The sequence below is a fragment of the Callorhinus ursinus genome, unplaced genomic scaffold (assembly GCF_003265705.2).
Source record: "Callorhinus ursinus isolate GAN/ISIS: 27379988/994484 unplaced genomic scaffold, GSC_fseal_2.0 scaffold9, whole genome shotgun sequence".
NCBI lineage: Eukaryota > Metazoa > Chordata > Mammalia > Carnivora > Otariidae > Callorhinus > Callorhinus ursinus.
In genome coordinates this window covers 24876834-24948922 of record NW_027397071.1, presented here as the reverse complement: position 1 = coordinate 24948922, position 72089 = coordinate 24876834, and the positions used below count along the sequence as shown (strand labels likewise).

Genomic DNA, 72089 nt, shown 5'->3' with positions numbered 1-72089 from the left:
TTGGGCTGAATACAGAAGGACTCAAAACTTTAGTAGTCACAGTTCTCCTTTAAGACCCAAAGAAATAGCTTGCTTGGGATTAGCAGTGGGAGTACTTTTACTTCTGTTGTGTATAACTTACCTCACTGTCCTCAACTCATAGAGCTGACCCCACTGTGGATTGTCATCAAGTACTTGTTGAGTTCTGTCAAAGAAATTCAGAAAAACCTTGAGCTAAAACAAATGCCTGACATGGTCTGTAACAAAATTTTTTGAAGATTTATTTATTTGAGAGAGTGGGGGGAGGGGCAGGGGGAGAGAATTTCAAGCAGACTCCAGATGAACAGGGAACCCCACATGGGGCTCAATCCCAGGACCCTAAGATCATGACCTGAGCTGAAGTCACATCTTAACCGACCGAGCCACCCAGGCGCCCCCACATTTCTGTTTAATAAGGAAATATAAGGCCAAGATAATACACTACTGCCTGTTTGTGTGCTTTCTACTTACTACTATATAGTACAAAACAGAACTTAAATATTAGCATGTGGTGCTCTGTCTCACACACAGTGTAAATATATCTACAAAGTGCGTGGTTGAACTTGCATCGTTCTTATGAGAGAGGCTTCTGATATATTCAGATAATAAAAATACATGTATTTTTTCCTTTTTAGGCAAATCAGTATTGTGTAGCAAAGAAGTCCCAGCACAAGACTTGAGAAAACTCTGTGAGAAGCTCAGAGGTATCGATTCTAACACTCCCAAATTAACAAGTGATACACAGGGACTTGCTTCTCGTGACCCAACTTTTTCTGAGAAGATTGACCATAAAGCTTCTCACCTTATACAAACACCTCAAGCACAGCACTCAGGGAATTCCTTGTATAAAGGAGACATTAATGGTTGTGGGGGTAGTTTGAATACGGACACTACCAATTTAGAAGGCTGGAATGAGGTACCTGATGAAGCTTACGACCTGCTTGATAAACTTCTAGATCTAAATCCAGCTTCAAGAATAACAGCAGAACAGGCTTTGTTGCACCCTTTTTTTAAAGATGTAAGCTTGTGATTATCGTTCTTCATGTAATGTTTGCTGTTTTGTGTTATGAGGGGGTGAAAAAGAGTTCTTTGTAATAGCTGTAACTTCTTGATTGGAGACCAGGGCAAGCAGGATGAATAATTTATTTTAAAATTTTAGTATTTGCTCTTTGGTAGATTCTAAAATATGGATTACTTAAAATGCCTGGGTAGTTCTTTGGGCTAACTACGTGATCTTTGAGTTAGATCTACCCAAGTAGAATCAGATCTTTAGCTTCCCTAATTACTTCTCACTGCCATACACAGAAAAAGCAGCTGTTTCAGCCTAGTACATAGGAGTTTCAGGTGTAAGTCTTAAAATTAATGGATGTGATCAGGACTAAGTGAGTCAAAAGATGTTAGTGGTTTCTTTAAACTGTGAGCTATGTCTACTTCTGGAAAACTCAACCTGGTGCTGGTGCTCTAACCATTCTGTAGGTAAAGGAGATCATTTCCTCTTCTAGAGGCATATATTATACTTCCGAACACTAAAACAATTAATGAGAGAATGTTGGGGGTGATATCACTTAAAACTGAATTTATCCATTTTTCAAAGTATTTGTTAAAGCATATTTTGTGTGAATTGCCATGTTTTTCTTAATGGTTTCTCTCTTGATTTTTCCACTTTCTCTTTCCCCACCTGACACATTCTCCTTGGAAATAATATGGTGCTTTCCACAAAGTTTCTGGGGTCTTTGTTAACTATTGCATGTGTTTACAGTTGGGAACTCACTGCCTACACTGGTTGTTTAAAGGGAAGCTGCAGAGCCAAGGTGAATACTGAAGGTCCAAAATACTTTTCTTTTTCTCACTGTCTTAGGTGTAATTAGGTTGCTGGCTAAAAGGAAAAATAAATACAACCTTGAGAATATTGTTGGAGATTTTTTTCCTCTGCATAGTGTGATTGAGATCTCTACATCCTGTTATAACTAAATTGGTCCTGCTCAGAGAAGGTTGATTACTAGAGACTTGGGTGTGTTGGGAAGAGAGATGAGTGGGTAAAGTAGAAGAGGACCAGAGATGCAGACTTATGTATTACTACATTCCAAAATGATAAATATCATTGACAATATATCAAACTCTTTCTGTGGGAGGTAAGTCTAGGGATATGGGTGTGCTGAGAAGTTTCCCGGTGAGTAGGTTAGTAGGGATACAGTATAGAAACAGCCTAAGGACATAAAACATACATTGTCACTTTGTGCATTCGAGTCGGTGTGTCTGCCCGCTGCCCTATTTGGTAAGCATAGTACATAGAGAAACCACCACCGCTGACGGGCTCTGTCTCCTCATACTGTAAGCTTTAAAAACAACAAAACTTGAATGTTCTTGAATTTGTATGTTTAATAAAGTTATTCTTTTATATTTTTTATGTCCGACTACTCATTTGAAAAATACCCTTTAAAAAAAAGTATTGATCACTGGAAATATTTTCCTTCTGAGATTGATGAATGCTCTCTCCAGGAAATAGTAGGCAGATGGACAAAAATTGACCTGGCTCAACACATATGTGAAAGATGGAAGCAGATTTGTTATAGAAAGGTGCTCATTGACCTCATCTATAGGAAATTTATAACATAGTAAAGCAGTAAGTCATCTCAGTAATGAAGTCTTAGCTAAAAAAAAAAAATGTCATGGTGTGATTTCACAATCAAGTTAACATATTCGAAGAAAATTTAACTACCAAAAGTACAGGGCAGGAGATGTTCTCGAAGAAAGTTTAATATTCAGGGTTGTTGTTTCAAGTTTTTGTTAATACCACAGTTAGAAGAGAACTTGGCTGATATGCAAGGGGAGTTGGGGGAGGTAAAGGGAGCCACTGTTTTAAAAGCCATCCAGTGATGTAAATTAGTTCTCAGGGAATTTCAATCCCACTAGAGAATGTTGGGTGCTATATAGATAGAAATTAGGTGCTTCCGTACGCATATTCAAGTTTTTCAGCCTTCTAAATAATGGCATATATCAGCCTAAAAGATTTTAGTCAAAATAGTCATTTTTAGGGAAAGATGAAGGTAACTAGTTAATGCCATTTTCTATTATTATGGAAGTTCCCAGAATATTCAGCTATTTTTCATTGTCAGCTTTTTAAAATTCTTACTGCTCAGACTCTTGAGATAAAACTGTTAAGGGTGTTTTCATTTATAATAAGCCTTAGACATTTAGAACTATTAATATAACAAGCTTCAAGTATTGGTTTTCGAAACAGGCTGAAGCTCTGTAGCATTTTTAATGAAACTTTTCCTTATATGGAGATGATTATGGTTGTCTTAATGGCCTAAATAAAAATGTGGCTCAAGAATGATTATTCCAAAGAATTAAACTCTGTTTCAAAATCTGAACAAAAGTCATCAAGTGATGTTAATCTCATGTTTCTGGCATCAGCATTTTAGGAACAAAATGGTGTTACAGATGTCAGAATATTGATTGCGTAAAATCTTGAAATCCACAAGACACGTAGGCTTAGGTCTTAGTAATTTCTGCTGTTTATGTAATTTCAGCCCTGCGCGTCACCGAAAAGTTATTTATCTTAAGAAACTGTGGCCAAATTTGGCGGGTAATGCTGTCTGCCAGTGTCTGCAGATGTATTGTTTCCGCCTACATTGTGCGTGCTGTGGTCTTTAAAGAACGCTACCTAACACTAGGCAGAAATGTCAACTCCCTGTTCAGATATTTTCCTTTGTTCTTAGAACTGAGGTTGCCATTTCCTAATTTTGTCAAATTTTGTGTTTGAACTGTCTTCCTTTCTTGAAAGGTGTACATTATCACCCATGTAGTAGATAAGTAATCAGAAGTAGTTAATGCTGTGTCAAATTACAGTAAGATTTTCAACAAAGTAACCACAAAGGTCAGTGTTAAGGCAAATGTTTACTAAATAATGACATTTTAGATATTTGAAACGAAAAGGCTCTGATCTTAGGAAAGCAGTTGCAGGTTGGGTGAGAAAATTAAAAAAAATGAAGTCAGAAAAGTGATGGCAAAATAGTTCAAGCTTAATGTGACCTGCTCAATTTTTTTTCTCAATAGAAGAAAATGAATTAAGAGAATTGCCCTTGACCACTGTTTTGAGTGCTTTTAAAAAAATAATGTCTGACAAATAAAATCTTTAAAAAAAAAGGTCTGGTAAGGAATTCAAAAGGTTAAGCAAAAATCTTATTGGGGGAGTGTGTACATAGCTTTTATAAGGCAAGGAAGATGACTAGAAAACAGTTGTAAATGGTTTAGAATTCTGATTTAAGCATGCACCGTATGCAAATGCCCATTTAAATTTAACACACCATCCCAGCCCTTAAGGGGATTCCATCTTGGACCCTACTGAAGCAATTCTTCGAGGAGAGTAACAGTTTAGCGCTAGGAAAATCTTATGAAGGAAAATAAGAGAATAACTTACAGATTCATCTCTAATTCTAGATGTAGAGAAGGCAAGTGTCACTCCCTCTAGTAAGAAACCAAGATGAACCAAGGGATAGGCTTTTGAGATCCTGAAATCAGTAATAACCTATCAGCTGGGGAATGAGTAGCACAAATCAGAAAATGGAAGAGCCACCTGATAGGTTTTTTGTTTTGTTTTTAAGATTTAGCATGCGTGACTGGGGGATGGGTGGGCAGAGGCAGAGAAACCCAAGTAGACTCCATGCAGAGTGCAGAGCCCGAATCAGGGCTTGACTCACAACACTGAGATCATGACCTGAGCGGAAATCAAGAGTTGGGCCCTCAACTGACTGAGCCACCCAGGCTCCCCAGCACCTGATAATTTCTTTCTAATCAGATTTTTTGTACATATTCCTTAACCTACATTCTATTGATGATGTGTTTTTATAGGTGTATATTTAATTATGTACTCACCCTTTGTATAAATTCCTTCTGTAACTTCTCTGAAGATTAGAAATGACTCCAACTCGGACAATATTAAGACAGTAAATCAGAAGCAGATGTATGGCTGTGTAGCCTCACTTTGTTATGTTAGCTCTGTCCATAAGCAAAAGGAGCAGGGGGCTGGGGAATCTAGCCACCACCAAATTTTTCTGGATACTTTAATACTTTTTTACCCAGAAGTTTCTTTATTTCTTCTGGCATGTTGCTGGTCTTCCTACACTCAAATATTCTGATTAAAAACAAAACCAGCCCCACTGTATGTACGTGTATATAAATATATGAGTAATCTTTGGACAAGTATTAGCAATGCTCCTTTACACTTTTCCCCCAAGGTTTGTGAAATGAATGCCTGGTGTTCTGTGAGTGTCCTGTCATTTTAATTTCTTATTTTGAAACTCCACAGATAAATGGCCATATGAAATGTATACTCCTAATATTGAAACCCATTATCACTTTTATGTGTAAAAATAAACACCAGCATCTTACATCTCTTGGTTGTATGTTTTGAGGAAGTATCTTTCTTATTTGTCCCTATGCAGTGTGACAACCAGGCCTGGCATTTATTGAGCAAGTGTTCAATAAGTATTTAAGTCATATTTAATTAATTTGCTTTTCTGGCAAGATATTAAGCCAAAAAACCTCTCTTAATACGGGTGCCTATTTTCCTAAATTTGGTACGATTTATTTGGTAGGGAGCAACATAAAAATGCCTCATTCCTTTTTACATTATCTCTTTCCAGTAGACTGTGCCGACCCCCAACAAAAATGTAATTTAAATGAAAGTAATATTTTGATGTCAGGCTTTAGGTTCTGAAGAGCCCTAAAGGGGTCTTTGGACTTTCAGTTGCCATAACCTGCAATGCCCCTCCCTCATCTCTGCATATCCCAAATGTGCTCTTAGTAGGCTGTCAGAAGTCACATTCCTCCCTCTACAAAACCTTTCCTCATTAATCCAAATGATCATTTCCTGATTTCCGATACCCAGATGACAAATTTCTGGAAGATACTGTTTTATGTCTCCCTACATTTCTTACCACATTAGAGAATCAAGTACATTGTCAAAACTTTGGGGTTGACTAGGAACCTGACACCAGGAGGTATTTCCAAACCCTACCAGGACAATCCCAGCCTAAGGACAGCCCCTTTTATTGTTTTTAAAAGATCTTATTTATTTGAGGGAGAGAGAGATTGAGCATGGGAAAGGGGAAAAAGACTCCCTGCTGAGCCCCACACAGGGCTGGGATCCCGGGACCCCCGAGATCAGCCAAAATCAAGTCTGACAACCGACTGAGCCACCCAGGCACCCCAGCCCTTTTATTTTTAAACATCTACAAGATTATACTGTTTTCCCTCCCCTGGTTTCCCAACTCCCCACCCCATCCTAGCCTTATCAGTTCTAATTTCCCTCCACTCCATTTTGCTGGTGTTCCATTCCCATTGCTTTGACCTCAGCGGAGACAGAATAGCTGGTGGACATTTGGTCTGGAATAACCTTTCACATCCTTGTATAAGAGGCAAGTGAGCAAAAATTTCATAATTATTACAGTTGTGTTTTTACCTCCTACAATGTACCAGGTGCCATAACAAGTCAATTTAAGGACTTGTAAGTATGCATCAAGTACTATGGGAAAGCATTATATACACACTTGATTATACTTTGCTAAAGTGATTCGTTTTCATACTGTAGGACCCTGTTCATCTCTGATTTTCCTGAGACTGCTTCAGGTCCAAAACTGTCAGTCCTTGATGTGTTCTGTGAATTCCAAAATTTCTGCATCCAAATTGCATTTTTAAGAATGTCTCTCAACTAGAAGTAGTGTGAAAATGTTAGAAATGTGTTCTAGTTTTTTAGCTTTAAAAATATGTCAAGGATGCCCACTCTTGCCATTATTGTTCAACATAGTACTAGAAGTCCTAGCAACAGCAATCAGACCACAAAAATAAATAAAAGGTATTCAAATTGGCGAAGAAGTCAAACTCTGTCTTTTTGCAGATAACATGATACTTTATGTGGAAAACCCAAGAGGCTCCACCCCCAAATTACTAGAACTCAATACAGCAATTCAGTAATGTGGCAGAATACAAAAATCAATGAACAGAAATCAGTTGCTTTTTTAATACACTAACAACGCAACTGTAGAAAGAGAAATTAGAGAAACGATTCCATTTACAATAGCACCAAAAACCATAAGATACCTCAGAATAAACCTAACCAAAGAAGTAAAGATCTATACTCTAGGAACTACAGAACACTCATGAAAGAAATTGAAGACACAAAAAGATGGAAAAATATTCCATGCTCGTGGATCGGAAGAATAAACAATGTTAAAATGTCTGTGCTACCCAGAGCAATCTATACTTTCAATGCCATCCTGATCAAAATTCCAATGACATTTTTTCAAAGTGCTGGAACAAACAATCCTAAAATTTGTATGGAATCAGAAAAGACCCCAAATCACCAAGGAAATGTTGAAAAAGAGAAACAAAGCTGGAGGCATCACGTTGCCCGATTTCAAGCTATATTACAAAGCTATGATCACCAAGACAGCATGGTACTGGCACAAAAACAGACATATAGACCAATGGAACAGAATAGAGAACCCAGGTGTGGACCCTCAACTCTATGGTCAAATAATCTTTGACAAAGCAGGAAAAAACATGGCAATGGAAAAAAGACTCTCTTCAATAAATGGTGCTGGGAAAATTGGACAGCCACATGCAGAAGAATGAAACTCAACCATTCTCCAACACCATACACAAAGATAAAATGGATGAAAGACCTCAGTGTGAGACAGGAATCCATCAAAATTCTAGAGGAGAACATAGGCAGTAACCTCTTTGACATCAGCCACAGCAACTTCTTTCAAGATCCATCTCCAAAAGCTAGTGAAACAAAAGCAAAAATGAACTTTTGGGACTTCATCAAGATAAAAAGCTTCTGCACAGTAAAGGAAACAGTCAACAAAGAGGCAACCCACAGAATGGGAGAAGATATTTGCAAATGACACTACAGATAAAGGGCTGGTATCCAAGATCTATAAAGAACTTCTCAAACTCAACACCCAAAAAACAAATAATCAAGTCAAAAAGTGGGCAGAAGATATGAAAAGACACTTCTCTGAAGAAGACATACAAATGGCTAACAGACACATGAAAAAATTCATCATTAGCCATCAGGGAAATTCAAATCAAAACCACATTGATGTACCACCTTATACCAGTTAGAATGGCAAAAATGGACAAGGCAAGGAACAACAAATGTTGGAGAGGTTGTGGAGAAAGGGGAACCCTCTTACACTGTTGGTGGGAATGCAAGTTGGTACAGCCACTTTGGAAAACAGTGTGGAGTTCCTCAAAAATTTAAAAATAGAGCTACCCTATGACCCAGCAATTGCCCTCCTGGGTATTTACCCCAAAGACACAGATGTAGTGAAAAGAAGGGCCATATGCACCCCAACGTTCATAGCAGCAATGTCCGCAATAGCCAAACTGTGGAAAGAGCCGAGATGCCCTTCGACAGATGAATGGATAAAGAAGATGTGGTCCATATATACAAAGGAATATCACTCAGCCATCAGAAAGAATGAATACCCAACTTTTACATCAACATGGATGGGACTGGAGGAGATTATGCTAAGTGAAATAAGTCAAGCAGAGAAAGTCAATTATCATATGGTTTCACTTATTTGTGGAACATACGGAATAGCATGGAGGACATTAGGAGAAGGAAGGGGAAAATGAAGTGGGGGGGAATCGGAGGGAGAGACGAACCATGAGAGACTATGGACTCCGAAAAACAGAGGGTTCTAGAGGAGAGGGGGGATGGGTTAGCCTGGTGATGGGTATTAAGGAGGGCACGTACTGCATGGAGCACTGGGTGTTATAGGGAAACAGTGGATCGTGGATCACATCAAAAACTAATGATGTACTGTATGGTGACTAACATAATAAAATTTTAAAAAATAAAAATAAGTAAAATATGTCCACATTAATGTGGCATTTGAAGCTCTCTTTTGCTTTGTGAACCAACTGATGTATGTATAATGAGTAAAATGGACAGTCTTCTAATGTCTTTTAAACACCAAATGGGGCCTTAAGTATTTTCATTGAGGTTAAAAGCATAAATGTAACAGCTGGGGGACCAATGCCCCTTTACTGACCTGTTACCAATTAAAAAGAAACCACATCCAGAGACAGCATAACAAAGCAGTCAGCCAAGGCTGGCTCTTCGCTGTACTTTGAGCCTTGGTTTGCTTAGCTGTAAACGGGGTTTCTATACCTACCTCATCGTTTGGAGGCATAAGCAAGAGCATGCTCCCTAAGTATAATGTTGACACAGTATGTAATTGTTTCCCTTCCCTTCTTCCCCTTACATTTCCCCCACTCCAGGGGACTCTGGCCTAAGAATATCATGTATTTCTTCCTTAATCATTTTTTTTTAAAGCTCCTATTAGGGCTTTTAAACCATTGAGTGGAAAATTGCCATAATCTGGGATGCTGTGAGCCTGACAATATTTATTTTCTATGCATGATGATGTTCTGTGTAGCCACCAGATGGCAGGAGTTCCTTTGGCACGTTCTATCAGCTGTCCAGACATGTTTGGACTAGTGTATCAGTAAGGCTATGAAAACAAAAAATAACATACACAAAAATAATGGCCCTTATACAATAAAAAACATTTTGCCAGGCAAAGGGGAATGGGGTGGGGGTCGGGTGGCTAGTGATCATCTGCCACACCTTCACCTTTTCCAGGCACAAGTTTCTCATATGTTCTACTCTTTCTCTCCTGGGCTTTTTCATACCCTCCTTCCTTTGCCTGGAATACTTCACTAAACCCTGGCCTCGGTCACCTGCATATCTCCTGTTCATCCTTCAGAGCTCAACTCAGACATCACCATCTTTAGGAAGCCTTGACCTCTTTGAGTTCAGTGCCTCCTACCCTTCCTCCCTGATCCTCCGATCCTGCTCATCGTTTGTTTCCTGTTCAAATGTTGCCTCCTCAAACAGGCCTCCCGATTTATTTATCATCTCTTCCTCAATAATCTAGAACAGTGCTTTGGACAAGTGGACAGCAAAACCCTATGGTACTCACTCCTGTGTGGAATTTAAGAAAACAGAGGGTCGTAGGGGAAGAGAGGAAAAAATAAAACAAGATGAAATCGGAGAGGGAGACAAGCTGTAAGAGACTCTTAATCATAGGAAACAAACTAAGGGTTGCTGGAGGGGTGGGGATGGGGTAACTGGGTGATGGACATTGAGGGCACGTGATGTAATGAGCACCGGGTATTATATGCAACTGATGAATCGCTGACCTCTACCTCTGAAATCAATAAAATACGAATTGACTTTAAATTAAAAAAAAGTTTTAAAAAAACTTATGGTAAGGAATGACTACTTCCACAGCACCCTGTAGCCTCCAGTCATTTCCATGTGGCACTTACAGCATATATCATCAGGCTTTCATCTGTATCATCTACTAGATTATCAACTTCATAAGAAGAACCGTGCCTCTTATGCACCACTGTATCTTCAGTGCCTAGCATATAGTGAGGCCCCACTCAATATTTGTTGGAAAATAAGCATGTATAACTTAAATATACACATAGGTGCATAGTAGGACTACAGTGAAGCAAACTTTTTTGAGGAACTCAGTGAAGTAGAGGACTCATGGTAGCAGGGTTACTACTTATACTAGGTTTTGTTTTGTTTTTTCTTACAATAGCCTCTGTGTGTTTATTGTCAGCCTCCAAACAAACGGGTTCTAAGCTTTCTGACCCAGGGGTGGAGAATGAATACCCGGCTAAAAGAAAGCCACGTTCGAGAGATGAAGCTTGTGTGTGGATTAAGGGTGAGGAGATGTCGGGTATATTTTTGTAAGTCTCCAAGTGTACGCGCTGGAGGCTTCGCTGTTGCTAAGTTCCCAAGTGGAAAAAAATGCAGCCGTGCCTGGCCCGTCACGGGCCTGCAGAAATACTGAGTGGCCCTGCTCTCTACTGCTGATGGAACACCGATTCTGTTTTTCTTCCTCTCCCCCATGGTGAAAGCCAGGCTAAACAATGCCCCCTGCTCCCAAACAGGCTCCCCACTCACCTGCTTCCTCAGCCTCCCCTTCTTGCGTGTCCCCACGCCCCGGCCTCCTCCTGCAACCACCGACTAAAGACGAGCTGAGGGCCTGGTACTAAGCGAAGAAGCCGTGGCACTCCCCACCCTACAGCAGATCCTAAACTGATTTTCCCTGACCCCAGGGAGTCATGAGGGGCACCTGGTGCTCTCAGTAAAGCCAGGTTGTTTTGATGATCCCGATGGGACCAAGATGTTTACGTTATTCTCACTCTCTCACCACCACAACCTGAGAGGGATCCAAATATGTTGCAACAGCATGGCCTTGGGCCTGCAACTCTTGAGTTATGAAATGTTGTGGCAAACTCTGCTTGTACAGAGATGTTATCAGCAGAAGACTCTGTCCTGAACCTTATCAGTAAGAATGCTAGAGGGCTTTCTCCCTGTCTGTGCCCACAGATTTTCTGAAGTGTCTCCCTGATGGAACAAACATCTGAAATCTTCATAGGAGTCTAGGCAGGACTCCTCTGGCTCCCCTTTTTCCTTCCCAGATACCATGTTTATCCAGGCCATCGGAGCTTAGCAGTGGCACACGAGCCCCCTGAACCTGATGCTTCCCTAAGTGCAGTTTCAGGGGTGACAGATGCTTGAATTGGCGGCTGGGCTGCAGTGGGTGGAAATAAGAACATTGTGTTTCTTTCCACGTGGAGTCATGTATAGTTTCTCCAGCATGTGATAAAGTTGCAATAGGAAGGAAAATCTGAACTTCAGTTTTTTGCTTTTCCTCTGGATATAAATTTTAGGGAATCTCACCGTATTGTAAAATCTCTTAGGACTTTCTCCCTCTTTCAGAGCCTTGCATTGTCATGCCTTTATTCTGCCTTGCATTGTCCTGATTTATATGCCTATCTTATCCTTGAGCCATGTCTTACAGATTTTCACATTCCAAACTCATCCTTTCCCCACCCAGGTTCTCCCATAGTGCTTTACACTGAGCAGGCACTCAGTGACGATTGTTAAGTGGATTTGGAGCTGTTTTCATCCAAGCCTTCTATTACCCAGTTTGATTTGAGGAGCTTAGTATTTAAAATACTAGAAAGATGGCTGTAGGAGACTCAAGTTGGGCTATATGCTCAAATCTCAACAGCTCCCTTTTCCTTTGGGGAACTCTCCAATACACACCAGGTCCCCCAGGCTGGTGAGAGTACACTGAAGGATGGATGGAACTGTAAGATGCAGGAATGGCAGAAGGAATTCATTCTGAGAGTGACAAATAATCCAGGCAAAGACATGTATGTAGGAAAGCAGAAGAAGCAGAGAACAACTCTGGAGCATGAGATTGCTTGTTTTAAAGTATAAGTTTTATTATTATTTAGGTATGGCAAGGCCAACTGAAGATTAGGAGAAGACTGCCCTTGAAAAGGTAGTTATACTTACAATCCCAGGAGAAAGGGCACACCACGCCACAGGGGGCCACATGGGGAAGCATGGGGAAGCATCGAGGTCAGTCAGCAAGCAGAAGGAGCAGGGTAAAACATGGGCAAGAGCCTTTACTGTGGTTTCCATGGGAAGGAATGGGCAAGACAGGGTGAGCAAATCTAGAGCTGGCTACTTGGAACAATTTTAGGGGGCCCAGGGGCCTAGGGACTGGCCCCAGGGTGTTTCAGGCAGGAGAATAGTAGCTCTGAGAGTAAGAGAGAGAGGAGGTAGTTGGGGTGTGGGCTCTGGATTGGTTGGTTTGCCTTTTTTTTTCTAAGTAAGCTCTATGCCCAGTGTGGGGCTTAAACTCACAATGCCAAGATCAAGTGTTGCATGCTCTACTGAGTCAGCCAAGCACCCTGGTTTGCTTTTTTTCTTTTCTTTTCTTTTTTTGAAGTAAACTCTACACCCAATGTGGGATTCGAACTCATGACCCCAACATCAAGAGTCTCATGCTCCACCAACTGAACCAGCCAGATGCCCCTGGTTTGCCTTTGAAAGGTGCATTCTGTGGCTAGTTATTTACTATCTCTAAGAATTGGCTAGCCCTAGGAGGGGCAAACCCTCCAGGGTCAGCAAGGCCCAGATGTCAAAGAATCACAATACAGGGGCTCCTGGGTGGCTCAGTTGACTGAGCGTCTGCCTTTGGCTCAGTCATAATCCTGACATCTTGGGATCAAGTCCCACATTGGGCTCTCTGCTCAGTGGGAGGCCTGCTTCTCCCTCTCCCTCTGCCGTTCTCCCCTACTTGTGCTGTCAAAAAAGTAAATAAAATCTTAAAAAAAAATCACAATATAAAAAAAAACCCAAAAGCAAAAAGCCATGGCTGATACATTCCTGTAGGAGACTTGAGGGAGGAAATGGGAGTTGGGACTAGACCATGAGGCACCACAGGCATTAAAAGCTAAGGAGTTTGGGTTTCATTCTACAAATTCTTCTGAAGCACCTTGAAGGACTTTGAGCAGGGGCATGATTATTAGAAATACTATTCTGATGTCTTTGGACAGGACGAGGTTGAATTTAAGGATCAGATCAACAGGACCTGGTGACTAACTGGATGTGGGGAGGAGGGAAGAAAGGAGTAAAAACTAAGTTCAGTATTTCAAGCCTTTGTGATTGGAAGATACTATCACTATTAATAGATACAAGTGCCTGAGCAGAAGGCACCCCCAGTAGGAGAAGTGGGAGAAAAGTGGGCAGAAATGATGAGAAGGGTTTCACAGATGTCAAGAGGGGAACTGCACCAGAACACCAGAACACATGTGCCGAACACCAGTCCATGTAACCCTGGCCAGCAGGCAGTCTCCATGTATTGCTCCTTTGTGTGATTATCTGGCACTGTGGGTATCTCAACTCCTCAGGTATGTCAGAAGAACCCTAAAGGACTTGTGTCTTATTGTCTTTGTCCCTCCCCAGCACATAGCCCAGAGCCTTGTTCCCTTTGTCCCTGCCATTTGGGAGGTTAACCTAGACTATTTGTCAGAAGGCACATCCACTAGACTTGTCCACGTGAACAAGGAACCAGTCTCTTTCACTGCCTAGCAAAGGTGTCACGAGGTTACACACTCAGGACACAGATAACAGACTTAATACCTGTGAGCACTGGCTTCCTCATCTGCCAAGGAAGGGGCTTTCTAGATGTTCTCTAAGGTCTTTCCTTGTGCTAACATTTTATGAATCATTTCTAAAAATGCATGAGTTCTGAGACTGTGTGATGCTAGAAAGTAGGTGCCTAATAGATCAGGGCAGTTGCCTGCTCTTGTCTTGTCCGTATCACCTTTAGGCACACGCCTCTTCCACCTTGACTCCTACCAGACAAGGTTGTTGGTGTCAGAAGCAGTCAATTCTAAAGGTGTAAGTGCCTTCCAATTCCCTCCCCCATCTTCCCAACCTTGGCCTCCATTTATGCCTGGGTAAGCCCATCTGTTGGGGTGAGTAGCTTCCAACTTCTGCCACAGACCCAATAGGCAGAATCCAGTCAGGACTTCTCTGAAATGTCCTAATTCTACTGTAAGAACATGGCAAAGATCAAGAAGATGAAGAAAACAGGAGAAAGAAAGGGGAAAGGAAGTCACATTTACTAAGGCCCTTCCTTATGTGGCCTCTAATGGATTCTTTGAATCCCCTTATTAACCACTCCCATAGTGCCTTGTACAGTCTATAGTAACATCGTCAGACTTGTAAACCCAAGTTCCCTGTCTCTCTTCCCATTAGAAGTGTGTGTTTCCTGAAGACAGGGACTGTATTACATCTGTCTTGTTCACGTCTCTATTCTGGATCCTCACAGAATATAAAGATAATGGTGGCTAGGAGTAGATACTAAATGAATGAGAGAATAAATATATTTAATCCTAATAGTTCTACAAAGTAATAGTATCTCCATTCTACAGAAGAAGCTGAGGTTCAGAGGGATTGAGTAGCTGGCCTGTGGCCACATGGTTAGAGTTGGAGTGGGATGGCTGATGGTAGATGACCGAGGCTGGGCTCTCTCTACCCCCGCGCGTGTCCTCCGTGAAGCCTGCCCTAAGCAAGAGCCATGGCCATGCTCTATGTCTGTTCTTTGAAATGGAAATAGACCACCGCTAAGCAAAACAACTTATTGGGATGATCTCAGAGGCTCACAAAATAAGAGAAGAGTTAACAAACCAGGGCTGAGGCGGGTATAAGTAAAGGTTGAACAAGGGCCTGGAGTCAGATCCTCTCCAACAGACTTGGTTCCATTCTTATCGGTAACTCAGCTCGACTCAGAATCCACGAGGGAGATTTTAATTGGCCAGAGGAGGGCAGCATACCTGTATGGACAGTTCCACCAAGATCATACATAATGGGGAAAGGAACTTCCCCAAAAAAGAACCCACATGATCTTACCAGAAAAAAATAGGAATGGGTGCTGGGCATCCAAAAATATAGCAGGTGTCTTTTACAAACTGTTACATGGAGCACCGCCAGGATCCTGAGCCAGAAATTAGTTGTCCCCTCAAGCTGCTATGTTTCCCTCTGCTCCTCCAGGAGGTGCTAATGGAGGAGGGGAGAGGGAGTGGAGGAATCTATCACAAAGCCATCCTTGAATCCCAGATGGGCTCCTCCTTAGAAGTTCCTCAAGTATTGAAGAAAGTGAGAACTCACTTGTCTCCCAACCCAATACCCCCCTGTCAGACCTGGCCTAGCTGACTTTGTTGCTTCTGTTGTTATTCACACTTCCTGTGGGATCATTTCAAATCCCTATTTCCTGATGGTCCGACATCCTTCTGCAATCAACTGGCAGGGGGTGAAGCCTGCCAAAACCTCAGGTAGCAGCCCTGCCCAGCACCATTTTCAGCAACATCCTGTGTTCACAGCTTTTCAGTTCAGCTCCAAATGCTAATTTTGGTTTGTGAAAATTTCCATGGCCTCCTGCTAGGCTGATGTTCACATATCCCAGTGCACAGGCACAGTGACCTTGGCCAGACTATGTTCCTCTCGCCCCAGACCACAGCCCCCACTCTGTGCTCTGTGCTATCATTACCTTACACAAAACACCTTTAATGTTGGCAGTAAGCTCTGACTTCCGGAGCATCCTGGCAACCGTGTTTGGATTATTCAAGTAAAGTTAAACATAAGTGGGCATATCTTGGGAACCTAGAGAGTTTAAGAAACCCCCTTATAGTTATGTGGTGTGATTGTGGCAGAAACAGTACTGGAAACCAAGGCTTTTGGCCCCTGGTCCGAGGCTTCTTCATTAATAAGGCTGCTAAATCAGGTCAGTGAGAGGCTTGTAATTCTGTTATAATACACCCAGAGAGCCCATAATTTTACAGTTCCAACAGAGCCCTGAATTTTCTGTAGAACTAATTGGTTTAGAAATTTCTCTCAGTGAGTACCTACTATGTCGTCAGATTCTTGCCTAAGCACTTTACATCCATTGCCTTCAATGCTCACAACTACCTCAGTATTTACTATTAGCCCCACTTCACTGAGGCTCACAGGTTAAGTAATTTGTTTCAAGTCCATCCAGGTAGTAAGTGGTAGATGCCAGATTCAGACCCAGCAGTCTGGCTCCAGAGCCCCTGTTTTTCCACTGCACTTCAATTCATAACTACCTCCCATAGGTGTTTTCTTTCTTCCTGTAATGCACACGCATACACCCTCCCCCAAAGACCTTTCTAGGAACCTCCCTGTCCTTCGGTTTAACAGCTTTTCCCCCCTCCGTTTTATAGGTATGAAAACAAGGTGCAGAAGAACTTGCCTAAGTGTAGGATTTTTAAATAAGATTTATTTATTGTGTGTGTGTGAGAGAGAGAGCGTGTGTGTGTGTGCGCAGAGGGAGAGGGAGAGAGAATCTCAAGCAGACTCCCTGCTGAGTGTGGAGCCTGATGCGGGGCTCCATCTCATGACCCTGAAATCACCACCTGAGTCAAAATCAAGAGTCAGTGGCTTAACCAACTGAGCCACCCAGGCACCCCTGTTTTAACAGCTTTAATGAAGTATAATTTACATACTATAAAGGTCACCCATCATACGTGTACAGCTTGATTATTCAAGTAAAGTTAAACAGCAGTACAATCACAATTATCATAATAATCCAGTTTTAGAATGCTTCCATCCCACCAGAATGGTCCCTCCTATTCTTATGTAGTTCACTGATGTTTCTAACTCTACTCCTCTATACTCTTGCCCTTTCTAAAAATTCCATATAAACAAAATCATACAAAAATGTAGGCTTCTGAGTGACTTTTTCTACTGTGCATGTCTTTGTAGTTCATCTGGGTTTTTGCACATCAGTAGTTCGTTCCTTTTTGTTTATCCCCTCATATAGATAAGCCAGATTTTGTTTATTTACATACTAGTCGACAGACATTTGATTATTTCCAATTTGGGGTGTAGGGAAGGAAAACCCATTTTCCCTCTACTTTTCTGACTACTTGGCCAACACCCTTATAATAAAAAACAGATTAATAAGAAAAAAAAACAGAGGTTTATTAACATGGATACCTCAGTTATACATGGGAGACCCCCAGGGAATAACGGGTAATTCCCTGAGGTGGACTAACCCTCCAGCTGGAATACTATTTTCAGCTAAAGTAAGAAGAAAGTTGTGTGTAGGGAGGGAGTGTGGGGGTGGAGGCCAGTTAGGGGAAGTTACTAGAAAAAGCATGGTAGAACAGGGTAAGGTTTGTTATGCAGTTTTAGGTCAGTGCCTTCTCTGTTAATAAGGTTCTCTTGTGATTTAGAATTATCCTTCCCTTCCTGATACAGAAAGGGAGACATCCTTACAAATGGAGATTTCTTTCATAAATGTAAATTTCCCTTACAAAGGGTAAATTTGCTGTTTTCAGAGCTTCTTCTGTGTCTGATGTTTCTTAAAATAATCCTTATACCAAAGAGGCATATTTTGGGGTGGCATATTCTGCTACCCTTCAGGGGCTGTTTTAACGTAGCTATGAAATTTTGCATGTGTTTGTGTGGATATATGTCTTCATTTCTCTTGGGTAGATAGGTAGGAGTGGAATGTCTGGGTCATCTGGGAAATATATATTTAACATTTTAGAAACAGTTTAGAAGCAATTTAGAAAATTTAACATTTCAGAAACATTTTAGAAACATATAGAAACATTTTAGAAATGCTTAGAAACATTTTAGAAACTGTTATCCAAATTAGCTGTACTATTTTATGTTTCCAAAAGCCATGTATGAGAGTTCCAATTTCTCCATATCCTTCTCAATTATTGGTATTGTCAATCTGATACCTTAATCATTCTAGTGTAGGTGGTAGCAGCTCATTGCTCTTTTAATTTGCATTTCCTTGTGACTGATGTTGAGCATCTTTTCAGATGTTTATTGACCATTTGTAAATCTGCTTTGGTGAAGTGCCTGTTCAAGTCTTTTGCACATTTAAAAAAATCAATTTATCTTCTTATTGTAAGAGTTATTTCTATATTCTGGACAAAAGTCCTTTATCGGATATATGTTTTGCAAATGTTTTCTCCTATTGTCTGGTTTGTCTTTTCATTTTTTTAGTGGTATCTCCTGGAAAGCCAAAGTTTCTATTTGATGAAGTCCAATTTATCCATATTTTCCTTTAAGGATCATCTTAGCCTAATCCATATTCACAAAGGCTTTCTCTTATGTTTTCTTCTAGAAGTTTTATAGTTTTAGCTCTTACATTTAACTCTATGATTCATTTTGAGTTAATTTTTGCATATGATGTGGGGAAAAGATATGTTCTTTTTTTTTTTTTGCTATGGCTATCCAATTGTTTCAGCATCATTTATTGAAAAGACGATTGAATTGCCGTGACATCTTTAGATCAAAATCAACTGACCATAAATGTCAGGGCTTACTTCTGGAGTCTATTCTGCCCCAGTTATCTGTATGCCTACATTTAGGAACAATATTGAATTTTTCAATTTATGAATATAGCATATCTCTACATTTGTCTCCATCTTCACTTTCTCTCAGCAATATTTTGAGGTTTTCAGTGCACAGGTCTTATACTTCTTTTACTAAAGTTATTGCTAAATATTTTTTTCTTTTTATGTTATTGTGAATGGAATTTTTAAAATTTCATTGTTTGGTCATTTGTTAATAGTGTATCCTGCAATTCTACTAAACTTGCTTATTAGTTCTAGTAGACTTTTGTAGACTCTTTAGGCCTTTCTACATACAAAAGCATGTCACCTGCAAATAAGAACAGTTTTACTTCTTCCTCTCCAATCTGTATATACAGTTTTTAATGTCTTTTTCTTGCTCAGTTGTACTGACTAGGATCTCCTGTTTAAAGTTGACTTGAGGGGCGCCTGGGTGGCTCCGTCGTTAAGCGTCTGCCTTTGGCTCAGGTCATGATCCCAGGGTCCTGGGATCGAGCCCCACATCAGGCTCCCTGCTCGGCAGGAAGCCGGCTTCTCCCTCTCCCACTCCCCCTGCTGTGTTCCCTCTCTCGCTGTGTTCCCTCTCTCGCTGTGTCTCTCTCTGTCAAATAAATAAAATCTTTAAAAATAAAAAAATAAAAATAAAGTTGACTTGAAGTGGTGAGCTCAAACATTCTTGCCTTTTTCTGTCCTGCCCTTTTGACAGATCCTAGATGATCTCTTTTCAAAGGGATCCCTGATGCCTCTTCCAGAAAAGGAGGAAGTACTGCAGATCCCCAGGATCTCAGTACGGCAACTTTCCAGTGGTGGCCTGAGACTCTTGTCATCTCTCTTCTCCCCAGCCCCTGCCCCCCCTATTGTAAAGTCCAGTTCCCTGTCCCCACAACCAGTTCTTTGCCCAAAGCTCTTCTTTCTTAGGGTGTCCCCTCGGCATCTCCTCCTGCCTTATTGGCTTCATGCCTAAGATTTTTGAAACCCGTAAGACACTCCTTTTTCTCTCTGAAAATTTCCTCTCAGTCCCAGTTTTAGTACTTCAGGGTAGCACCTGCTTTCTTGGCCCCCTTCCATGGGGTTCAGGGAGGGGGAATTAAAAATCAACTAAAGTGCTTGAAATTCTGATGAAAGATCTCCCGAAACCCCAAAAAGGAGCTGAGGATGAGTCTCAGGAGAAGACCCTGACAGCTGAGACCCTCCTAGGCACTGTGAGGTCCTGCAATGAGCTCCTTTCTAAGCTCCAACTGCCTGCACTTTCTTCTCTCCCATGCTCTTAAGAGCACCTGCTAAACCCAAACAGCCTAATCCCTTTAAAGCACCATAAACTCACCATGTTTATCTCACGGTCTTCAGTTGTGCTGCCCCTCCCGCCTGGAACGCCTCCCCACTTTCCTCTGCCTGTCCACAGCCCGCCTCTCCCTCAGCACCTAACCCCAGTTCTCCCTCTTCCACAAAGATTTTCCTGATGGCGCAGGCCCTCGGGGAGCTCCCCACCTCTCCACAGTTGTACTCAACTGCCCCCCAGTCATAGCAGGTTTGTGCTGTATAATTAATATGGATTTTCCTAGACCACTTGGATGTAAGAAATGTCACTTTTGTTTGTTCTAAACCATGATCTCTGGCTGAGACCTACCCACCAAAAATGGTGAGAAATTCAATTTCAGCCACCAACCTCCTCTTTGAGGTTCTTGTGGCTAGGGGGGCAAGTCTTCAGTATATACTTCATCACTGCTAAGTTAGTCACTATCTATACCTTATAGCTCATCAGTTAGTTAAAAAGTGGAGCAAAAATCCATTGTTGGATTGTTATGCTAAGCCCAGTAATGCCTTGTTGACTCACCGATAGATGGGGTACACTGGATTCCCTCCTACTACCCCTGACTTGCTCTTTGTGCCTTCCCTCCCTACAGAGAGCAGCCTCCTGGCTCTCCTTGACTCCCCGCAGAACCCCTCAGTGGCCATCTTGGATTGGCTAACACTGACCTCATGAACGTAGAAGTGGGTGGTGCCAGTCCTATAGCCCAGCAGGTGGTGCTGGGGGAGCTATGGACCCTGCGGCCAGCAGGGGTGGCCAAGCCCCTCCCCCGGCAGTCCCTGCCTCCCAGAGGCTCTCCTGATGCCCGTGGTCAACCCCATCCTTGACTCTGGAACGCAAAATTGTCTCATGGTTCATGCTCTTTCTGCCTGCAAAGTACATGCCTGTCTCTCTGTCTTGCCAGCATTTTCACAGCACGCAGAGGGCCGTGAATTACAAAAGTTACTTTTCTTCAGTCAATTCAAGCTAGCCTGGCGCTCGTCCCTCATTCTCCTTTGTCAACGAGGCAAAGACTCAGTTGTTCACCCAGCTTTGTCTCGCAGTGAGGCAACCCTTTCCCGGCCCTTCCTCTCTCCCCAGAAGCCCTGAATGTGCCTTTCATTTGACCCTGCTCTGAAGTGCGTGGAAAATCAAGAAGCGGGGCCACTCCAGGGTAGATGGGAACTGGGACAGGGAGGGAGGAAGTTGGTGGCAACTCTTTGCAGTTGGCAGCTCATTAGTTGGCTGTTATTTTACTGCTGGGCACGCATGATCAAAATAACACCCGTGGGAAGGTCTCCAAAAGCCCAGGCACTGTGTGTTTCTGGGCCATCAGAGTATGGAAGGCAGGATGTGGGCTGATTGCTGCCCCAGGGGCTCACCCTTGGGACTAACAGAGAAGAGTGCCCTGTGGGTCCTTGACAGATTGAGGTATTTCTTTCTGACTTGATGGCTTTTAAGGGGAGGCTGCTCCTAGAACTTGTTCCTTCCTGCCTCTGTACCTCCACCTTTGAGTTCCTCAACTCAGCAGCCTCCTTCATCCATTTCCACTAATCCCCCTGGATTATCTCCTGCAAAACTCAATGTGAAATTCCCTTCTACCTGCAAGTCTATCTTCTATTAGCAATAATCGCGCCTCGGATAAACCTCATTGGCTACGATACTGCCACTGCGCAAAGCTTACCTGCAAGTCTATCTTCTAACGCCATCCAGTCCAGTTCCTTCCCTACATGTTTGATTTCGTTCGCATGTCTGGGCTTTGAAAGGATCTGAAATCTTCACCTCTTAATCCAAAGTCAGAGATTGTTCTTTCTCCATCCTGCACAGTGCCCCACTCACTTCTTGGCCCAAAAGATGCTGACCAACCCCTGCAAAGCCTTACATAGGCTTCACAACCAAAGCTAGGACACCTGAAGGAAAACTCCAGAGCAATTCTTGGACCTGGTAGAGTGACTGCCCTCCAAGGCCTCGCATCTCAGAACTGCCTGGTCCCCTGATGCGTCCGCCTGCATGGAGGCCAAGGTGTGTTCATCAGGTTGACAATTGATTTTCTGTTTGTACCCCCTTGACCCAAAGAAAAGGTTTGGTGGAAAAGGCAAGTGGAAACCCCTGAAGGGGAGCTAATTATTTCAGAGTAGATCTAGGGTTACTAGAAGAGAGTCAGGGTGTTTGTGAGAACAAGGAGGATCATTAACAACCTATGGGTTGGTCTGAGGGGGAGACCCCGGGATCTCCCATGACCCTTTATTCCATGCCCACCCATATACCCACTGCCTCCTGCAGAGGCCTCCCTCAGGAACCGGTTACTATGAATGTTCAGTTCTACATCATGTTTCTGTTTTTTCTAGTTCTTGACATTTCGACTTTTTAATCCTGTTCTAGAACCTTAGTTTGCTTCCTGGCCTCCAACCTGACTCCCTCATTAACCTTTAAACCTTCAAGAGATAATTCTTTCAGTATCTTCTGTATAACCCCAGTAAGCACTGAGGATTCAACGTGAATCCAAGACACAATCCCTATCTCATGGGGCTTACAGCATTGCATGGATGCCCTTACTACACATCAGGGACCAGGCTAAATGCTTCACTTCGATAATCTAACTTAATTTTCACAGTCATAATTGTGATGTTGTCCCCACTTTCTAGTTGAAGAAGCTGAGCTCAGAGTCAAGTTACCCCCACAGTCACATCTAATTAGTGGCACAGGCAAGGTTTAAACCCATCCAGTCCAGTTCCCTACCTGTTTGATTCAAAAGTCTGTCTTAAACTGAACTATAAAAGACTGTTCTCTCATCCCTGTTTCTCCGCTGCTCAGGACAGTGCCTGGACACGGGCCACACAGTCAACATTTGGGGAAGGAAGGGGCAATATTGTTTTGAGCATCCCTTGGGCTCCACCCTTCACCCACAGAGCCCCCTCAAGCTCAGCTCTGAGGTCCCTCAACACCTCTGGGGATCGCAGTTTCCCTGATTTACAGACCCCCCCCCAGCCCCCATCTAGGGCCTTACCTCTGCCTCCCAGGGACAGACAGCCAGACCAAGGAGCCCCTTTCCATCTTGTTTGAGTATAATGTATTGTTCTAAGGCTCTTGAACCAAGGAGTTGGTTCAAGACTTCTACCTAAGAAAATGCCAAAGAAATATTAGCCTGAAGTTTTATAATTTAGACAGAAGATAATAAAAATGTTGCAGGAATTTAAGTAGTTGGATATGGCACAAGCTCCACTCTGCTGGTGTTTTATGGGCCACTACACTATGCCCGCTGCCTCCCCATGACCACTCTGAGGTGAGAAGCTGGTTTCCACCCTCTCTTCCTAGCTACCTCCTGCTGCCTCCTCAGCAGAGATCAGAAGACCTTCCCTTTTCTATTCCTCTGAAGGGAAAAGGCACAGGATAGGCCACAAAGAATGAATTAGGTTTCCTGTAGTGCAGATGAGATTTTAATCGTTTTGTGATTCTACTGTGACATTTCTTGTGTACCTAGTGGATAGTGGAAAAAAATCGTGGAGACTAAAATGGATCAAAACTGTTTAGACAACCTAAATGAGAATCCTTCCCTTTGTTAGGCCTCTCAGAAAGCTTCTCAGGACTGGGAAATACAGGGTACAGATTAGTCCTGTCTCACAGACTAGGAAACAGAGACAGAGAGCAGATGAGTGGGGATCTGGAGTCATACCAATGGTTCATACAGGAATGAGGCAGGACCCAGAGGCTTGACCTACTTTCCTCTTTCCACCACCCCATATACTCTCTCCTGAGTTGCACATTTTGATCCTCTTTGTTATAAGAAGACTCAAATGAAATATACCTATTGTTTTCAGAGCCCATGTTTGCTTGCTTATTTTTTGTTTTTGTTTTTGTTTTCTGCCACTCTAGAAGCATTCCATCTGTTATGATAATTACAATGAATGCTAAGATTGGAGAATTGGAGAGGTTATGGGTAAAACCTTGAATTTTAGAATCAGGAAAATCTGTCTGTACTTGGACAAGTTAATTAACCTGTTTCTGGGGCTATAAATAGAAATTACTAACCCCTCCCTCCTTGGCATATGTCATGAGGAATTAAATGAGATGACGTAGGTAAAGCACTTGGTGGAGTGCCTACCACTTAGTAAGCACTCAGCAAATGTTAGTCGTTCTGTTACTAAAGCTATAGACTCCTCTTTAATGCTTGGTTGGTTAGCTTGGTTTGAGATGAGCCCACCCATGCAGCTTTCTGAGGAGTCTACCTTTTTTGGTGAACCAGCAAAGCTAGTCCTTGAGGGCCCAGTTCCATCAGTTTTGGTTTGGCATTTTTTTTTTTCTTGACCCATTTTCTGACTATAGCTTCTAGCTTCAGGATTGCAACCACATCCTTTTTAGTCTTTTTTTTTTTTAAGGTTTATTTATTTATTTTGAGAGAGTGAGAATGAGAGAGAGAGAGAGTACATGAGAGCGGGGAGGGTTAGAGGGAGAAGCAGGCCCCTCGCCAAGCAGGGAGCCCAATGCGGGACTCGATCCCGGGACTCCAGGATCATGACCTGAGCCGAAGGCAGTTGCTTAACCAACTGAGCCACCCAGGCGCCCCCTTTTTAGTCTTTACACTCATTGGACGTGACTTCCAAAACTGAGATTTTAGTTGATTGTCTGAAGACAGTATTAGATCATAGAACAGACACACTACGTGTTCTGATGATTTCCTGACAACTCAAATCTGAAATGTCCATGCCTCAGGGTCCAGAGCAGTTAGGTTAGACAGAGAAGGTCCACATTCAAGAATTCATGTCTCTTTTGAAAAAGAGTTCTTGCTTCTTTCAGCATCTACAGCAAAAAAATTGCCTCTTGAGCATTGAATTATGTAAGACATGTTGCAAAAAAGAGATTTAATGTATATGAATAACACTAAACTCAAAACTATTTACATAGAGGGATTTTGTCAACAAGGAATTCTCAGGAATGGACTGTTCCTGAGTGTCTTTTGAGAAAATTTAATTTCAAAAAGATAAGATATTGATGCCAATTGACATTGCTTTTTCTTTGCTACAAAATGATAAACATGGCCACCTCGTGGTTCTCATCTGGGACACATCCCAACCTTGGCCATTTAGTACATTTGCAAATCTGTTTTAAAACAAAACATTTGCTTTTTTATTCCTGTTTGGCCACATGTCATTCACTTATTCGTAAACACGTATGGAGCTCCTACTATGTGCTAGCCACTGTTCACCATCCTGGAGATAATGTTGAACAAAGTATTTTTTTCCTCATTCTAATGAGAAGACAGCCGATAATAAAAAAAAATGCATAAACAAGAAAACTATCAGACAGTGAGGCGCACTACACAGAAAATTAGAATGGGGGATTCAGTAGAGTGTAACTGGATGACTGCTTTATATCAAGCTGTCAGGAGGAAGCAAGTGATAAGAGCAGCCTTCCTGGAAGGGGAAAGAAATCTAGGCACAGGCTCTATGATTTGAATGAACTTGGTGTTCTCTCCCTGCTCTCCTTTATTCTACCTCATTAAATTGTAAACTCCAAATGGTCAAGGCCTGGATGATCCATTTTTATGATGAGAAAGTGATTCTTTCAGCTAACATGTTACCTTCTTCAGTCATATTAAAACTCTCTAAAGGGTAAATTAGAATTTTTCAGGAAATTTCTACAAACTTGATGAATGCAACCACTATACCCAGTTATTCAAACAGGAACTTGGGGTTCATTCAAGACTTTGGTATGAAGATCAAGATATTTTGTGTGGTAAGTTGGCTTTTTTAAATATTTTTTTTCCTAGCTAGAAAAAGATCATTAAATGTGGTCATGTTACCTGACTTAGCCAAGATAATTTCTCCTTTTCTTTCAGGGTTAAACTTAGACATCCTTATGTTTAGAGGGTATGCATAAGTTAAGGAAGGTGAGGCTAGGTTATAACAAATAAATTCCACACAAGAGTCCTTCTGTGGCTCTCCTTCAAGTGGTGACTCAGGGTTCCACATCCCTTGCATCATATGTTGATGCCATCTGGATTCACCACAGAAGGGAACGTCAGACCCTGGACAGTTGCACAAGGAGTTTTATGGCCAGGTCTGAGAGCAACATACATCATTTCTACTCTTTCCTAATAGGTTGAATCTAGTCACATGGCCCTACCCTAATAAGGACTTCCAAGGGTGTCTGGGAAATGTAGTTTTCCTATGTGCTTGGGGAGAGGTGAATGGCATGAGATTTGGTGAACTGTAAGCATTGTCTTTGCTACAGGGAAGTGTCCCTTACTGTACCTAGCTCCTCTCCCAAGAGTTAGGTTAGGTTAGGTTCCCCTCTTTGGGGGAAGCACGAAGTCTGACTTGCAGTAGGCACTATTAAATAAGTATTTGTTGGTTGGATGGAAGGAGGGATGGAGAGATTGGAACCTAAGGTATTACAGCTAGTAGAAGAGTGAACTACAATGAATATTTATTGAATTGATGAGCTAATTAATAGAAAATTAATGAACAGTATGCTCAAGAATTATAATAAGAAACCAAACCCACACTATTCGAAAACAGACTGGTTTGGGGAACCCTAGGAAATTCTTTTTACTATTTCATATTATTTCAACATACAGCCTTGCTAGCCAAAATCACTCCATCTCTCCTCCCCTCTGAATTACTCTGGCAATCACTCTGTCGTTGTTTCAAAACTGGGAAATTATTCTGAAGGCATCCATGGCCTGTTGATGGCATTGACTTTGGCCCCCCTCCCCATCCTTCCTAGTGGTACCACAAACCTGTTTTTAAGGCCCTGAAGTTGGCTATTCTTGAAATGAAATGGGAAAACCTGAGTTTGCGGGCCAGTTTGGTCCCCAGCCCAGTTCCGCAGCCAAAGAGAGTGAACAATCCTGCATTTGTGGCACCCTGAGCCTGCAGCGACCTTCCGGGCCAGCCAGGATGCTGGAGGGAACACACATTCTCTGAAATGACAGTAGAGGAAGAACCAACCCATTGCCCAAGGACTGATAAATGGGCACCTCTTTTCCCCTGGGACAGCCCCAGCAAGGCCCCATGTAGGGCTTAACTCTTTCCTATCTCCAGCTGTATATATAGAACCCCAACTATCCTGTCTCTTAGCTGAAAATAAATCAGCCTGGAAATAGACAATAATTCGTCCTCAGTGCTAACTGTTGTTACTTATTTGAGTTGATCATTTGATTAATGTATTTCTCCACCTCTGTACCAGAAGGCAACGACAATGGCTGCTTTATCACTTTATTTTCTAGTACGTAGCACAGTGCATGGCAAAGAATAGATACCATGGCAATATTTATTAAATGCAGAATAACTATGGGCAAACCTGTCTCAAAGCTTAGGCTCTCATTTTGCTTTGTTTTGGCACCATTTTCCCCAGACTGATCATTTCCCTTTCTCATTATAAACACAAAATATATATCAAGTGGCTTCTGCTTTTTGTATTTGACTCAGTGAGTCTCAGAACCATCAAGACAGAAGCTTGGGGTCAGCCCCTTCACCACCTTTCAATTTGGGGCTGATGGTGAAAACCTCTTTGCTTTCAAACTGTTCACATGTACACATATTCTCCGTGTGATAACCAATAGGACCGGTTACAAACCCGGGGGCAAATACTGTCGGGTTCAGTTTTTTTGTACAAACCAAGAGGCTTAAATTCCTGTGGTTTAACAGACTGTGGGATGAGCAGAAAGTCTAGCATCTCTGTCTTGGGGCTGTCTCCCCCCACCATGACTAGTCCAAAACCTCAAAGGCTCACATCATCCAAACAGAAGGGTCTGCCAGACTTCTCCGCCCCAGTGGGAGATGGTGGCTGATCACTGCCACCTGCCTGCGTGAGATACCCAGGCAGAGCCTTCAGAGGGTGCGGGGCTAGGGCTTTACCCGGGTCAATAAAGAGCTTGGGGAGGATGATCCTCTACCTCATGCTCAGCTCAGAATAGGTTCCCAGAATTACAGCTCTTACTGCCAACCTTAGTCCTTCATGGGACCTTTCCTCAAAGATCCAGTCACCCAAAAGGGCTGTGTCAGATTATATCAGGCTGTCCAGTCCTGCAGACCCCAAACTTCCACACCACTATAGGTCCAGCAACTTTTCCTTTCCAGCCCTTGCAACACAAAAGGTCCTCAGCATTCCTCATTTCCAGCCTACAGGGCTACCCAACCTCTTAGACTGGTCACCCTGATGGTCTCCCTCAGGGGGAGGGAGATACTGCAGCACATCAGGACTTTTCACCTTCCCAGACCTTATGATACCTTTCTCCGTAGAAAGAGAAGAGATGAGGAAGGAGACGAAAGAGACCACTACCATAGAAGCTGAATATCAGCATGTCATTCACCGCACAGCTCTTCACACACGGACTGCATAGGCAGATGCCCTGCTTTTCTTGAGCAGGAGATGGACTTCCTTCTCTAAATTGCACATACTCCAAAATTTAGTGCACAACTTTACAATCAGGAAGAAAAGGGAGAGATCGTCCTTTTGAGTTGTCTGGCTTCAAGGTACTGAATCTTGGCCAGACATTGTAGTAAAAGAATCAAAATTCTAATGCAAAATAATCTTTCAGGTGATGGATGGGATAGGCTCCTGGGGTGGAATAACAGTGTGCTTGGGAAGCTGAGGGTCAAATTTTTCCTTATTGGAATAAGGGTCCATTTCACTTTGCTGTTGCGAGAACAGGAGTGGCGGACAATTCCACAGACACGGCAGCATGCCCCGGCTCTTGGGTCTGACTCGGAGCTCCTTTTCAGGAAGCCCTATTACCATCTTAAAGGTGTCCCCTGGCACCTGGTCATTGCTGTCAGCTTCTGGCCACGGTAGGAGAGGCAGGATTCCAAAGCATTGACCATCAGTAATAGGTTTGAAGGGAAAACATGAAACCACACGGAGGTGGGAGAAGTTGTCATATGTGGTTAACTCATGAGACGAGACTTTAAGACCAGTGAAAATATCCCCAAACTTACTTCACTCTATGAGGCTGCTGTGAGAAGCTCATGAATCAAGTGGAGAACTCAAGCATAGAAGCCTCCAGGTGTCACGGAAACAGCCCCTGATGGTGCCTCCCACCCCAAGACATCAGAGCGTGCGACACCTGAGAGGGAGAGGGGTTGGGTTTCAGGGATTAAGAGCCTGTGAGTAAAACCAACGTGCGTGTCCCCTGGAATGTGCCCCGTCACTGAATCATGCTGCTGAGTTGTTTTGTTTTGTTTTGTTTTTCTTGCACGATTTGCTTCTCCAACAATCACTTCAGAGGTTAAACGTAACTGCTGCCCGTGTCCTCTTGTAGTCCTGCCTTTTAACAGACAGGCAAAGAGCAAGAGCCACTGGCCTCCCCGAGGATCGGCAGAGGGGAGTTTGACGGTGAGGGGGTCGTCACCAGTGTCCTTCCGTTGGCTGAATGTGATTCGAGTCCATTCCATTCCAAGCAGGCACTGAGCATGTGTGCAATGCGTCCTTGGCCCTGCAGGGGCGGACAGGACGCATAGGAGGCTGCCACCCCAGGTGGGGTGATGGTCAAGCAGGGCCACAGCCATGAACTGACAAGTACAACATGGAGCAGAAGACCGGGGGATGCCTGTTGCCCCGGGGTGGGTCAGGGAAGGCTGTAGAGAAGGCAATGTTTGGGCTGGGTCTGGGAGGATGAGCTGCACTTGCAGGCAACACAAGGGCCAAGTAAGCTGAGGGAAAGCATGGCCTCCTCAGTCTGTGGGGTACGTGGGGCAGGTGCTGGAACAGTGATGTTAGAACGTGGGGTTCCTGGGTGTGGAGGAGTTTGGATCCTTGCTTAGGCTTCAGGCGGAAGCTCACAAGTACTGGCCAAAACCTGGTTGCCCTCCAGGTAACACCCCAGGTGCCCAGCACTTACAGGAGCCTGGCTCAGGACTGAAGCTGCTTCCTGGAGACCTTGCAGCTGGTGCCAGAAATTCCCAGCATTCGTCCCGCTCCTCAGAGACCTTCTGGAAACATGCATGTACCTGCTCCCTGAAGGGAGTAACACAGTAACAATCTGACCCCACCCCCTTGCACTCAAAATCACCAACAGCTCACATTTCTGAAGCTCAAAGGTAGGCTCTGGAGGGAGGCTGCTTGGGTTCAAAGCTCAGCTCTGCCACCTACAGCTGTGGAGCCCGGGGCAGGCTGCCTAACCAGGGAGGCGTCAGTATGTGAGGTATGACGAGCACACTCTGGCCGCGGAGGGTCGTGAACATGGGCACAGCTGCATTCCTTTGCTCAAAATCACCACTTCAAGCAGACTGTTCTAGAACAGTGTTGACCAAAGGAACTATAATGTGAGCCACATATATAATTAAAAAAAGTGGGGGGCGGAATGCCTGGGTGACTCAGTCAGTTAAGCAGCTGCCTTCAGCTCAGGCTGTGATCCTGGATTCCTGGGATCAAGCCCACATCGGGCTCCTTGCTTGGCAAGGAGCCTCCTTCTCCCTCTCCCTCTGCTGCTCCCCCTGCTTATGCTTTCCTTCTCTCGCTGTCTCTCTCTCTCTGTCAAATAAATAAATAAAATCTTAAAGAAAAATAAGAGTAATAGCTGGTATTTCTTGATCACCAGCTGAGAAATGGGCAAATTACTAAACCTGTGCCTGTTTCCTCCTCCATAAAAGAGAATAAAACCTAATGTATTCCTGTGAGCCTTAAAATGAGATATATTTGAAGCCCACACACAGGTTCCTCAGCCTGAAATGCCCTGTCTCCTCCACCTGCAGATCCTTATTCATTCGTTAAGACCTTGTTCAAATGTCACCTCCTCTGTGAAAACTTACCTACCTTGCCTCTTAGCATCAGGTGTTCCTGGTTCTGGACCAACTTAGCACATTGTTCCAACCTGATGGTATTTCTTTCCTTGCTTTGTGAAAGTTTCCCAAGCTGTCTACTGGGTGAATCTGGAAGGGATTACTGCATCTTATTCATTCTAAGATGCAGATTCTCAACTTTTTAGCATCTTTGGAATCAAGATGCATTTATATTACAATTGGCAGTGTTTTGTTCTTTCTTGGTGAGTCCATAAAAAAGGGGGGGGGAGTAATGGCGTGACTGTAATATATGTCATGGATTTGATAAATTTCAGCGTTTGCCTTTGTGTCCCCAGGCACTGGGCTCAGTAAATGCAATAAATGTGTCAAATGTACTGACAACAGTAATAAAAGTTTACTGCAATTACCACACGTGTAAATTATTTGGCTGGCTGCCTCTCTTCCACTCTGGATGGTAACCTCTCCAAGAGCAAAGACTGTGGCCTCCTTCACAGTAATGGGCTGGACATCTTGTGAGAAGCCAAAAGGTAACACTTGGTCTTTGAGAAAAATGTGCCCTTGAGTTACATGCAAGGAAAGAAATCCCACCTTCCTCACTACAGCATGATTAGGCTTTAAAATTTCCTTCACCAAAATATCTGATTACTGCATCAGGAAGCAAAGCGATCCAGCTAGAGCACCGGGTTGAGAAATGTGCACTTGTGGGACCAAGGGGGAGAGAGAGCATTTCCCCTCAAAGCTGCATGTTTCCTCAGAAACCCCGTAGGGCCTTGAACAGATTATCTTTCAAAGGACTCATTACAAGGCAAAAAGAGCTTTTAAATTCCAAGTGTTTTAACAAAATCTTTTCTACCTAGAAGTTCTACTGTCAAATTGTGCCGTCTCTCCCCAATTCATAAAATGATACACAAATAGACAAAAACATGCCAAAAAATCCCCTTATTGAGAGCTCCTACTATTGCCAAATGCCGATCACTAGAGAGTTTAAAAATAATGCTTTGTCCAGAAAAAGTGGGGGAGGATAGGGAAATAGGGACCTTCTGATGAGTGGTGATCCGCAAACTATACTTCATCAGAAACAGGGAATTTTAAAAGACCAATGTATGAAATGTGTGGAATATGCATAGAGTTTCTATAAGCAAATACTGGCTTTTAAGTCTTTGAGTTTATCTCAAAGCTGTTGTTTAAAGGTGTTCCTTGATTTCCCTTGATGAGTGGGTTGGAGTTTAACAAAAGGACTCAGTCTTTGGGGGCTCTATCCAATTTGGGGGATCTACCAGATTAAGTGCACACACAGACACCATCCCCCAAACTCCCACCATCCCTCCTAAGGGGAAATTGTATCTGTTCTAGCTTTGGCAAGCAGGGCAAACACTTGGATTGCACTAAGATTTTACCTTTTTTTCTTTCCTTTTCGGGTTGTTTTTTGTTTGTTCCCTGAAAAGAAAACATGGCTTTACACACGCTGCTAAGGTAAATTGCTCCCTGACTGGTCCTGCTCTCAGGTGTGCTCAGGATGTAGAGTCTCAGGGCCAGGGCCGGCTGGATTCCAGCTGCAGGGGCTCCCAGGAGCATTTGCCAACCTGGGCCCCTTCTGACGGCTCCTGCATCCTGGGTATGAAAGGAAACCAATCACAGATTCTTTAACCTTCCCAATCCCCCTCTCTTCCTTCTCTCCTCGAGGTTAAATGAAATTACTCGGCCTGATGGACCCAAAAAGATCATCAAGTAGATGGTTACCAGGTCCTTCTTTCTTCTTCCATATTAATTGTGCCCTCACCCAGCTTCTTTCTGGGGACGATTCCTGTGCCCTGAAGGGAGCCCTCCTAAGTAGGGTTACTAACGGGTTGAGCGGCTGAGTCATATTAATGTGACACCATTCAGCACATGCCCTTCCCCTTGCTCAGCTCTGATAAGAGTTCACGGCCCCCATCCAGGAGGTACCCCCAGGCCCATGGAGAAGGAGCACTGACAGTTCCAACAGAATAGGGCCTATATAGCAGGGGATGAGCAGAGCTCAGGCAGGAGGAAGGAGGAGCTCCTGTCTACCTAGCAGCTATCTATCCAGTGCTTGCTGTGTTGAGGCACCTCTCATACAGGATTTCATTCCGTCTGTATTTAAGAGCCAGCTGCTGAGTTTGACTCCTGAAGAAGGCAGACCCATCACACCGGGCCCTCCTTCCTGACCAGCTCTTTTGACCAAACTTTTCCCCTTAGTTCAGCTGAAACAAACCTGGGATTTTTTTTTTTTTCTACCCGCAAATAATTTTACTGGAACTAAGGAGGAAGGCAAGGAGGGACAATGCAAAAACACAGAAGCAGACGAGTTCACAGTCACAGATTTCTTATCTGGGAGAACTTCCTGGGGAATCAGCTCCCTTTCCCTGACCTACAGCCTTCATTAAAAGAGGCCTTCATCCTTTGTGTACAGTGAGATAAACACATTTTCAAAGGGAATGGGCCCCTCTCTTCCAGAGATATTTCTCCCCCTTCATCTTGCTCCATCGTCTCCCCCAAGGTCCTGACACTACCTAAGAAGAACATGATCAACACTAATTCAATACATCCTTTTTAAAAACCTCACAATACTATGAGCCCAAATTGGCAAACATACAACAAAATAACTGTCTTGTCATCATCAAACACATTCAGGTCATGAAAGGTAAGGAAAGAGAGAAGTATCCCAAAATGAAACACAACGAGATGGGACACCGACATGCAATGTGTGATTCCACACTGGATCCCTGTGCTTTAGAAAAAAGTGTAATTGCCGAAAAGTGAATGGATCCAAGGATTAGATGGTAGTATTAGGCTAACAATTTCCTGATTTTGATCACTGTATTGTTGTTATATGGACAAATGTCTTTATTTGTAGGAAAAACATACTCAAGTATTCCCTGGTGATGGGGCAACATACACTCAAATGATACAGGGAAAAAAATGTTCTTTGTATTCTATTTGCAAATTTTCTTTAAGTTTGAGATTGTTAAACAACTTTGTTTAAACTACTCTGTATCCAGCAATCCCATTTTAGGAATCTGTTCCAAAGATATACTGTTGAAAATACAGAAAGAAAGAGAAAGGAAGAAAGAAAGAAAGAAAGAAAGAAAGAAAGAAAGAAAGAAAGAAAGAAAGAAAGAAAGAAAGAGCACAAGATTATTATTAGTTTTGCCACTGAGGATGAAACAACTCAAATACCCATTATTAAAAGAAGGAGTAAGAGAGGAGTAAGAAATGTCTCTGTATATCACTATGGACGGGTCTTTAAGCTATAGTCAGCAAAAAAAGCAGAGTTGAGAAAATTGTGTATATATCTGAGGAAAGGAAGTGTATATTTAGGTGTGTATATGTATGCATAACATTTAAAAAAGAAGAATAAACAAAATTTTAAAAATAAAGGCTTGCCTGTAAGATATAGGAGAAAATTGGATGAAGGAAATAGGAAATAAAAGTTAGACTACTTTAAATATACTGTGTTTTATAGATTTGACTTTGGAACCATGTAAATATTTTATTAAATTACATTATTAAAAAAGTAATCCTGGAAAAGAAAATGAAACAAATGACCCTAAACGTGAATACAGTCTGCATAACCTCACACCAAGGAACTATTCCATGGGACTTTAAAAAACGTCAGTTTGGCTCCAGGTCCCTGAGGGGACATACTTTCGGGGCAGTAAGAACTATAAGAGCAAGAAGACAACCCGTTTAAACTCTTTTCAGGAATCCTACCATTGGTGGCAATGTTGGTATTTTTCTGAGGTGTGTGTGTATGTGTGTGCGTGTGGTATGATAGAACAAATGCGTAATTGTGTCATTTTTGAAAACCAGGATTGTCTTTGAAAACTAAGATTCTCAACTTTGGGAGAAAGGAGATGTACGATTAAAGATGTTAAGCCGAATCCCTGTGATCCTGATTTTAAACTGGAAGTATTAGTATGAACTCATGATATATTTATTTTAAGAAATGAATCTATTTCCTGGTTCAGTCTACTAAAAAGGCCTAGAAGCAATGAGTGACCAGTTAGCATAGAGCACCCCGATGCCCAGAGTGAGCTCAAGCAATGCCATTTCCCACTAAAAGACATAGCCTCTTTGAAGAAACAGCTGATTTCAGATTAAAGCAGGAAATGCACAAGATACGCCTGCAACATCTTGTCACTCCAGATAGAAAGTTACTGAAAACTACTAGGATTGCATGAAGGGACTAAAAATCAGCTTTATGGATAGACCTAGAGGGTATTATGCCAAATGAAGTAAGTCAGACTGAGAAAGACAAATACCATGTGATTTCACTCATATGTGGAATCTAAAAAAAAAAAACCAAGACAAATGAATAAACAAACGAAAGCAGAATCAGACTTGTAAATGCAAAGAACAAACCGATGGTCACCAGAAGGAATGGGGTGTGGGTTGGACAAAATGGGTGAAGGGGAGTGGGAGACACAGGCTTCCAGTCATGGAATGAAGAAGTCACGGGGAGAAAAGGCATGGCATAGGGAATAGAGTCCGTGTTACTGGAATAGTGCTGTCTGGCGAGCACATCAATAATGCAAGAGACGTTGAATCACTATATTGTACACCTGAAACTAATGCAACGTTGTGCGTCAACTGTATTCAAATTAAAAAAGAAAAAAAGCCAACTTTAAGGGGCTCCCACAGGCCAAAAATGGGGCAGTTTGAAAATGAATAGTAATAGTAATGCATCAAATATGTTTAAATTCATGAGTTCATGTTGATTCTAAAAGATAATCAGTGGTGCAGTCACACTTGAAGGATGGTGAATCAATTTTTTCTTGCTTGCTTTTTTTTTTTAAAGATTTTATTTATTCATGAGAGACGGAGAGAGAGAGAGAGAGAAGCAGAGGGAGAAGCAGGCTCCCAAGGAGCAGGGAGCCCAATGCGGGACTCGATCCCAGGATCCCGGGATCATGACCTGAGCCGAAGGCAGATGCTTAACCATCTGAGCCACCCAGGCACCCGTCTTTCTTGCTTTTTAATCAGTGGAAAATAGGAGGGAAAAAAAATCAAGCACTTCTCTTGCTTTCCTAAATTGATGATTGCACTGCCTAACCAAGCAGTACATGAGAAGTTTCTCTTCTCTTTATAGAAGTATTACAGCTAACAAATGAGGAAGCAATGGCATTTTGCAACTTCCAATGAATTAAGGGATCTCAGAATTGATCCTCAGTAGCTGCTAGTATCACAAAAAGAGAGAAGCCAGATACTATGTACTTCCTGCTGAGAGAATCCCACATCTATAAAGCAGTCCTACCAAAAAGTAAAAATCAGAGCTGAAGCTGCTGAAGCCTACAATCCAACGACCAATTTATAGGAAAAACAGAAGACAAAGAAACATAAAATAAGGAACATAATCAACTAAAAAAAACGTCTTAAAAAATGATGATGTTCATGAGACAACTTAATCTGAACACTGACTAAATATTCGATGCAACTGAGGACTTACCACTATTTTTTTAGATGTGATAATAGAACTGTAGTTATGTGGTTTTTTGTTTTTTGTTTTTTTTTTTTCCCTAAAGAGTCCTTCTCTTTCAGAGATTCCTATCAAGCTGTTTATAGAAGAAACTCTATGATGTCTGGAATTTGCTTCAAAATAATGCAGATGGGGTGGAGGAGGTGAGTGGGGGTATATATGAAGCAATTTTGGCCATGAGTCCACAAAAGTTGAGGCTGAGTGATAGATGCCTGAAATCTTGCATATTCCATCTTTACACATGCTTGAATTTTCCACAATACAAGTTAGGGAGTGACACCTACTACGTACCGGGGACTCGGCTGGACGCACTGCACCTAAGCCATGAATTGGCATTCCAGAAAAACATAGAGCTTTTCCTTCCTGACTTGCACATGTGGGAAGGGAGAAGAATTTGGCGGCAACGCCCTTAACTCTCCCCTTGCTTGATGAGATGAACATGCAGTTTCTTTTGCCAAGCTGGAAACTGAGAGCAGAACGCAACCCTGTCTACACGGCTCCTCCTCGATCCTGCCGGCGGCCGGAATCATGCCACAGGGTCCAGCTGCATAGCGTTCCCATCTACCCAGAAACACATGCAGATCTGCGCGAGAGCAAAATAGGCCCACATGTGGGGTTTAATAAAGAACCACCAGACAAAAGCCCCACAGACGCATTTGACCTCTCCCTTGGCCTCTGGGCCTTCCATGGAAATGTGAACTTTCCTTTGACACCCGCCGGACACCCTCTGGCTGTTAACAGCGGTCCTATAGAGAGTGGGCCGTGCCCTTTGGCCGCGTCAGGGGCAGAGGGCCCAGGGCTCCCAACTGCTGACATTCACACCACAATCTCCTCTTATTTCTGTGTCCCACCCTATGTGCAGTTTAGCTCCAGGCCCTTGAGGGTAGAAACATAAATTCAGTGGGAGAGTCCCCTGCCTGGAGCAGTGACCTTCATTGCCCATGCCTGGGACATTTTCCCAAGAAATGCAAGAGAAAGCGGCCTTCTCAGAGAGGCACGCGGTCCCACAGAAATGCACAGCAGCGGAGGGGGCCTGGGCACAGGTCTCCCCGGGCTTGTACTGGACTCACATCTGGCTGGCGGTGATGGAGCATTCCTGTGGTGCCCTGTATGGCTTTCCCTTCATTCAAGCACTTGCTGAGCCTGAGCATTAGAAACCTGGGGACGGGTATGAAAAAAAAAAAAAAAACAGTCTTCGCCCTGAACAGCTATCAGGCAAACTCGTTTAGGTGAGGGTGCGATCAGACCACAACTGAGGGGTTCAGGGGAGGGAGAGACACTTTCCAACTACTTCGGCAATGTTGCAGGAGGTGAAGTGTGAAGCAGACCCTATGAAGTGAATAAGATTTCCATTTTAATAGTCAAGAGACTGGTGGGCGTGGGATGCAAGGAGAGCAGAGCAGAATTCCCAGTGGAGGGACTGTCTGAACAAAGTAATGCAAATGGGATTTTATAAAATCCTCTGCAAGTATAATGAGTAAAACCACCAGTGGTTGGGGACCTCCATGAACGCAAGCGGTACTGCCGAACCTCAGCAATGACCATGGCCTGTTTTATCTTCTGGCTGCCACTCACCGGTCTTTCAGACGGCTGGTGATCTTCTCTGTCAAGAAAGATAAAAGCGCAGGGATCACGGTAGTCCAATATTGCTTGGTAATACAAGCAGCAGATGAAGCGAGCCTGAAAGGAGAATTTGAGGACTGGGTCAAAATGATGTGCAGCATAGTTCCACTTAACCCGTACGGAAGAGCCTGTTTGTTAACCTCCTGAATCCAGCTCTTTCCAGTCTCATGTTGGATCAACTATCTCACCAGCTTCTTGGTAAACAATGGGCGATCCATATGGTTTGGTTTTTATGAACCTTGGCACTATTAACATGTTGAGCTCAGTAATTCTTTTTTTTGTAGGGGCCTGTCCTGTGCATTGCGGGATGTCTAGCAGAGTCCCAGGCCTCTACCCACTAGCTGTCAGTAGCATTCAGACTCCTAGTTGTGACAACCAAAATTGTCTCCAGATATTTCCAAATGGCCTGGGAGTCACCCCCAGTTGAGAACAACTATAGTACATGAAGAAACCAAAATCATCCTAAAAGCTTACATTTAGTGGGTATGTATTACATGTAAGGTTATTAAAAATTACGTATGTTCATACATTCTCCCATTTAATCCTCACAAGATCCTAGTGAAGTATATGTATAACGAGTAGTCACGTTTGACAGATGAAGAAACTAGGGGTGAGAAGGGTATATCAACATACTCAGACTGACCCTCCTCATGAACAGCCAATTCAGGATCTGACCCAAGCCCTCCAACAATGGCACCCTCCCGCTTGTCACCAAGCTGTGTTATCCAATGCCCTAGAGGCCCCAGGACTCTCTTGCCCGATTGGGAAACCAAACAATTTGTTGGCACCACCAAGACAGAAGCCCCTACCAGCAGTCCCAACTCACTTGGTGGGAATCAGACACCGCAGTCCCCCAGGATGGCACACACGTTGCCCAACATAGCTCTGAGAGCCATTCGGCTGCCCTGCCATTTTCTGAGGACCAGGTGGCTTGCCTGTAGCCCATGTTGACAATATCCTTTCCGAAACAACATCATGTTGACTGCTTCTTGGTGGAGCACCAGTCACCTTATGGCTTCAACACAGAGGAGGGGGAAATGTACCCAGAAGGGATAAACATTTTCCCTTTCAAGTGCATGGCATGAAGGTTGGGTACACAGTTGCAATGGCCATTATGCCTGCCTCTCCAACATCCGTTCTTCCTCCCTTAGTAACTACACCGATTGTTATTCAGGTATCCACACCATCCCTCATGCAGCCTCGATTTTAGACACTACGTAGGTGAATAGTTCATAAACATTCACCAACAAATCTGAGTTCAGATCCTAGTTCCACCGAGTACTGGATGTACAACCTTGTCCAAATTAGTGAACTGTTTGAGCCTCAGTTTCTTCACCTATATAACAGTATAAAGAAAAAAACCACCATGCAGAATTCTCATACAGATTAGAAATAATATGTTCTGTAAAGTTTCTAGTACAAAATAAGTGCTTTTTTAGTGCCCTTATTCTTGTTGCTAGCCATTAATCCCTCTATAGGGAGTGGTTTGCAGGGTGGTTTCTTAGTGTTATTTGTAGTCAGTTGAGAGCAAATGGAATGCAGAGATGAGTGTCTGATGGCAGAAGAGGCTGGGGAAAGATGCCAAGCACAAGTGCCCAGGGCCTGGACTCCAGGGTGGCGAGTGTCAAAACTTAGGGGGTGAGCATTTTGCAACATTTACAAGTACTGAATCATTATGTTGTATACCTGAAACAAATATAATGTTATATGGCAATTATATCTCAATTTTAAAAACTTTAGAGGTGCTAAGAGGTGCCTGGAAGTTTGCTGCTTCGGCATTTCTGAACACAGGGTGCCATGATCGTAACAGAGATACCAACCGCCAGAGAAACACTCTGGGGGGTGGGCAGGATTTTTAGTGTCCCCCAGGTCATATTGTGCATACTCCACTGACAGAACATCCTGGAACCCTGCTCCAGAATGCTTAGCACCCACAAGCCCACAGTAGAATGATGCTTAGCTATCTGACATGCCCAAATGCTTCCTATTTCAATTCTAGTTCATTAATTTGGCTCCCAGTGAATGAACTTTGGTGGGTTGGTCTTCAGTGGGTTGTGAGCCAAGACCAGTGCAAAATGGTCTCTGAATTGAATCTCCCATTGCTTTATGCCAATTTCTGAAATACAGATTTACTTATTTCCTACCAATCTATATCCGTCAGAAACCCAAATGATAAAACTGATTTCTGGGTATTTCCTTCTTAAAGACTGCAGGAAATATTGTGTATGGTTGTCCAAATCATACAGATAACAATGTGTACCACTTTGTGGGCACCTGTTATATGGATCTGAATTCTTAGATTGCCCTCGCAAAGTTCTTATCCCTATCATGCATCCGAGGAAGGAACAGAAGCTCAGAGAAGTTAAGTGAGTTGCCCAAGGTCCTTCACTCAGTAAGTGTCTAGGCCAGGATTCAAAGCTAGGACTGTCTGACTTTTTTTCTATGATTCTAAGCTACCTTTCTCTTCTATTACCCCTACTCCTTTGATGTGTGTGTGTGTGTGTGTGTGTGTGTGTGTGTTTGGGGGGGATATCCTCTGAGCCCAGAAAAGCTGGCAGAATCCTCTTTTACTTTACATACTGCTTATGGAGCCAATTAGTGATGAAATGTTAAAAGTCAAGAGTCTGGGAGTAGACATTCAGAAAGGAGAGCCACAGGAAGAAAGGAAGGAAGAAGGGCAAGAAAGGAAGGAGGGAGAGAGCAAGGAAAAGAGGGAAGGAGGAAAGAAGAATGGAGGAGGAAGGAAAGGAAGGAAGGAAGCTGCTTTCTCCTGCCTTGGTCATAGCGACTCAGAGGGATATTTCCAGCTGGTTTGTCAGTGAAGGGGGCAGAGACCATGACGGCTGGTGGAGCTCATCACTATCACTCATAAACCATATGTCCTCTGAAGAGGGGTGTTGACAGCACCATTTTCACCTCAGAGGAGGGGCATTTCCTGCTCTCATGGAAGAGCACATGTGAGGGATATTTAATAAAGAATGCATTACAGACTCGTTGAAGAAGCTGCATGCCCCCCAAGAAGACTTACTCCAAAGGGCTGTGGGGAAAATGAGACCAAGATGTAGTCTCAGACGCTCACAGGAGGCTGCCAGAAAGGTCCTGGAGTCACCAGTTCTGAGCCACCCTCTGTGTACCCAAAGCTCTGCATCACAAAGGCTCTATTTAGAAAGTAGAGAGGTTTTACAATTGACACATTTCTGTAAACACAGAGAATTAATTCCAATTTTACAGCTCAGTTACTCCCTGTAACACACAGTCCATAAAGCATTTACAATGTTGTTCGAAATCTATTACTATTTACATTTCGTTCCCTCCATGCAGGTAGGATGGATCTAGGAACTTGGCCAGAGTCCTAAGGAAACAGCTAGGATTAAATAGAAACCACAAAATGTACAGCAATAACAAGAACCCCAAATGGGACATGCAAAGAACAGGGAACCCCAGATGAAGTGGATCCTGATCACCCGGGGCACGCTCAGGGAGACAGGAGGGCTTGGGAGGCTTCCTTAGGAGACTAGTTGGATATTCAGCCCTACCTCACAGCCTACATTATATGTGAATTTATTCTTTCAGCACCCCATCAAAAACATCCCCTTTTGGTTTTTTTGGGGGGGTGTTTTTGTTTAAGTAATCTCTATACACAATGTGGGGCTTCACCCCAAGATCAAGAGTCACATGCTCTACTAACTGAGCCAGACAGGCTCCCCCAAGAACACCTCCTTTTGGTACTCAGAGATGGATGTCAATGTCCATTGCCTCATGTCATGCAAATTTCTCCAGCAGTATTCTGCCCCCAACACTGCCCTAGGTCAGTGCCCTGGGTCCTGCTGACGTGGAGACTATACCCATCATGGTTTCACAGCTCAGCCTCCCGACCCCTTGTTACAGGCTGCCGTCAGGGAACCAGAGAGGTCCCTTGCCTGGCCCTAGAGTGAGTTCAGTTTTCCCAAAGGTAGACTCAGGTTTGGTAAGACCTCAGGGTCCTATCATTTCTGTCCCTTTAAAATAAAAACAATGCAAAATCACAAATACAAAATCAGGTACAGGGCCTTAAAAGAATCCCAAGTCCACATGCTTAAACCCACCTTTTCAGTAGACCCACTTCTGCCCCTCCCCAAGCTTTGACCACCCAAGATCTTTGATGGCTCCTGTCTGGTAGTAGGAAGCAAGGCCTGACCTCATTTCCCTGGCACACAGAGATGCCTAATGGTTGGTTTTCAAGCTCAGGGTAGAAATTAGAAAGATCAGAGTAAGAAGTAAAAAGAAGCCCAGCAAAGCTGAGGACTATTAATAGATTGAAGCACTGGGTTAATCAATTAAAGTAATCATTTTAAAATATCATTTTAGAAACTTATACAGAATACTTACTGGTTTATTCTTTTTTTAAGATTCTACTTATTTATTTGAGATAGAGAGAGCAAGCAAGAGAGAGCACAAGCAGGGGGAGGGTCAGAGGCAGAGGGAGAAGCAGACCCTGTTGAGCAGGGAGCCTGACGTGGGGTTTGATCCCAGGACCCTGGAATCATGACCCAAGCTAAAGGCAGACGCTTAACCGACTGAGCCACCCAGGTGCCCCAGTATTTACTGGCTTAAATAACCTTATGAGATGTGTACCAGCATACAACATTTTACATTTATACATTTTTGTTGTTACTGCTGTTATTCTTCAATTCCACAAATCCTGGGAGAAACTGATCACCCATTGCCTCGGGACCCAACACCCCGGATATTGAGCTGTTACTGAGCTATATACCAAATAACGTACTAAAATCTGCCTTTTGCCCTGATAGCTGGCCTGGCTGCCAATAGGGCAAGTCTAAGGCAAGAAGCACAGCTCATCTCCTGCTTAGATTTGATCCCTTGGCTACTGAAGCTGCTGTGATACGAACAGAAGAAGGAAACATTTCAAGATCCACAGTGAATTGCACCAATGAACCAAGTAGCCAGACCCAGCAAGGACATATAGCCCCTGCCATTATAAGGGTTGAAATCTATGGTTGCAAAAGTATAGTGGCACTTTAGACCAGAGTAAATCACACAACAGGAGTTTCAGCCCAGGTCCGTGAATAACCCTCACGTGAGCTCAGCATCTTCAGGCCAGGTGGGGGTACATCAGGCTCTGCTGGAAGGACCCCAACACAGCAGTAAGAACATGTCCTCTGGATGCCACGGCCTTTGTTATTGGAAACCCCAGGCCGGAGAGGGAAATGAAACAGCTAATTAGGGACAGAGCATCATGTTAGAAAACCAAGTATGACTCTGGGAGCAGTAGAGAAAGTTTCTGATGGGGAGGAGACTCAGGCCGGTAGAGTCTGAGGGCAGAAGCACCCAAGGGAAGGAAGGGACCAGGGACCAAGAGAGGGCCTGCCAACCGCCCTTGGCTCCAAGTCCTGAGGAATCAGTATCTCTTCAGTGGCCAGAAACAGTTCTCCAAGGGCTAGTGCTGGGCTGCCATCTGGCTTCAAGCAGGCCAGGAGAGCCGACGAGCCTGGACCCCTACTTCTGACTCCTGTTGTCAGGAAGGGAATGGAAGTATTCTAAAGAGATCCCGGTTCCTATCAAATCTTTTCACTTTGGAAGCTTCTTTCTGGCATTTCCTGGTTGTGTTTGGGTTCTCTCACCAGATTGGAAGGTCCCTGGGAGAACATGCCTTATCTAAATAATAGTTTCCTCTCGTGGAGCTCTTACTGTGTGCTAGGAATTGCTCCAGGCATTTGATCTTCAATTGTCTCACTTCATTCTCCCAAAGCCATGTTACACCTCAGGAACTCGAGGCTCAGACCAGACTTTATTTGCCTAGGAAAACACAGCTAATTTAGTGGTATAATTAGTACTCAAGTCCAGGATATCTGATTCTAAAGCCATTTATTAAATGTTTGCCAAATTCATTGAGCTAGTTCCTACTGGATATGAAGATGTGAATACAGTCAGCTCCCATTTGCAATGATTAAAAATAATCCTAAAACAATTCATCCAAAATTCATTACCATTTGACCCCAGAATATACTTTTGTCCATATAGTTGAGCCGTATGTTTGAACATGAGTATGTTTGCTACTCCAGGAATTTACAACTCTAAACAAAATGATAAAGACCCTCAATAAGGGAGCTCAAAATGATGAGTTTTCCAACTCTGATTTTCCTTCTAGAAGTTCTCCCTACACAGACATCCGTTCTGAGCCTGCTTTTCCTATCCACCCTAATCCTCTCCACTTTTAATTTCCAGTTCCAAGCTCCCTTGAGCTTCCGCATTCACATATTCAACTGCTTCTTTGACATCTCCACTTAGATGGCTAGCAGGCAACTCAGACATCCTCCACAGCAGAACCCTGTGTCCCACCACCTTGCCCACCTGTCCTCCCAGGCTTCACTGTCTTCACCATCTCAGGACGGGACATCACCTCCCACCCAACTTCTCAGATCAAAAACTTAGCAGTCATCCCTGATTGCTCCCCCACAGCCCACCCATTGCTGATTCTTGCTGGTTCCTCCTCCAACATCCCTCCTGGATCTCATCTAAGCTGTCATCAGCTTTGTGGGTTCACAGAGGAAGCCTCAGTCCTCTCATCTACAAAATGGGTAGCCCAGATAATTTACTTTCTTAATTTCTATTTTGGTCATCAAATTGTTAAGAAAAATGTTAATGTTTTTCAGGGATAGCCCTGCTCAGAAGAGGGGGATTGTCTTTTCCAGGTCTGTGATTCTGATAGAAGATGTAAGATGCCATACATTCCATTACCAAAATATTTCCTGGTCTATCCACCAATTCATATGACAAAATTCTTCTCTTGGGAAAATCATTTACCCATTTTAGGTGAGGGTTGGCTTTTGGTTTTCCTTTCTGATCCCCGCTGTTTAAAAAAATAGCAAAACTTGAAGAAGATGATATAGGTATTTCATCTTTATATAAAAACAAAAGTTAAAGGTTAACTTACTCAACAAGAATGTATTTTTTAATGACAAAGATGGTCTTAAAGTAAACTGGGCAATCATGAACTCCCTTAGCAGCATTAAATAAATTCCTCTTCTGTGAAGTATCAGGAACGGTTTATTTCCCCATGCCCTCAAAGGCAATCTGGATTTTCAGTTAGCCATCACACAGGTAGACTGAAAGAGGAGCTGTAGTTGCTGGTAGATTAATTAGAATTTTTTTTTTTCAAATATTTTTAACACACTCTTCCAGTTACGCAACCAACCTTAAAAAGTAGATCTTAAAATCTTGGAGTCTATAATACTTCGGGTCAGTTTATATAAGAGAGAGAGAGTGTGTGTGAGTGTGTGTATGTGTGTGTTTAATCTCGCCCAGGATTCCTTCGCGATCTGTGCTGGTCTGTGTGAACTGACGGGCCCCAAGCAATAGTGCAGAAATAGCACTGCTCCAAGGCCGCGCTCTCTCATAGACATTCCTGGGAAACGTAATCTTGTGGTTTCCAATCTCATTTCTCTTAGGATACAGATATGAGTGAATTTTACTTTGAAAAGAACACATGCACTTTGGTTTGCATTAAGATTAATTTGAGACATATTAAGAAAATAGAGCCATTTGGGACCAATATTTACTAAATCTAAATCTCCATGATACTGCATCAGACTTAATTAGTGCTTACTTTCTAACTTAATTGTGACAGGCTTCCTTCTGTTTACATTTCTGCGATTAAACAAGCCATCACCTCCCCAGTGATCCCTCTTGAAGAAGAAACGCAGCTGGCTTGAAAGTTAGCTTTGGTCCCTAGTCCCTCCTTCCTCACCTTTTTTTCCTTATAGACTAAACAAACAAACAAAAATACATAGTCTGCTCCCCACCCAGCTGTTAGGGAGATATAAACTCGTATTGACAACCAAATGAAACATATAAATGACAGTCTATTTCATTCAAAATTTACAGGAGTGTACTGGGGTCATAGAATGACTGATAATTTAATTTTACCGCATTAGTAATTGAGAGCCCCTCCTGGTTGTTTTTCCGTCAGTTACATGAGAAGCTAGCGATTAATGATTTAAACTTTAAAACCAGCCGTATTGATTAATTCACATGCCGTGACTTTCCATTTGAAATTAGAAATCCTATAGAAAAAATAGATCTCTTGCTGAGATCCTGGGCCCACCATTTGATATGTTTCTAAAACAGCATCTTCTTAGATTAGGTGGTGGGTGATGGATTAAGGCTCCATTTAATTTCCTGGATTACGAAGAGGCCTAATTCTAACCAAATAGAGAATGTAACTTCCGATCTCAGTGTGTGTTCAGGATGAAGATAATTCCCTAAAAAGAAAGCAGTTTGAAACAACTCTGAGTTGTGGCTAATAGAGCAGGATGCAGCCGTGGGCAGACACAGCCAGAGAAGAGAAATAAGGTGGTCTGAAATCATGAGCACAAATTAATGCCCTGTGGTTTGGTGGCTTTTGAAAGCTGACTTTGGGTTTATGTGACTCGTGACCAAGGATGGAAGAAGGAGCTGCCTAAATCACGCACAGAAGGTAATGAAGACAGGGGTGACTTTGTTTCCAAACAATGTGTTCCAGCAACACGGGACTTTCACTTCTGTGCTCACTGGTGGACAACGGCTCTTAGTTGGCTAGGCCACGCTCATGAGTACCAGCTGCTCTAATGGTACACCTCAACTACATTTGGACAGTATACCTTTCATCTCCCCTTGCTTGGAACAATGATTAATTTGTCATTGATTTGGAGCATGTTGTTTTTTTGTTGGCTTATTGAGAGACATTATCCTGTACGCTTTTGGCTTGTGAAATTCCTGCACTGAAACTGTGTTAAATAAATTATTGGCAAGGACAATCTTAGTCCCTGAGCATGAATTTGCCCCCAAACAATACAATCATACTGATGAAAAGAGACCATATCCTAAGTACCTATTATTTTTTAATCGCTTGAGTAGTGCCCCTTTGATGCCTCTTATTTAAACGTCTTAAAGCACAGAAGCTCTCATTGCCCCAGCAGAGGAAGGTAACAGAAACTTTTTTTTTTTTTTCAGCATGACAGAGGCTGTCCATCCATACAGATGTTATGCAGCAGCTCATGTTATTAGAGCTTCTCTGAGGTTAGAGGGCCCAAATAAAAACCTACTTTTGGGAAAAGACACCATGGGAGTTCACAGGCAGGAAAGGGGGAGTCAGTTGAGATTCTAGAATCCATACAAGAGCCTGAGCTGTCAAAGGCGGACGGTAGGCGTAGAGTGGGAACACTTGATCTGAAGGCCCAAACGAAAACCCTCCCCACCACACCCCACCTCCCACCCCCCAGAGATGTTGAGCTTCTCGGGAACAACTAAACATTGACTATAAAGAGTTCTAACTTTGGGAGCCTAAGTTGTGACCCCTTTGGCCAAGTAAACCCTAAGGAATGTTGTTCTACTTCAAGAATCACTTTGACCCTGCACAGGCATTTGTACTTTCTTGTTTGTTACACATCCCAGCAAAGAGTTGCTTCATTTACCTTTCAAAGGGTTGGAGAGAGGACTCTGAGGGCCTGGACCTGCCCCCCACCTCCTGGGCCTCAGTCAAACTGGTTTCTCTGGCACACAGCAAACTATTCCTCCTCGTAATGGCCAGTTCATTTAATGTGGTCACAAGCAGCAGTCTCTTCTCTGTGCGGGCTCTCTCAATGCATGACCATTCCCGCCGGGTGATGTGAATATTGTGGTTCACTCTACTTGTTTGTGCCCTATAGTATTTGAAACAAATGATGTAAATTTGAGAAATCTACCTAATCATAATGTTGCGTTCCTAGAATCTGTAAGTCTTTGAAGTCAATAGCAGCCTTGTCTGTGTGTTGGTGTGTATTTTCCAGGAGACCCGTGGCAGTTTCCAAATGTCACCACTTTGCATTTTAATCTCCCACCCTGGAAACTCCTTGGCTAGGTGCTGGGTGAGTGTTAACATGAAGCGAAAGCTGATAAATTTGATACAAGGGCCCTTCACTCCTTTCTTCCTCCTCCCCCACAACACACCTAGAGTCCGTGCACGTGCGCGCGCGCACCCCCCCACCCCAGAGAATGGAGAGCCCTGTGCTAAAGATGGACGGCAGATAGAATGGTTCTCCCAGGTTTTCATATGAAGCCCCTGTTGCCTTCATTTGGTGGGGCAAGAAACTCGAACTCACAGGACATCTTTGACTAACACAGTCAATAGCAGAGTGAAAAGCCACCAAAATGACATTTTGCACTTAAAGCTGTCAACCAAAGCTTAATCTTCCCTTTGTTTTTTAATAACTATTCCTCACTGAGGACTTGCTAAGTACCGTGCTTTGTACTAAGCACTACACTTAGTGCTGTTCATGCATTAAATGCCCCCAAAGAGACAGAGATAGCGAGAGAGGGAACACAAGCAGGGGGAGTGGGAGAGGGAGAAGCAGGCTTCCCACTGAGCAGGGAGCCCGATGCGGGGCTTGATCCCAGGGCCCTGGGATCATGACCTGAGCTGAAGGCAGACACTTAGACGACTGAGCCACCCAGGGGTCCCTAATTTGAACCTTCTGATTTCATCTCTGCCTTTCTTGTCTATAGAGTTCCACCAGGATTATTGAGAGGTTCAAACAAGAGAACGTGTGGAAAACCATTGCAACCTGAGGTGTGCTTCAGATGACATGAATATGGTGGAAGCCCACTGCCCCGTGGTACTGGGTGCATCCCGCTTTCTCTTTGTTTGAACTGTGACAAAGGCAATGCATAAAGGCCTGTGTTAACAGGTTCTGGAGCCTTGTGTTTGGATTTCACATTAAAGGGAAGAGTCCCGGGTGCCTGGATGGCTCAGTTGGTTGAGCAACTACCTTCGGCTCAGGTCATGATCCTGGAGTTCCAGGATCGAGTCCCTCATCAGGCTCCCTGCTCAGCGGGGAGTCTGCTTCTCCCTCTGACCCTCCCCCCTCTCATGTGCTCTCTCTCTCTCATTCTCTCTCTCTCAAATAAATAAATAAATAAAATCTTTAGAAATAAATAAATAAAGGGAAGAGTCCCAAAGGATATGAATCTGAAGTCAAGCTGTGCTTGCTACGGAGTACAGTTTTTGCATCTGTGCATCGTGCTGCCCAGAGCAACGTCTGCAAGGAAGGCACTGTACCTTTCCAGGAATGAGAAGAAATGAAAAGACTCTCAGTGCCTAACTTTATAGAGCGATAATTCCTTCTGAACAGAGCTCACACCGCACTGTTTACGTCTTTGAAGAGAGTGATGACGTGTGCCAGAATGTCAGCACAACCAGAGCTATCCTTGCCATTGTAAGAATATATCAACATAGAATCAGCATCAACATGTGATTTATGATTTGTGAGTTTTGCCCTTCAGCCAATAGGTTCTCACAACCTCCACAGAACTTAACCCCTATTCTATAAATAATTTTGAGTGAATATAGTCGCAAAGTTTACTATTCTAAATACTAATGAAAAATATTTCCAGATTCAGTTTTGGTTGGGTATTACCCGTCGTTCCTCCAACCTGTAATCTAAGAACCAGGGGCCCTCGTGGAGTTAAGTCTCCCACCTTTTCTTGTTAGAGCTGGCTGCACCTTCAGTAACCACCTCCTGCGAGGGATCTGATGGAGAGTGCTAAACCGGGTCGTCGTAGATATAAGGCAACAGAAAATTCAGGTAATAAGCCAAATAATTAAAGGTGAAAAATCCAACCTTTTCGTTCATCAGAATGCTTTCAGAATTCCCCTTAACCTTTTTTATTACATTGTTTTGTTCTGAAGTGTTTGTATGAAGACATTTAAGGAAGGTAATAAAAGGGTAGGGGAGAAAAAGACATTCTGAATGTAAAATGCAGAATATATCTGTATGTATCTGAATCTAGGCAGAAAGAACAATTTGAGATGAAATTTATGTTTGGGAAAATTGGAAGCCTATTTTTGGGATACATGCAATCAGAGGCATAAATGCTACCAGACTATAATTGAAAATCCATCATTTGTACTTTGTATATATGGCAAAGGGATTTTTTTTTTTTCCTAAAACTTGAGCCTGAGCTCCCAAATGGGGTTTGGGACAGTAAACCTCTGTATCTGTAGCTCAAGATGTCCCTGCAGCCTGGGCCAGAGGCTTAACTCTGGGGTGACCCAGTAAGACTTGCTGTTCGAGGTGCCCCCACCATGAACTCTGACCCCCATCAGCTGTCTTGACATTCTCAGCAAATCGTTACAAAGAAACACACGAGAGAGGTTGAATAGACACTCAACCAGTCCTAGCCACACATGCACTATTGACCCAATCTTATCTTTATTATAGAAAGTGCCTTTTAGGATACCACTTGGACTTGCTACCTTGAGAAGTGAAAATAAATAAGCTGTAACCAGTATAGAATCATCATTTTGACATACTGTTTAACCTACAGCTCTATGTTACGTCAGAGAAGGAAATTTTAACCTTTCGGAAGGTTAAAATTTTGGCAACACAAGAGGTGAGGTGATGTTTTCGGGACAATGTAATAGTAGACGGGTTTGGATGCTTTGGGCAGCAAATACTGCAAACACCAACCCAAACTGACTTAAACAATAAGGACATTTGTTATTTCCAATAACAGGAACTCCAAAGGCAGGTGGGCTCCAGATGGGATGTGTCAGGGCTCTTTTGCAGGTCTCCCTGACTCTCTTCGTCTTGCCCAAACCCTGCATCAGTTTTGCCCTTGTCTGAGAGCAAGATGGATGCCACTTTGCAAGATGACAACATCCAGAGGAAGAAGAACCTGTCTCTTCTTACTTTTCCTTCTTGGGAGCGAGGAAATGTTTCCCCAAATCCCCTCGGCAGACTTCCCACCTTTCATCAGACAGAACTGGATTACATGCCTATTTCTAGGGGACTCCTGTGATTGGTTTAAACCGAATTTGCCTATGGAGCCCATCCCCTGAATAGCGCTGGGGAGAGAGAAATAACTGAGCAAAGTCACATCAGGAAGGAGAGAAGGAGGGACAAATCTTGAGTCTGCTATAGAAACCTTGGCCTTCACTGAGCCCGAGTGCATTACCACAGGCTTTTTCCTCTCAAGACCACATTACTCACAGTTTACTCTGCAGAGTTTCCTATCAGATTTTTGTGTGAAGCATCATTTTTCTCTGACCTCGTGCTGCAATCTTGTTTCTTTTTTCCTTAACAGAGACCACAATGGAAATCCTACTATAAAAACACTTGAGTGCCATCAAAGGATCAGACCATATAAGGTGCTAGGGACCTTTTTTATTTTAAATAAGAAACAAAACTATTTATACTTTTACAAGGAGTCTGCCCTATTTTAGTAAATATTTGGCAAAGCTTCTTGATTAAAAGAGCAAACTGACCCTTGTCTGCAGGGTTGTTTTGCCATAACTGAAATCGTTCATTAATTTTCTGAAAATAGAAGCAGCAAGTGTGTGTTCTTTTGCACTGTGACTAAAGCAGTGCTTGTGATTTGTTTTAAGCTGCATTTACTCAGCATAATTGGTCAGGTGTCTTTTAAACCTTGGTCCTAATCAGACCCCATTCTGAGTCACAATCACCAAATGGTACTATTGGGAAATAATCTCGTGTGGATAAAGCAAAGATGCATTAATCTGGCCCTGGACAGTGTGGCGTGTTTGACAGTGCATTTCAAACTGGATTTCAGAGGGCCTGGGTTTGCTAACAAACCCCAACTGTTTTGAGAAATAGCGATTCCCTAGGTTATTAAACAGTGCACATTCTGAGAGAAGCCTGTTGAGTACCATATGTTCCCGATTCATTGGCAGTTAACTCAGTCTGTGGTGTGGGGTTTGTAGGAAATACTCCAGACCCAACCACCTTCCCTTCTTTAAAGGTATCCTCTTGCCAGCTCAGTTTGGAAGGGTGTGATGCAGCTGCAAGGAGGGTTTTTAAGTCACTCTCAGAAATTTTTGTAGGACAGCTGTATTGGAAATTATCCCAAGATGCCACACGGCAGATCGGGCTGAGGCTGGCCAGCAGGCTGGGTGCCGGATGGGGAGACGCAGGGCTTCGCTGCTAGGGCCCCGTTTACGTGTCCTCCTCTGGCTCCTTGCGGCTCCGCAGTCACTGCTGGGCAGTCCAACACCCAACCTTCAGGTGGGTAACTCAAACAAGGTCTGGAATACACTAGCTGTTTCTGGTCCTCCACCACCTCACTCGCTGAAAAAGGAGAAAAATAAAAGTCCCACCTCATAAGTCTAGTGAGATTAACAACTCACTAAGAGCAGTGCTTGGCAGGAGGTGAGAGCTCAACAAAAGTATCCTGTGAACAGTGATTCTTTCTTGATTGTTGCCAGGATGCATAGAGATACAGCAAAAAGAACTCCAAGCTAGTAGAAGGTAGGAAATTTCTAGTTGCAGCTATGTGACCTTAGATTAGTCACTCGCCTCAAATCCCCGGTTTCCTTTGCTTTCCTCAGATGAGGATTTTATGCAGGTGACAGGGCTTTATTAGCCATAAAACTCTGTAACAAATGGTCATGTGCATGCAGATCGCCTGGGGATCTTGTTAAAATACAGTCCGTTTCCATAGATCGGGCATGGGGCCTGAGATCCAGCATTTCTAACAAGCTCGCAGGTGACACAGATGCTGCTGGTCTTGGGACCCCACCGCCAACCCCCACCTCCCACCTTTCTGATCGGCTCTATAATGAAGGGCAGCATTCTGGTTATCAGGCCGACAGCAAACCTCCAAGATCTTCAAATTGTCCCGCTGCGGCACCCAGAAGGCAGCGCAGATAAGTGACACATGGCTCCTAAAGATTCTGCAGGAAGCGTATCTCTCTTGGTACCTAGTTTCAAAGACTTCTTACCTGTTTGTCAACTTTTGCCTTCAGTCCCAGAGCAATCTTACACTTTGCTCGGTGTCCTCTCCCTGGTCTGGTGCTATGACGTCAGCATTCTCAAGCCTCTCGCTGAACAGCTGGTTCCGGTTCCCTGGCAATGAGCACCTTCAGGTTACGACGGGGCCAGGTACCAGAGGTTGCTGTTGGGAGGAAGGTGCGATACCAGGGGGTGGGTGGATACTAAATTAGATTCTCAGCCTGCGAGCCCAATTCTGTTTAAGTTGCTGGCCACCTTATGAGCTTTGGTATGGATGGGACACAAGAGAAAGTCAAGGCAACAGCAAAATCCAGCACAGGAAGCCCAGAAAACTGTGAATAACAAGAAAGAGCCTTGAAAGTCAAGTATGTTTGGGTTTTAAGAAAACTGCAGAAATTTTTAACAGGCCAACACAGCTGAGAGGCCTTAATTAAAAGTGGGCCAGTGATAAGGTGTCTGGAACTTTACTTTGGGTGCCTCTGGGGGGTCAGGAAGGTTCGAGAGTTTGGCATTTGAGAATGATTTCTTTACCCAGGAGATGGGTCCCAGAGATGCCCACAGGGAGTGTGACTTCAGGGTTTACTATTGGCTGCCAGGTTCCCCCTTTCTTCAGGTAGTCTAGTGGTGGCAAAATGTATGAAAAGAGGACGTTTGGGCAGGGAAATGAGAACTGAGGAACAAAGGAGACCACCAGGTAACTCCTGCTGTCTCTTTCAAGGCTCAGCTCAACTGACACTGGCCTGGGCCAGTTCCCTGGGGGCGGAGGCTGTGCCCTCTCAGGATCCCCAGCTCCCACCCCAGGCCTGGGCCCAGTAAACACGTGGTTGGTTACATGTTTCTGGAATGAGAATGAAGGACAGAGAAGAGACAGGGGAAGAAGGAAGAGGAAACCCAGGAGGAAAGAAAAGGGAGAGATGGAGCAAAGCTTTGGGAAGCCAGCCTTTCATGGTTCCAAGAACATTTTCCAAAATCCTTCCAGCCCAGGTCCTATTAAATGGCTCTGCTTTCCAGTGTAGCTTGATTGCACGTGGGTAGTAAAACTCAACGATGTCTGAGTCTGACTAAAACGTCACCCTCTCCCAGGCACAGGAAGGAAGAGCTGGCTAACTTCTATCCTGCTGTTGATTGCCTTTGGGTCCAAGGCCGGGCGCCAGAGGAAGCAGGCAGGGCGCATGCCAGAGCAGACGTGGTCCCCCACCCTCAGACCAGAGGGCCTGGCTCCTCAGCGGGCCACCTCCACGGAAGGGAATGGAAGCCACATGGCCAGGAGGCTAGCTGACGCAGCATTCCCCAAACCTACAACAAGGAGATTGTGTTATTTCAGCCATGCTTGGTTGGATGGCAAATATGTGAGCAGCTTTATGAGGATCCGGGACGTTGCAGAGTCTTCGGGTTCACAGCGGAGCTGCCCCATGAGAGTTATTTGCTACCCCCGTTCCCCCCCCCCACGTGGTTTGCAAAGGTGTCGTCTGTGCAAGTGTTCCAATCCACACCCCCAGCACCTCCAGGTGTGCTCCAAGGGGGTGCTGAGATAAGGAAAAACTCACTTAAGGCCACATTTCTAGAAATGCTGCGGATGCCTCTGGCCCCAAGCTTCTTGTTGCAATGACACAAAACACTTGCGCTAGTTTTCCTGGCCCTCAGGTCACGACCTGCAGAGAGAGGGCATTTCCATTCTCACTCACAGGTAGGACCAGAAAACCAAGTTTTAAATGTCACCATTCCAGCGGAAACCCAAGATGAGACTTTGGGTCCAAATTGTAACCTTTGGGCTGACGTCTCCGCTCTTGTAAAACTCAAATGTTGCTTGCAGTCTACTTCACGTCTCAGATTCCTGCATGAGTCTGTGGAGTGCCTTAAAACACTTCTGGGAGCGCCTGGGTGGTTCAGTCCCTTATGCGTGGACTCTTGATTTCAGCTCAGGTCGTGATCTCAGGGCTGTGGGATCCAGGCCGGAGTCCGGCTCCTTGCTCAGCTGGGAGTCTGATGGAGATTCTCTCTCTCCCTCTCCCTGTGCCCCTCCCCCATTCTATCTCCCTATCTAAAAACAACAACAAATTTCTGAACATAGACTGTGTGTGCGCGTGTGTGTGCGTGTGCGTGTGTGTGTGTGTGTGTGTGTGTGTGTGTGTGTGTGGTGAGGTTGTAAGGTGTCAGCACACTGAAGCGAAGTTTCCCAGAATTCACTGCCCGCTACGGTTCCGGTTCTGGGTGAGAGTTGGCAGACAAAAATGAGGCAGCCATTTCCATGCTCCCAAGGTTTGGGGAGGCACCAGGCACTCTGGCAGCTCACCTATGTTGTCAGGCCTATGTTGGGCTACTTTGTTGATGTGGGGCTCCCTCCTCTCAGGTCCTGGGCCAGGTACATGTGCAGCTCCAACAAAGGGCACCAGCTGCTTCTGCAGGTCACCCACATCCTCAAAGCTGGAGGCAGGGATACAAAAGTGGGTACTAGTTGTCCTCATGAGTTCCAACTTGTCCCTCACTGCATAACCTCTTTTCAGCCCCTGCTGACCTACGGTCACTTCAGTCCCAATGCCACATGCAGAGGCAACAGTCTTGGGAAGACTTCTCCACCAGGTCCCATGATTGCTTCAGTTCTAACCCACATTTTAAAAAAAATCTCATTATATATCATGCATAGTTGGCTTTTCTCATCAAACCCTGGCTGATAGAAAGTATACAGCCAGCTCAGGGGCACAAACTTGCAAGGATCATGTGAATGGATGACCGCTAATAATCTCCAACCCTAATTTTAGTCATTAGTCTGTTGTCCCCTCTCACTGGGGACTTTCATCGGGAGTGTTATTGACCAGCTGACCAAATTTTATTTCCTCTTTCCCCCTTCCCCACAGTGGTTGTCCACAGTGGTTCCCCTGCCCTGACTCCACTTCCTAGAGTTTCTTGCACCTCTGCAAAGCTCGGAGCCAGCTGATGCAAACTGCCACACCTCAAAATGTCCCGGCATTTCCTCCCACACTTGCTCCTTCACATCTCTGTCAGCAAGAAGGATTTCCCTTTAACTCTGCTGACCCCTCTTCCTGGGCCAACACCTTCCCCTCATTCCTGCTTTCTTCACCTTTCTCTCAGCTTTTCACATCTTTCTCTCCCTGTCCATGGAATCCTTCCCTCTGCCTTCAAACCTCTGCAGCTCACCTACTCTTTGTTAAAAGCACCTTTCTTTGACACTGCTGCCTCATTATCTCTCTGCCTTCAATCAAACTTCATGAAAGGAAACTATTGCCTTTATGTCCCCAGGACTCCTTTTCTTATTTGCCCCTTTCAAAACAAACTTTGATCCCCACTTTCTATCCCAGTGGTAGACTTGGATACGCATAGGAATCACCTGGGGTCCAGGACCCACTTCCAGATGTTTTGATGTAGTTTTCCTAGGGTGTGGCGTAAGCCAGGCGGAGCATCCTGCCCTCCCCACATTTGCAAATCCAATGCTGTTGAAGGGGGAAGGGAACAACTTTCTAAGCAGAAAGCAGAGACAAAGATGGCCATGTTTGCCTTCCTAAAAATTTTAAAGCTTTCAGGTAAATTATTTTGCTGTTTAATGAGCAAATTTTACATCTTAATACCCAAAGCTAGTGAGAACAAGTTTCTCATTCATTGCTAATGACTGGATAACTATGTATAATCTTCTTGAAAAACAATCTAGCAAACTATATCCAGACACATATAGATATACATACTATTTAATCCATTATTTCTACTTCTAAAAATATAAGCAAAAGTCCTTAAAATGCTCATTGTGGCAATATTTATAATAGTGAGAAATTAGAAGCAACCAAAAAGAGAATAATAAATGTATGGTGCATTTAGTGGTTGGGAATATTAATGTATAAATTAAAGGATAATTATGAAGGGAGATGATAGCATGGAAAAATGCCTATGATATAATGATAAATGGGGGATGAAAGAACAGGTAGTTATAATGTAGGGGGAAAGTTGGTAAAGACATTGTAGGAATCAAGTCTGGTTTAAACTAATATGTAGCTTTTCAAATGTCAATTTCACAAGTTAATAATTCTAACTATTGGAAATTTGGGCAAAGAAAATCATTCTTTAAAAAAACCACTCTTCCAGCCCTCCGTAAATTTTTAATTTTGCTATATTTGACGTTTTCAAATACATTTAAAAACAAAGTTAGCAAGCTGGTTTTATCCTGATCATTATGCGCACTCTAAGCTTGAATCTTGTAAACACGGCTCAACATGATCACATAATTCCATTTAACCTCATCCCTTTTTAGGGAAGCTGTTCTCATTTCTCCAGCTGTAAGATTTATGGGGGACATTTGACTTTGTGCACTCTTTTCAGTTTCATCAGCAACATGATTTCTCCAGTGAGTTATTTTTTTTCTTGCAGCAAAAGGAAGAAATATTCAGGCTTGCTGTAAAATGTTGATTCCAGAAAGTGATCCTGAGGGATATTATTCTAAGCTTTTCCTGAATTCCCTGGGATAATAATTGATGGTAATTGTGTTTTGGGGTCCCAGTCTGGCCCAGGGAAGGGGGTTTGGGGTAAAATAGAATAGTTAAAATGAAGCTATGAAACAATCATTTGATGATAGAAATACATCTGATAATGAAACAAAACACATAAGTGACAGTTGGGAAATATAAAGATGGCCTCTGAGGTTTTTAAAAATTCAAGATAGAGGAGAGGCTTATAGTATAATATGAATGGGACATCTCCAACTTCTGAAAGGCACACTGGAGGGTGTTTCTTCCACCTGGATTTTTGCCACCTGTGGTCACTATTTGCCACCCTCTCTCATAAGAACTGAGCTGAATGTGAGTCCTCTTGTAAGCTCTGTCTTGTTCCAGGTTAGTGTTTCATTTAGAGAAAATGAGGATGTTGAGCATTAAGAAGAGGGCAAGAAAAAAAGAAAAAGAAGAAGATAGCAGGAGAGGAAGGATGAAGGGGAGTAAGTCAGAAGGGGAGACGAACCATGAGAGACGATGGACTCTGAGAAACAAACTGAGGTTTCTGGAGGGGAGGGGGGTGGGGGGATGGGTTAGCCTGGGAATGGGTATTGAGGAGGGCACGTTCTGCATGGAGCACTGGGTGTTATGAACAAACAATGAATCATGGAACAGTAAAAAAAAAAAAAAGAAGAAGAAGAAGAGGGCCCAGATGGCATCACGGTGAAATCTGGCACCAGCTGTGTTGCTCGGGGCTTTATTCAGATCCAGGGGATACTGTATCCTGTTGGGACCACGTTTAGTTCTCTGAGGGAAAATCGAGAGACCTCCACCTTTCCCCACTCCCATCTCTGATTTCTGGTGAGGATGCTTTATAGACCCATCTCTGAGATAGGTTTAAACATGCTTTTATTAAGCGAACTGAGACTATCTTACCAGTTCTTGTTCAAAAAGTACAGATTTCTCTTTGTTTCTTCTTTTTTGGAAAAGTCCTAACCTGCCTGAAGCATGATTCCTTTCAAGCCTGCCATACTTTTCTTTGGAAGCCTCGGGGTGTGGTTAAAGGCACTATTCATTCCCCTTAGCCCAAAGTCCAATTTGAGTCAACAACATCCTGTTTAAAAAGCTCAAACTTTGTTTACTTATGTGACCTAAAGGTTTTCACCTGTTTTTTTTTTTTTTTTTGCCTCCGAAGACTCAAGGCTAGATGCATGAGGTTTGGACTGGAAGCAAAGTACTACACAGGATCGTAGTATCTTCTGACAGGACTGTACCTGTTTGTCATTGTACAATTTGGAACCTTTTGTATCAAGGACAGCGATGCATTTATATGACTTTCAGGAATAACACAGAGTTTGAGATCAATTAGTTAAAATGATATTCGGTACACCATTTTCCACTTCAAATTACAGAAGCATTTCTGTGAAATCCACAGTACACGATACATGCAGCTTCATGACATCCTCTGCATACAGATCTTTCCCATTGGGGGTGTTCTAGAGGCAGAGGGCAGTGGGTAGACTGCCAGAGTCATGGGGCTGAAGCCAATTTTCATGGTAAAGGGAAAGATACGTTGGCAGTATTAGAAGAGAAGGCAGTCAGCATTGACTTCTCTGTTCAACATTTGTTTACCACTCACATTTCCTGAGGAGCCACACTGGGCTGAAGGCCAACTTTGGTACTGTGTTTACATTTATAATACAGTGAAGGAACTGGCAGGAAACTCCCTGAGAAACATTAACAACGTGAGCCCAGTGACACAGAAAGAAACTGAGGCAGTGATCTGCAAATGTCTAATGTAGGACTTGAACTCGGAGCCCAGTTCAACTTACCTTTTTAGGAGGTAAGTGTGAACCTGGTTGTGTGGGTGGATGGCCACAGGGTCTCCTTAGAGCACAATTCTGAGAATCCAGACTGTGAAATCCTTCCTGGTTGTGCCAAAACCCATAAGTTTGGGAAGGTTGCTTTATTTCTCTATGCCTGTTTCATATGGTGGGGAGAGGATGAATTAGGGCATCATCAGAGGCTTAAGATAATAAAAGTCTCCCATAACCTTTTAAAGAGATCAAATAAAAAATACATAGAGAAAAGCAAAGTTGGTGATTTAGGCTTCACTTAAAAAATATAACATATTTAAGAAAAAAATAAGCCAACGTTTTATCTTTTCCAAGAGCTTAGCCTCCACACAGCTATGAAAAGAGCTTCTAAAACACCCATCAAATCATTCAGCTCCCCTGCTTGAAGTCCCTCACTGGCTGACTGTTGCCCTCAGTACACAAGCCCGGTTCCTTGGCTCTGCGGTCAAGAGCCTCTGGGATCCCGCCCTGCCCGCCTCTCCCGAGTTAGCTCCCATCCCCCCAGTGCCATTGCACCCCTCCTTCGGGGGCTTCCAAAGACTGTACCCAGGAGGGTGAAGGGCCCTACTGCTACGGTCACAATAGCGGTGCATCAGAAGAGGAAGGTGATTAAAGGCCTCATCAGACCACCCGCCCACGGCCAACCGCACAGAAACCCAGAAGACCTTGTGGCCACCCCGGGTGATATTTACACCAAGAGTCAGGGTTTCGCCACTAATATTCAGCAGATGTTTGCTTTATCTCCTCGTCCTTGTTCTTGATCCTACTTTCCTGGAACTACTCTGGTTTTGCCCATGAGCTTTGCGAAAGGCACAGATTTGTCTGTAGGGAGCCTGGAATGCACAGAAACAGGGAGCGAGGTGCTGCCCTGTGACAGGACGAGGCTCCCAGCAGACTGCCGAGGGCCGGGATGCACAGAGGTACCGGGTAACCGTGGCGTGGCGGAGACCCAACATCCATCCAGCCTTCTCTCTGCTCCCTTGGGGCCAGACAGCTGCCACACCTTCTGCATTTACTTTCTGGGGCAGGGTTATCTTGCTCATCTTCCTCCAGGCCTCCCACCGAACTGGTCTTGCTAGTTCTGCCCTAGAAGGGTTAGGTCCTCTCTGGACAGCCCGGCTGCCCCGCTGCCCACAACCTTCAGTTGCTTCATGATTCTGTCCTGGACGGGGCCAAGGCTCCTCACCAGGATGACAAGAGAGCAGCCTTGTCTCCCTCACCCTCAGATCAGGCGGACAATGAGTCAAGAATCCAAGTGATTGCAGCAGTCACTCTGAGAAGGCACTGGGCCAGCTCTTTTACTACTTTTAATCCTCTCCTTCATCCTCCTTTGAAGGTCTTGTCCCCATTTTTTGGGTTGAAGCTAAAATTCGGGCTCAGGACTTTGCTGGAGGTTATAGCTAGAAAGGGACAGAGCTGAAATTTCAAACCAGGCCTAATTCCAAAGACTGCTGTCTTCCACTATGCTTGTGATTTGCGCTTACTGTGGGCTACTTTTCTAAGCACTTTACTTGTAACAACTCGTTTAAACCTCACAACAACTCTAGGAGGGAGGGACTTTCATCTTCATCTTACAGAGGAAAAACTAAGGCCCAGAGAGGTTAAGTTACTTGCCTAAGGTCACACTGCTTGTAAGTGGCAAGGACAAGATTCATCCCGACAGCCTGGCTCCAGAGCCCGTGCCCCTCACTCCTACGAACCACAGCCCCTCCAAGCTCCAACATCCTAACATTGTCAGCACATGTGTCTTAGGCCAGCACGGCGGGAAGGCACTGAGAGAGGGACATAAAGGGCTATACGTCCTGGCGCTCCAGGAGCTTACAACGTTCCATGGGTCAAGGGGGCACGAGGCCTTTACAAAGATATCCCAGGGGTCATGCCACCCCGCACCTCCAGGCTTACTTCCAAAACCTACAGCAGAGTGGCTTTTTGGAAATCTTAACAATGCACAGGCCTCAATGCTGTCGTGGGAGGCTGAGAAATCACAAAAGTCTGTCTTTGGCTTTATCTCCTTGGATGAGGAGAAATCCACAGTTATGTGGGATCTACGGAGAGCCAAGCTTCTGACACTGTCCAGCTCCGCCTGCAGTGAAAGGCAGGGGCCGGAGCAGAGGATGACCACGGAGGCCTGACCACGAGGGCAGCTCCACAGCAAGCAAGAAAGCCCGATGCCTCCAGGCTGTGCTCAGATCGTCTACAGGCAGCTAGAAGACTTTGTTTCGGCAGCTGTTCAACATCTTCAGCCCCCCTGGGCAAAGTCGGGGCTGGGGCAAGGACTGGGAGCTGCTTGGTCCAGGGACACAGGTTTCTGTATCGGTCTCCTCAGCCCCTGGCTCATTAGCACATGGTCAGTTAAGAACACAAGCTTTGGAGCCAGACCAAGTGGGCATCGAACTATGAGACGTAGGGTGAGTCCCTGAATCCCCCCGTGCCCGTGGATACTTTCTCATAAAATGAGGCTTATGCCAGCCCCACCTCACAGGGCTGTGCTGAGGATGAGACTATACAGAACTGTCTAGATGTCTCTGCTAGGCCATTCATCTATACTGAGTGGCAGTTGCGTCTGTCCCCTCATCTAGACCATGAACTTTCCTCTGAGGGCAGAGCCTGACCCAACACACAGGTACTGTCAGTATTGGCTGGCGTGATTGATTAAACAGCATCCTATCCTGTTCGGCCTTACTGACAGGTCTCTCTACACTCTGGTCCCACTGGCCATGACTGGAGGCCTGAACAGGTGGCTCTGCCGTTCCAGCGAATGGTTTCCTCTGAAGGCCCTCTTTGCTACCACATGGGCCTTCATCCAGCAGCAGAACCCAGGAACTCAAACTATGAGCCAGGTTTCCAGAGCAGGTCAGCAGGAAATGCATAGACTCTTACTTCCTTAGCCTTCTGACTGCTCAGCCTCCCTGACTTCTCTGTATCGCAGCAATTAATCCCAGCATTTTACCCCTCTCCTTCAATTACTCCTGTACAGTAGCGCTTCTCAAAGTTTAACATGCATACAAGCCACCTGGAGATCTTGTTGGAATGAGCCCAAGGTCCTGATTCAGCATGTCCAGTAGCAAGGCTGTACCCTGCTGCCAGGATAATCTTCCTCATGCACAAATGTGATCGTGTCACTTGAACGGACTTGAACAGATCTTTCACCCGAACACGTATATGAACAGCGGATGAACCCATGAAAAGATGCTCAACAGCATCAGTCAACATGGCTTAAAACCACGAGCGATTGCATACCTATCACATACCTATTAGAAGAGTGAAGAATAAAAATACAATACCAAGGGCTGGTGAGGATGTGCAATAAGTAGAATTTCCATACTCCGCTGGAGAGGATGCAAAATATTACGGTTGCTTTGGAAAAAAGGTTCTCCTGACAAGGTTTTCTTTTAAATGAAGTTAAATACACACTTATAAACACTGATCTGACATAGCGATCCTACTCTTAACGTGCTTAGATATTTGCCCAAGGGAACTGAAAATTTACATTCACACAAAAACCTGTGCATGACTGTTCTTAGGGAGTCTGTTCACAACCACCAAAACCTGGAAATAACCCAAAAGTCCTTCAAGTGATGAATGGATGAACCCACGGTGACACATCCACAGAACAGAATAGTGGTGAGCAAAGAAGGGAACGTATGACTGTTGACATACAAAAACCTGCATGAATCTCAGATGTGGTATTCTAAGTGAGAGAAGTTAGACTCAAGAAGCTACTTGCTATATGATTCCATGTATAGGACACTCTGGAAAATAAAACTAGAGAGACAGTCAACAGATTGGTGTTTATAAGGGGCTAGTGGGCGGGGGGAAGGGTTTCCTGCAAAGAGACAAAAAAATTCTGTGGCATGATGGGAATGTTCTGTAGCTTGGTCATGGTGGTATTTACAAGACTATACGCATTTACGAACGTCAGAAAGCGAGAAAGGATGAATTCTGCTGCATGTACGTGACACCTCAAAAGCAGCGACAGTGACAAAAACTTTTCATGGTTCCCATTTGCACAAGGAATTAAAATAAAGTCCAAACTCCAGAACACCTTATCCTTTCTAATTATTGGTAGTATTCATTTTCTTAAATGCTGGCTAAACTTTTCCGCCTCTCAAAGGTGCCCTGGGTTTTCTTCCCTCAGTCTGTCTCATCTCCTGGAACAGCATTTTCTTTCACAGAATAGGTAGATAATAAACACTGAATGAATGAATGAATGTTCCTAATATCCCTTGATTTCCCATTGCCCCCCAAAATGGTGCCATAGAAAGATAAACCTACAAGGTCTTGTAGGTGCTGCATTTCTAACAAGCTGCTTTCTCTCCAAGGAGCTCAGTCTTTTGTAAGGGTTTGCTGACTCTGGTTGATTCTTTGGACGCAGGCAAATGAGCTGAAACAAACCCCCAGTGTGCTCAAACCCCTGGGAGCTGTTCGCAGCCTTGGAAAGGGCCTGCCTTGGCACACATCTCACTGGCTTAGGACCCTCCAGACTCCCCGCTGCCAGGCCCAGGTAGGAGAGAGGCCAGCCCGCTGACAGGAGGCCTGCGGTGGTGTCACCCAGCTGGCCCCGGTGATTGATTCCCCCGTCCTCACTCACTCGTTAGCAGTAGGGCTCCTCAGTCCCCACATCTGCTGCCTGCCTGGAGGGGGAGGGGGGGGGGGAGCGCTCTCCCTGGCAGGTCTGTCCTCCCAGCGTTGCCTCCCAGAGCTGCTCACCATTTCCTCAGTCCTCCATGCTCTCCCCGCAGCCCCAGCGCGCAGACTCCCCAGAGGGAAATGGATTCTGAGAGCTTGAGGTGCTGGTTTGAGGGTCCCAACCAGGAATGTCAAATCTTTGAGCCTCCACTACCAAGATAAGCCCCGAAGGAGATTCACAGACACATATACATACAAATACACAGAGGGGAAAAATTATATCCCTGATAGGGTCTTTGGCCACAAGCCCCCAAATTGTCTTCAGATGAGCTAGGAGGAGCCAGGTTTTTTGCAGGATACAGGCAGATCGGAGCCTTAGTGAAAATCTGGCTGAGGGTGAACAGCACCTTCATCTTAGTCCTCCAGACTTTACCATTCTTGAGGAAAGGAAAGACAAGCAAAGGGGGAAGCTGTTTGCCCCACTGAGGCTCCCTCAGATAACTCGGCCCCACTGCATCTTTGCTCATCAGTGGTCCACGCATCTCTTTCTCGGGTGGGATGAGGTGAGGAGCGCTCCCAAGATTCCCCTGGGGTCCAAGGATTGTGACAAAGACATTCTTTAAACCTGCAGCATGGATATAGACTCCTTGCCAGGGCCAGTTACATAATTTGTGGGCCCCAGTGCAAAATGAAGATGTGGCATCCCTTATTTAAAAAGCAGAGAAAAAAGTGCCTTTGAAAGTACTAAAACATAAAGCTTGTTCATTTCATCCGTGGTCTCTGTTTGCCGTGGTGTTTTTTATTTGCTATAGAGCGTTGCAAATAAAGACAAATGAACATTTTACATTATTAGCACAAATTTTTGCCATTCATCTATATATCACACAATACCTGTTTTACATGCAAATATAGAGCATTTAACTCATGTAGAATCACTAACGTTATGCAGTTTGTATCTCATAGCCTGTATATGCCTATGTACTTCCTTCCTACTGAGCGGTAGAGACACTGCACAAAATGAATACATTTGTTTTTATTTCCCATCTTGCTATGCATGTGTTCTACCAACACTCTGCTTTCAGCTTACTGATGAATAGGAAGGACTAGAAGTAGGGGTGCCTGGATGGCTCAGTCGGCTAAGAATCCAACTCTTTTTTTTTTTTCAAGATTTTACTTGTTTATTTGACAGAGAGAGCAAGAGAGCACAAGCAGGGAGAGCAGCAGAGGGAGAGCGAGAAGCAGGTTCTCCGCAAAGCAGGGAGCCCGATGCAGGGAGCCCGATGCGGGACTCGATCCCATGACCGTGGGATCATGACCTGAGCCAAAGGCAGATGCTTAACCATCTGAGCCACCCAGATGCCTCAAGCATCCAGTTTTTGATTTAGCTCAGGTCATGAGCTCGGGGTTGTGATCTTAGGGTCATGAACTCAAAATTGTGGGATCAAGCCCCACGTTGGGCTCTGGGCTGACCGTGGAGCCTGCTTGAAATTCTCTATCTCCCTCTCCCTCTGCCCCTCCCCTGCTTGTGCTCACTCTCAATCTCTCTCTAAAAAAATACTAAATTTTAAATTAAAAAAAAAAAAGGACTGAAAGGAAAAAGAAGTTCCTCTTTCCCTTTCCTCCTATGGCTTCTTCTCTCCCTCTTTCCACTTTTTGGTAAGGTCCTCGTCCTGCCCCTGGCTGCCATGCTGACTTCTTCAAGTGGCTCTTCTGTGAGAAGCCTGATGTCTACACAGCGTGGAGAGGCCCTGGATCCTCCCAGAGCTTCGGGCCTTCTAGATGCCCAGGAACCTTTGCATTAGCCACATTTGTATGGAATGTTCCCTTCCCTAATTCTGTCTCCTATTTTGTCATTAAAAAAGTAGTATAATAACTAGCATGGTTGAGCATTTATTATACTGGACACACACCCATACAACTGTACACAGTCAGAACGCTTGTGGTCCTGTGGCCCTCAGGGTCCTCAGTGATAGAAGTTTGGCCTGTGTTAGTCTGCAGCCTCTCTCCAGAAAGCTCAGACAGGAGTTCATCAAGCTGCATCCCCTCCGATGCAGGGGAAAGAGGGTGTAGGACATATCATGCCAGACGCCTGCTTTAGTCTCCCTCTACCTGGGACCCCGGTGCTTCTTTGACTCCTTCCTTTCTCTGAAAGACCCACATGTAAATCGACCCCAGGAGTCCTCCTTACCATTAAGTGAGACAAATTTAAGGAAGAGAAAAACTTAGGCTGAAGGGGAGAGCCCCAGGACATGACCACATACACACACAGCCAAAGGGCGCCCTCCCGCTTTACTGAGAATCATTTCCCTCTCTCCCTTCTAGGACTCCTGATGGACACGGTGGGCGTTCTACAGGAACCCTGCACCCCTGCCCTCAGGTACTCTGTCACATCTTGATGTGACAGTTTCATTATTACACTTACCATTATAAATTATTATTGGCCTGCTTATCACCCCTCTCCCATCACCCTGGAAGGCCAGTTCCATGAGGGTGGGGTCCTCATCTGCCATGTTCCTTGCTGTAACCCAAGGGCACATAGTATACAGCCAATGTGCAGTAGATGAACAACTGAATGAATGAATAAGCGGTATCTTTTGTTGTTTTTGTTCCCTTCACTTAGCACCTGCACTGCTCATGTGCCCTCTAGACCCTCAAAAGTCAAATTCCATAAATCACCCAGAGGGTCAAATCCTTCAGAAACCAAGACATGGTGACACACATGTCCAAAAGGGATTGGGCCTTATGATTTGTCCCTCTAGGAGGGCACAGGAGGGCGATTTTTACTATGGCCAGTATCTGGGCAATGGATCAGAAGAGCTTTCAGCAGATGTGAGAGATACCTGGAGCACCAGGAACACAGCCGGCAGGAACCCCACGTCCCTCTCCTTCTCCGCCCCCCGCACAAGGCACCTTGCCATCCCACCTTTTCCATACCTTTTGGGCTGAATGCCACCATCTTGTGACTCCTTTTACCCTTCCAGCTCGCCCTTAGGGTTCATTCGGTTAGGGTGTTCGGGTGAGGATAAATAGGACCTTTTGCCTCTAAGGGCACAAATGTGGGCCAGCAGACCCCGGCCACCAGCAGGTGCTGGAGCTCCTGAGCAGGTGCTGCCTACTCATCCGTGAGTGTGGATGGGCTCCAGGCACAGAGCGGCAGCAAAGCAGAGGAGGAGCCCCTCCCAGGCGGTATGCTCCACAGCGCGTGCTAAGAATGTGAGTGACTCTGCTTATGAACAAAGTGTATGGTTTGACTTCATTGGTTGATCTGGGGACTAATCAGCTCTGGGATGTGAAGGGGAAGGGTGCAGCCGTGACCGGCGTCCTTGGCCTGTGTCCCCTGGACTTGGCTCACGTTATCAGCACTTGACTTCAGTGCACAGTGTGCGCATGTTGGTAGAAGGACCAGAGTCTTCCCCCTAAGTTTCCAAAATAAACAATTTCTAAGTGTCCTTTTTAAAAAGCAATAACATTTTTTAATTGTACGATTAGTACATAACCACTGTAGAAAAACATAAGAAGAAAGATAACTACATAAATCTTGGTATATATCAGGTTAGTATTTTTCAGTATACAAAAATGTATGTAGGGCGCCTGGGTGGCTCAGTCGTGAAGCGTCTGCCTTCAGCTCAGGTCATGATCCCAGGGTCCTGGGATCGAGTCCCACATCGGGCTCCCTGCTCAGCGGAGAGCCTGTTTCTCCCTCTGCCTCTCTCTCTCTCTCTCTTTGTCGCTCATGAATGAATAAATATAAATCCTTTTTAAAAGTGTATGTATATTATACATTGCTTTTTGTTGATTTTGTGTGGGGATGGGTTCAAAATTCAGTTCATATAATATTTTAGTCTTTTTTTTTTTTTTACTTAGCAAGATATCATAAGTATTTCTCTATATCATTAATCTGATGTTTAATGGCTAAAGATTATCCCATTGTATAACAATTGACCTGATCATTCTCCTGTAAGTGGACATTTACATTAACTTGTGGTTTATTAATATTATAAAAATATAGCAGTAAACGTATATTGTGAGCCATAGGTCGGCACATATACTTGAAAGATGAGAAGCTACTTATAAGCTGTGTCTTGTTTCCAAAACTTGTGCCCTGTAGTACCCACCTCGCTACATGCAAAATGTATATATAAATTATATATAAATGCATATATAAATAAATAAATAATGGTAACTTTGGAAATCATCAAACTGCCATGGTTCTGTCCACATTCAGCATTTGCTCTTCCACTCGAGAAGTTCCGGTAGGGAATATCTATTAATGTCAGTGTGGCTCTGCACAGAGTCCTCCCCGTGTCTGGGTCACACTCCTGTACTCCGTATCCATGGCTTGTGCTCAGCTGAAGCTAGAAGCGTGTATTTTGAGATGCCTATGGCTGAGGCATTGAGGAGACTTTGGACTCAGGGCTTCAGAAGATTCCTCAGTGCTAAATCACCTCCCAGGAGAGGCTGTTTCACATTCGGGGGCTGTGTCACTGGTGGACTGGAACAGAACTCAGCTACTCAGCTTAAAGGCCCAGAGCTCAACTGTACCTGAGCACAAGGGACTGACTCCAGGAAGACCCTTGGACTGAGGGTTGTTGTGTGCACACACCTTCAGTGTGTGACTGAGAGCCAGGTCCACAGTCTCCTGCAGGTCAGCCTCCGGGCTGTGTAGATACCCTTCTTTACCTCAAATTCCATATAGACCACCTACACTTCTTCTCTCCTTTAGTTAATACATTTAAAACTGGCTAAGGAGAGAGGGTGGTCAAGGACATCATGACCCACTAAGGAGTCTTCATGGATTGTGGCAATGTCACTATAGTCTGGCTGGAAACGGGGTAGCAGAATGCCAGCTTGCATTGTGAACCCCAGGATTTAAGTGAAAGCTGGGGTGGAAAGGCCCAGAATGTGTTCCCCAGCCCACAGGTGACACAGCCCTCAGCGTGCAACACCCTTTCCTCATGACGGGGGTTGGGGAGGAGGTGTGAGTTAGCACAGAGGTATCTTCTAAAACCCTGAGTCACTCAACTCCAGGAATTATGGGTGTGGACCAGACTGGGAACCCGCTGGATCCTTTTAAGTGTAAGTTGGACCCACCCTAAGCATCTGGGGGACCTGGAAGAAACCCGTGTCATCAACCCAGTTGCAGGCAAATGGCAGAAAAGCTTTAGCCTTTCTGGGATCCCTCCGCTCCTGAGCCCACAAGAGAATCCCAGAGGCTTGAGATGCCAGTGACACCTAGGACTTGCCCTACTTTCTGGCTCTGTCAAATAGCAAAAAAATCAGGATGAATGAAGGAGTTCCTGAACAGACAGATCAGAGCCTCCCCTCCTCTGCAAAAGCACAACTTGGCAGTGTTCCTTTGCCAGGGCAAGTGATAGCCTGAGGGAGTTAGGGAGAGGGCCAAGATGTTCGGGGAGTCTCGATGCCAGCCACCATGGGGAGAGGATGGCCTGCAGTCACCGTCCCACCCTGGGCTTCAGGAGACCTCCAAGCTTGAGCCATGGGAGCTTAGACAAGGCACACCTCTGCTCCTCAGCCTCCCGAGCTCTGGTTCAGGAAGAATAGCCACAGATTCCATGCTTCATTTGTGAGATAACACAAACTTAAAAGTTTTCATTGAATAATTGTCATGTATACCCGTAAGTCAGGCCCTCGCTGCTGACTCAGGCTGTGTAAGTGGCTTTTCCCAGTGTAATTCTAGAACTTGATTTGTTCCATGTAATAAACGAGCCATATAATAAAAAACCCAATGTTAGGCTGAAATCCCACTTTAGTATTTTTGTGCAGGAGGAGCTCAGGAAGAATTCAAGGTGGGAAGCGCAAGTATGTGCATAAGGGGAAAGGCAAGAGCTCAGTCTTGAATGAGCCACTAGCCTTGGGCTTTTGCAGTAAAAAGGGCAAATATTTTAGGTAAAACATCTGAAGGCGTTCTTTTTTTTTTCTCAAGGTTTTATTTATTTGTCAGAGAGAGAGAGCACAAGCAGGGGGAGCAGCAGAGGGAGAAGCAGGCTCCCCAGTGAACAGGGAGCCCCATGTGGGACTCGATCCCAGGACCCTGGGATCATGACCTGAGCCAAAGGCAGACGCTTAACCGACTGAACCACCCAGGCGTCCTTTCATTTGAAGGGATTCTTAACAAAAAAGGTTTGTCTTTGTTAGTTAACCATTTTTATCCCCCTTTTCCAGATGACACAATTGAGGATTCAAGAAATTAACTTGTCCAAGTTGTTTATATCTCTAATAAGTGGCAGAGAGAGGATTTTAAACCAGGTCTGCTTGATTCCAAAACTCATGCTATCTCTCCTGCCAAAACCCTACATGTGCGACAGAGTGGCCATGTTATTTATTTCTGACAAGGACTGAATTCTAGGAACAAAAAAGAAACAAGGAAAGGATCTGGATTCCTAAGGTCTTCACTCAGTGACTCTGATTCCTTTGTGGAAAGTTAAGGCGGGGAGGCCCCGTCGCCAAGACCTGGGTCTCAAATCTGTCCTTCCAAACCCCACAGGCCTTTGGTCTAATGCAGATGAAAGCGTAGGCCCACCTCAGAAGGAGAGAAAATGTGCCACTCCTCTGGGGGTAGCTCTTTCCCCCAAATCACAGCATAGAAAATGACCAACAAAAGAAAATGTAGCAATCACCTCCACAAGGATTTTGACTCTTACTCCCAGATGTTGGCTTCCCCTGGGTTGGAGGATTGGACTAAGCTGAGTGGAAAGAATAAGAAATATTTTTAGAATACTTTATTAGGTTTACCTAGGAAATTGCCATGTCTTTGTAGGTCAAAAGCAGTCAAATATCAGCAACTTCACATGGTTCAACCTTATGCCAAGCCTGGTTGACTGATGAAATCAATCAGTCAACCAATCAATCATCAATTAATGTAAGCAGTCAGCCAGTTACCTGGGGAAACAAAACTAACTCACGAAGCAAGCACAGGACTAAATAATGTAGTGAGGGCATTTTACAAAGCAAAATTCACATGTGTTACTGATGTCCTGGAGCTCCTAAGTGGCAAGCTCAGGTGGGGTGGCAATGTCCTTCTAAATGCCTCAAATCCTCCAAGATGGCCCAGACTGGCTCCTGACAGTGCCTACAGAACAGGTGGGCCTTAGATGGGCAGATAGCAGGGGGAAGAGATCCCGGACAGGGAAAGTGGTGTGTGGCACTCACGCTGGGCTAGATTACACTCAGCACACCTGGGACATACAGAGAAAACAAGTTGACAGAATAGAGAAAGCATTTAGGAAGGTGTGAGTGACTAAGCTGGAGAAAGAGAGTGGGGTCACATTATGGAGGCTCTTAAAAAACTAGGCGGGGAGGTTGCAGTTTTGGAATTATTGATCCTTGTGCAGGAAGGAACCAAAAGGGATCATCTGTGCATGGATTTCAAACAGGAAAAAGGCTACCTTCTAAGTTTTACAAAATGAAAGCTGAAGCTCAGAGATTTGGTTAGAGGTAGAGAGTAAGCTAGAATTAGGATTTCTTGCTTCCTTGTCTGTTGGTTGTTATACCTCATCACACTGAACTCAACTTACCCTTCAGATTAAAAAATAACTGTTTTGTCTAACAAGCTGTCTTATTTATAGGCTGTTACTATTTAAAACTGTTCCACATTTCTAAAGTGGCAATGAGGAATCATAGGTTCTTAAAGAGAATTTCTTGGCAGTGACATAATAAAAGTGTTCTAGAAAGATTAGCCTGTCAGAAGCATTCTAAATAGATCAGAAAAGTGGGTGGCTGAGGTCAGGAAAAGGGGCGAATGAGCAAGGACTCAGGGAGGCACTGGATGGGAGCCCAGAGGAAAGGCAAGGGTTATGGATGATGTCGGAAGAATGGGGATCCACGGGCAGAACTGGGGAGGGGCAGAACGAGAGCCAGCTTGGGATGGAGAAAGATGGGGAAATGGAGATTTAGGAGTCTTAAATGCTGAGGTAAAGAAGGAAAAGAGAAGAATGGATGAGTAGGTCACCAAGGGTGAGAGTCTGGTGAGAGAACTCCAAGGCTGTGGCAGAGATGGCCAACTGTGTACCGAAGTCCATCTTCCCTACCTTAGAATAGACTCGTTGCTGGGGAAGAGGTTCCTAGACACGAACCATGTTTTCCTGCCCTCCTTGCATCTAGAAGGGGCCACATGACTAGTTTTCTTCTATGGAGAATGAGCAGAAGTGATGTCTGTCACCTCCAGGCCAAAGTCTTTTTTTAAGATTTTATTTATTTATTTGAGAGAGAGAGAGAGAGTGTGTGAGCGCACACGCGGGGGGGGGGGGTGGGGCAGGGGGAAAGGAGAAGCAGACTCCCCTCTAAGCATGGAGCCCAATGCGGGGCTTGCCATGGGGCTCGATCCCAGGCTCTGAGATCATGACCTGAGCTGAAGTCGGACATTCAACCAACTGAGCCACCCAGGTGTCCCACTTCCAGGCCAAAGTCTCAAATCAGATGTGCC

The 72089-nt window shown here is 44.2% G+C and overlaps 1 protein-coding gene, 1 long non-coding RNA gene and 1 pseudogene across 5 annotated transcripts in view; 1 reads left to right on the top strand and 2 right to left on the bottom strand.

Annotated features, from left to right (window-relative positions):
- The window catches only part of CDC7 (cell division cycle 7), a 32810-nt gene extending 30387 nt beyond the window's left edge, over positions 1-2423 (top strand). For all 4 annotated transcript variants that reach the window (XM_025872176.2, XM_073896327.1, XM_025872174.2 and 1 more), the window contains one exon: positions 654-2423. In XM_025872176.2, coding sequence (XP_025727961.1) covers positions 654-1048 — 395 coding nt within the window. In that variant the 3' untranslated portion in view covers positions 1049-2423. The remainder of the gene's footprint in view (positions 1-653) is intronic.
- Positions 2424-21712: 19289 nt separating this feature from the next.
- On the bottom strand, positions 21713-21782 carry LOC112824687 (U4 spliceosomal RNA; annotated as a pseudogene).
- A 29358-nt stretch (positions 21783-51140) lies between these two features.
- Positions 51141-59009, bottom strand: LOC141373416 (uncharacterized). The gene is made up of 3 exons (XR_012379361.1): positions 58994-59009; positions 52719-52842; positions 51141-52065 (listed from the first exon to the last, which is right to left on the bottom strand). It is a non-coding gene; the product is annotated as an uncharacterized lncRNA (long non-coding RNA).
- Between the last annotated feature and the right edge of the window lie 13080 nt (positions 59010-72089).